The sequence below is a fragment of the Oryza glaberrima genome, chromosome 3 (assembly GCF_000147395.1).
Source record: "Oryza glaberrima chromosome 3, OglaRS2, whole genome shotgun sequence".
NCBI classification, from domain to species: Eukaryota; Viridiplantae; Streptophyta; class Magnoliopsida; order Poales; family Poaceae; genus Oryza; species Oryza glaberrima.
The window spans coordinates 13,675,217-13,733,717 of NC_068328.1; the positions used below are offsets into that span (position 1 = coordinate 13,675,217).

The following is a 58,501-nucleotide window of genomic DNA, read 5'->3' on the forward strand; positions in this document are numbered from 1 at the left end:
GGATATGGCAAATCAGACTTAGCAAATAATTTCTCCTCCAAATTATCGAGCTCACAAAAATCATCAAACTGAACATAGCCCAAAGTATTTAAAGAAGATAGCAATTCATGTTCCTCTACTTCATTAGCAATGTGAACAACATGCTTAAAATCAGCACACAAAGAAACACTAGAAATAGCATGTTCATTCACTAGTTGTGGCATGGATATAAGTGAAGCATTATCACACAACTCTTCTTTATCACAAGGAACAGCAAGTAAATCAACTTGTGACAAAGGCATCTCAGTAATTGGTTCCACTAATGGTTGCTCTTCTCTAGCATGAAAAGTGGACATCTTCAATTCATTAACGGCGCACTCACCTTGATTAATTGCAGCACCATTAAAATTACCTGTGGTTCTCTCTTTGGATGATGTAGGTGCATCAGTCTTCTCTTCTTCCTTCGTGAGCGATGTAGATGGCATCTCGATCATATTGTTCTTCTCCTCATGGTGAATGTTCTGAGCTCCCTGCAAAATGTCAGTAATGGGAGGCATAAGCATAGCTCGTTTCTCTCTTGGGTTCTTTAAAATATTGCTCTCAACACTGCAAGCAAGCATGAACAAGTGGCCTATATGATTATATGTCACGTTAATAAGCCCAGCCTGAGTATCGGAATTAAGCCCTCTAAAAAATCTAGTCATTGTGTTCTCATTGCTTTCTTTTAAGCCACTATAAGTAATACAAATTTTAAAGTTATGAAAGTACTCCCGCACGGTTTTGTCACCTTGTTTTAGATGTTCTAATTTCTCAAGGAGAGTACGTTTATAATATGAAAACACAAAATTTTTCCTCATTATTGTTTTGCATTCATCCCAAGTTTCAAGCTTATTGCCAACAGTATACCACCAAAAATATGCAGAACCGGTACACTTATTACTAGCAGCCTTAATCATTTGAGCATTAGAAAAATCATACTGATCAAATTGTTTGTCTACTGCTAGCTCCCAATTAACATAAGCGGCGAAATCATACTTACCGTCAAAAACTGGCAATTTAGATTCTACCCTTGTAAGATCATTATCATGTACCTTATATGCAATGCGTGAAGAAGTCGTTATATCTCGTTGATGGTGAAGAAGTCGATGTTGAGCATGACCATCTCGTATCCCCTTGCGCAATCCTGCCATGATTAGTAGCAAACAAGAAACATACATAAGAATATGCACGCTCCTATAAACTACTAGGTAGTGGAAGCTCCAATATCACACACACTCAAGATTTTCACCAAGCTCTTACAAGTTCTTACCAAAGCAAGCGGAATGGTGACGTACACCGACTCAACCAAGCACCCCAACGGAGTTTGGATGTATCGATGCCTTGGCAAACACTTGCTGTACGGCTGCAATCAAATCTGTGGAGCTCTGGATAGGCTTAAATATGTAGCAAAGGAATAGCAAATGCTCAAATCAGAGAATGCAAAGTTGAATAATCGTTCAAAGTCAAGTACCGTGCTGGTCCTAGGCTAGAACATACTAGAGACGCGAGTCTAGACACAAACGATACCACAAGATAGCAATAGGAACAACTCATGCACAACTCTGATATATGAAGTTCAGCTCAAACATAACAATATTTTCTCTTTTCTTTCTTTCTTCTTTCTTTTTTTTTCTTTCCTTTCCTTTTCTTTTCTTTTTTTAGGGTGCGGCTTTTCTTTCCTTTTTTTTATGCACCTTTCTGCCTTTTTTTTTCTTTCTTTTTTTTTGATTTTTTTAAAAAAACAGATTTAAGGACCTCAATGTAAGGTTACAGGGACTCAAACGTAAATATAAAATTTACAGGGACTCAAATGTAAAAGTCCAAACTCAAAATTAGAATCATACATAAATAGAATGCTCTCGTCCTACAGGTTCCCTTTTTGCAGATGGATCTTCAATCCGACACTTTAAAAATTTTCACCAAAGTGTCTAGCAACTCAGGTATGTAGTGAAACCAAGAGGAGAGGGAGGGAAGCCTCCTCACGGTGGTGGTGGGCGACGGGTGGATGGATACGGCACCACTTGGAGTCCAGATTTGGTGAGAGAAAAAGGGAAACTGATTTTCAATCAATCTGATCTACTATTTCTTTCCAAATTAAACTCTCATACTTCCAAAAATAGATTTGGAAATTCTTCCTCCTCCTCTCAGCGCCGGACACAAGCATGGCAAAAGCAAACACACGGGCAGGAATAGCAAACACTAGGTGCAACTCAACAACTCCGAAACTGACCGACAAAAACTTCTGAAAACTACAAAAATCGAACCCTGGTGGTGAGACGAGTCCGTTTTCATAGGTTCCGACAACAACAAGCACACGACGGTGACAACGACAGTGGTACAAATCGTGACCAGAACTCGAAACTCTAAACGAACTAAACGCTAAGACTAGAACACGACGTGATGATGCAACACAAAACTCAATAAAGCAAAAACTGAAAAGAACAATGCAACGGCACAATATGGCTAGGTAAATGATGCAATTTGTTTTGGCTATTTTCTGGTTATGGGTAGATAAAAACTCACCGAGCAACGAAAGCTCTGATACCACCTGATGAACCCTGAGCTCCACTCGATACTCAAGGCTGTTGTTTGGCCCGATCTTTCGATGAGTTGAGATAACTACGATTTGAGAGAAACATTAACGACCCGACTACAACCGTACGAGACGTTGTTGTGTTGCGCTTTAGCGATTGATACACCTCTCCGTGGGTTGTTGATCTAGCCGATGCAGATCAACCTTATTCCTGCAAGCAAATCGAAGAAACAAGCAAGAACAACATAAAAGCAATCTGAATTGCAAATAGGAATTAAGTACAAATGATAAGTTTGGGGTTTCGTAACGAGCAAACCGGCGATCTAACCGATCACGGGATTACCCGGCAAAGTAGCAAAGCTAAACTTTAATCTAAACAAAACCAAACTAACCCTGAAGGGGTTACTAGCTATTTAAGGGATGGAGGAGGTCAGAAGGGCATCCTCCCTCTGTTTGAGGCGCAGCCCCCCTTGGCCCCCACTTGGGCTGGGGTCCCAAACATAGTTACAAGCCCAAAGGCCCATGACAAGTGACGCAGCACCTAGTTTCTTCATCTGCGGTTGACTGGGATGGAATTTGGTGATGAGGCTGGATTCATTGGAAAGAGGACCCCGAGAGCTTTCCATCAAGTAATCACGGGTTAAAAACGGAGGTCGTATGCAGATTTGGCGGCCATTTGAATTCAGCAGTGTAGCAGGTGGCCGAATCGGATTCCAGCACTTGGAGGACTTGATCTTGATGTCTCCTTGTTCATCCATAATGTGAGCAACGGTTGTATCAGTAGTAGCCATGGTCACATCAGAACAGAACCCATAACACTAGCAATAGAATAACTTCTCCTTCTAACAATAGCATATAAAGATGGATATTTATCTCTAAAGGCCAAGTTTCCTAACCATTTATCTTCCTAAAATCTTATTTGTTCCCCATTATTTACAATTCAAGAAACCATACTTAAGAAAGTATTTTTGACTTTCATGAGTCCTAACCAAAAATGAGAATCACCTTGTTTCCTATCAACTTGAGTTATAGAGTTATTATAAAGATACTTTCTCTTCAATAAGTCTTGCCAAACACCATTCTCATTTATTAATTTATACAACCACTTACTCAAAAGACATTTATTTTGAATTTCTAGATTATGTACCCCCAAACCACTCTGGTCTTTGGGTTGGCAAATAATATCCCATCTAGTAATTCTATACTTTTTCTTATGATCATCCACTGCCAAAAAAAGCGTGATCTATAATAATCAATCCTTTGAAGAACTCCCTTCGGAATCTCAAAAAAATGATATCGTAAACATAGCTAAACTTGAAAGAACAGAATTGATCAAAACCAGCATACCCCCAACAGACATATGTTTACCTTTCCAACTACTAAGTTTTTTCTCGATTCTTTGTTCAATAACTTTCCAATCTTTATTACCTAGCTTTCTAAAATGCTTTGGAATACCAAATATTTAACAGGAAAAGATCCTAACTTACAACCAAAGATATTAGAATATTAATCATAACACTCCTTTACCTGACCAAAACAAAATAATTCACTTTTGTGAAAATTAAATTTTGAAGCCAGATAACTTTTCAAACACAGATAAGATCAATTTAAGATTCTTTGCTTGTTGCAAGTCATGCTCCAAAAAGATGATAGTGAAAGTGTCAATTAGGCCTAGAGGGGGGGTGAATAGGCTAATTCAAAAATTCAATTAAAAGCGGAAGCAGTAATTTTCGGATATTTCCGAAATTTTTGGATATATCCGAAAATTTTCGGAGTCAACACAAACAGCTAAGTAAATCCTATATCTAGTTGCCTACAACAACAAGAATATGCTAGCACAAACAGCAACTAGACCTATAGCAGCTCAAATAAGCAAAGCTAGTGGAGAGGGAGGAAGTAAAGTCACCAAAGATGAAGCTCACGAAGTTGTTCCCGAAGTTCGAATCCTTGAGGGAATTCTACTTTCCGTTGAGGAGCTCACTAAGAGCCGGGTCTTAGCTAACCCTTTCCTCAAGAGGTTGCACTAAGCACTCCTCCTTCCACTAAGGGTATCTCTTCCCTTTCGGAGGTGAGATCCGACCTTCACAAACTTCTCCCAGCCAACCACAAGTAGATCGGTGGCTCGGGAGCGACACCTAGCCGCCTAGGAGTCCTCAACCTCCAAGAGTAACAAATGAAGCAATGAACTCCCGGAGATGATGCAAGTGCTCACAAATCTTCACGAAGTCAATAACAAGCACTCACACAAACTCGAATCCACGACTCTCACACACACACCAAATCCGAATCGAACATGGGTGAGAGGGGAAACAAGAAAGCAAGGCTCAAAAGTGAATCTCAACAAGAGCAAGCCAAGGGCACAAGAATATCCAATGTCACCAGCAACCCTCACAAGTGAGGGGAGGGGGCTATTTATAGCCACAGCCTAAATTCTGCCCGTTATGCACAATAATTGAGATTTTCGGATATTCCGAAAGATTTTCGGACATGTCCGAAAATTCCAGCTCAGCACCAACAGCAAAGTCAACTGAAGATTTTTTGGACATTCCGAAAACTTTTCGGACAAGTCCGAAAATTTTCAGAAACAAAAACATCGTTCTGGATGTTTTCGGAAAACTCCGAAAATCGCTTTCGAACAAGTCCGAAAATACACAGAAGCGATTTTGGCTTTGCTGAAGTTTTTCGGAAACTCCGAAAATCAATTTCGGAAAAGTCCGAAAATAAACAGAACCACATTTGCCTTCACAGTCATTTTCAGAAAGTCCGAAAATGTCTTTCGGACATATCCAAAAATTTCCAGAAGCGAAAATTGGTTCTGTGCATTTTCGGAAAGTCCGAAAATGACTTTCGGAAAACTCCGAAAATTTCCGGAACACATCAAATTGAGGAGAAACACTTTTAAAAATTTATTTTGAGCACTTTGATCACTCCTCATATGTCAATGCATCATCCCTCTTAATAGTGCGACATTCCTATTGACTCAAATGAAAAGAAAAGGTACAATATTCCATTTGCTCATTTGCCGCATCACATCACATCAATGTATTAGGCGGGATATGCATTACGCTAACTCATTGAGGACATAACAACCTTCACATTTGCTTAAATAAAAATGTTAGTCCTCTCTAATCATATTATAATTAATCACCAAAATCATTAGGGGCCTAGATGCACTTTCAGATAGTATCATCTGCATATTGCAAAATAGACAAACCGTCATCCACTAAATGAGGAATTACCCCATTTAGAGAACCAACATCTTTAGCCCTTTTAATTAATAAAGCGAGCATATCAGCTACTATATTAAAAAGGATTGGAGATAAAGGATCTCCTTGTCTGAGGCCTTTGTAAGTTTGAAAATTATCACCAATTTTCTCATTAACTTTAATACCAACGTGTCCTCCTTGAATAAAAGAAGCTATCCACTCACACCATTTAGGAGAGAAGCCATTCATACTCAACGTCTGTTGTACAAAGGACCATTTAAAATTATCATAAGCTTTCTCAAAATCAATCTTGAAGATTACTCCACTTTTGTTTTTACGATGTAATTCATGCAAAATCTCATGCAAAATAACCACACCTTCCATGATGTTTCTCCCAGGAATAAAAGCGGGTTGAGTAGGACTAATTACCTTTTGGGCGACACTCATTACTCTATTTGTAGCTACTTTGGTAAAAATCTTAAAACTAACATTAAGTAAGCATATAGGCCTATACTGCTGAATTTTCATGGCCTCTACACACTTAGGTAAAAGAATGATAGTACCAAAGTTTAGAGAGAATAAAGGCAATGTACCATTATGAAACTCTTTAAAAAGATCTAATAAATCAAATTTAATGACATTCCAGAAGACTTGATAAAACTCAGCAGGAAATCCATCAGAACCCGGTGCTTTGTTATGTTCCATTTGGAAAATAGCCTCCTTAATCTCCTTTTCAGTAAATTCATGTGTTAGAGCCTCGTTCTCCAAATGAGATACTTGAGGAATATCAGCAAATTTATTCTCATCAAACTGAAGAGTAGAATCCTGTGTTTATATCGATTATTTTACTTTTTATGGAGTTATTTGTCAACTTGAAATTTATCGTTAAAATTTTTAAGAATTGAATATATAAACATTTAAATTTTACATGTTAATAATTTGTTCTTGCTTTTTTTAATAATTACAAAATATATGTAAATAGGTGTTTCAACAAGAACGCTTGCGAGCCAGCTCGAGCTGGCTCGAGCCAAGAAACGAGCCGAACCGAGCTCAAGTTTTAGCTTGTTTTCCTAACTGAGCCGAGCCAAGTCAAGCCTGATTTGTTGCGAGCCACCGCAAGCCGAGCTGAGCCAGGCTTGGCTCGGCTCGTTTCCACACTGGTCTGTAATCACTGTAGCAATCAGGCAACATTGGGCAATCAAGAATAGCTTAAATCAAGTACTGTATCCAATTAAATTCTGAAGTAGTAACAACTGAATTCAATTAAAATTCTGACCTGTCAGCTGAACTACAGTCACAACAAGCAGCATGTTTCAGATTAACAACATGCTTGTAGAAATACTGTTGGATGATTTTCAACTGAACTAGAGTGATCAGATATTGACCTCATACCAGAGTTACTCATAAAACGATCATGAACCACTCCTAAGTTTTGACCTAAAATCAAAGAAATTCCTAAAAGGAAATTCAGAGTCACATTAGTAACGCATTTTCAGAACTACTCCTAAATAATTAACGTGGTTAGCTAACGGACGCATTCTGATTCTGACATATGTGGGGCACACGCCGTGGACCCCAGAGTGTAACAAACTTTTTATCTCTTGCTGCGCCGTCTCATCCCAAAGTGACACAAGCAGTACACGGCAAATGTGAATGACGTCTCACACAAGTAAGCCCGGTTTCCTGTAAACAAAAGTATCCCATTTTCTGTATATATAAATGTCTCCTGCCTCTCTTCCACCCAACACAGTACACACTGGGAATCAGAGGTCATGGTGGCATTGGAGGCTGCGTTTGATCATGTGATGGATTGGTTGGAGGACGAGGTGATGGACAGGTTGCTTGGCCCGGAGACCATGGCGGGCGACCTTGCGGCGATCGGCGGTGGACTGGAACGGGTCCTGTCGAACACCCGTGGTGCACGCGCTTTCTCCGAGGCACCGCTGCTCTCTGGGGCGATCGATGCAGCCATGGACCTCGTCGCCGGCGTGTACGCCCTCCCACAGTCGCAACCTGGGAGAACTCATCTCGACTGTGGCCAACAAGAATTAATCAGGCCGCGGCGATCCTCTTCGCCGACTGTAACCCGTTCCTCGATCGGCGTCCAAGTGAACGACAACAAGTGGCAGGTGAGGCTGCAGTTCGCCATCTGCGCGGTCCAGAACGCCGTGCGCGTCCACTGCCTCTGCCGGCATCCTCGCCTCCTCATGAAGGAGGCTTGGTGGAACGTTTACTTTATTACCATCTTTACTAATGGTTTGGTGGAACGTTCGGCTTGAAAGGAATCGAGGGTGTTCCAAGACTTGCACAAAAACGAAGAACAAGTGGCTTTCGGATAAAAATAATTTAAAGAATTTTTCACCCCCGTGATCTTTTCCTCTTCTTCCTCTGTTGTCCTTCTTTTTTCAGGGGCCACGTCGCTACTTGTCGTGTGTTCTCTCTCCCTCCAGTTAGTGCCTGCTACTTAGCATGACGTGGTTGTAAATGTAATTTTCATCGTTCTAATACAAATAACGTGCAAAGCTTTTACGTTTTCAAAAAGAAATAACCAAATAATTTTAACACTAAATTATATAGAATAAATTTTCTAAGTTTTTCTGGTGGCCAGCTTGTATGATCGGTCCGTACTGTAGTCCCAACAAAGAAACACCTCACATTAGTAATTAGAATATTAATTTCATCGTCAGGATATATGCTACTGTAATAAATTACTAATACATCGACCACTTGGGTTGGGTTCATTCTAGTTTCCACTTCAACGTAAATTAATCCTCCGATGGCAAAAACATTTTTTTAGATAATGGATTAAGAATTATTATGCAACCACTCCTGCTACCGAGATAGTCCAAAAGAGATTGTATAATTCTACAATAATTGGAGATACAAGATATGAGGGTGTGACGTACTTTCGTTCATTCTATAATCATTCACTAGTACAATCCTTCTCTCTACTCATCTATTTATAGCCATTCCCTCTTCCATCTTCCATATTTAGTGATAGGCCCAATTAGTGGTAACCTGGCCGGGCCTTCGTGGGCCGGCGGTTTCCTAACACTCCCCCTTAGGCTCTCATTGCGTGATGCCTATGCCTCATCAAAATTCCACAAACACCCGGTTGGAAAAATTTAGAGAAAGAGTACATAGCACACACTTGCAATTTCGTATAAATTTCCTCATTAAAAACCTTGATAAGAAACTGTTGGGAAAACTTATCCAAAGGAAAAAGAGTACAAATCCACCCAATTCGATCTTCGTTCAATATTTATAGATTGATTTTTGGGTACTTGATTTTCTATATCAAAATTTCGGAATGAGTCAGCGAAATTCTTCCCCTGAATTTTACATTTCTTTAAGTCTCATTATTCCGATTTCTCGGACACACCTATTCAAGAGAAGATGTCAATAATGAGTTAATGGACAAATCTGCAAGACTTCCACATAACTTAGTTTATTTCTTCTATACAATTCATGTACATAGAAGAGCTTGGGGTTCATGTGCTTAGTGAGTTTGCTTCTCACGTAACTCATTTGCATATGTGTGACATATGTTGTTTTATTTTCATAAATAGTGGGGGTTGAGATAGTTTGCTTAGTGAGTTTGCTTCTCACGTAACTCATTTTCTTAGGATTGATAATTAAAACAAGGTGTAAGAGGAGATCGAAGCGCTTCAAGAATGAAATAGACTCAGGTCTTGGTGGTTCTAGAAGGAAACCGCCTTTAGGTGTCCAACATGATGCCGCGCCGATGCAAAATAAGTGTCCGTTATGTCACCAGGAGGGTCACAAGAAACCTAAGTGCCCTAACCGTCCGAAAAACAAGAAGTCCAAAAAAAAAAGTAGAAGTGCCCTAACCGTCCGAAAAAGTAGAAGTCAACAAGTGTTTTGTTAATGTCTATTTAATGTCTTTTTTTTCTTCTCACTTTCATTTTTTCTCGTATGTCATGCAATTATTGGTAACTAACAATACATTTATTCTTTCTTGATGCAGTATGGACGGGGGAAGAGACGCCGACTTACCCAACCTTGGAGGAGTACTACGAGGCCCGGCATCGTGGGGCTACGATCGAGCGGGCGAGGATACGTATCGGTATCGATTTACTTGGACCTAAGTATCGGTTACGTGTGTTTCACATTGTACTAAGTAATTGATTTAAAAATGCTTCTCCATGTGCTTCAACCGCTCCGAGTTATAGCGCATACCCCACAATGTTTGACGAGAGTTACATCCTATACCTCAGGACGGCTGGGTTGCACCTCAGGGCGGCTGGGTTGCTCGGGGTGGCCATGGTTGTGAACAGACGATTGCCAGTGAACAGATTCTCTCATTTAAATAATTCCAAAGTAATCTGGAAGAATAAATAGAAAAGTAATCATTCCCATAATTCTAATATACACTCAACTTTAGTTTACATTCGCTAGTATACAGTTGTATTGACCAATACCCCCCTAACAGTGCCCTCCAAGTGCTTCGAGAGACCACCCCGAGTTGCCGAGTTTATTACGACAACCTGTCATGGCCGTCCAACCGGGGCTAAATACGGAGGAGTACCCTCCCCAGGAAATTGTCTTAGGAATATATACTAACGTGGAGCAATACCCGTACTGAGCTGTCACCATCAGTGGCCCACCTCTATTGTCCCGCAACATATGCCCAATTAATGATATCTAATAATCTAAGCAACATGCTTACATTATCAAATACTAATCTATACCCTCTAGAATAATATAGAGCAATCATTTGCATGAACATTAAACCTACATCATTACACCTCTCTGGTAGGCTAGTCACACAACTATATCGGCACAAATATAAAGTAAAACCATTACTCAGGCAAAGTAAAGTACCGAAGGTATATAAAGAAGAATATTCTATTAATTCTGGAAGTCTTACAAAAGAAGAAAGAAAAAGCTACTAGAGCCATACCGAATTATCTTATTCTATTCTACTTAGCACTAGAGCACTAAACTAAACTTGAGAGAGATCAAAGCTTCTTACTTGAGTGTGTGATGGACTGAAGGAAGTGACCCCTTTATATAGCCTCCCAATGACAGTTATGGCAGTTGGAATTATCGGAAATGCCCCGCAACCGTCATTGGGAGTGCATCTGGAGCGTCCACGTGGAGGGCCGAACTGAGTCGGCGCTGCCAGGGTTTGGCCAAACCTGGGCCAGCCCAGCAGGCCTCCAGATTTGGTCGAGGGGCTGACAGGTGGGTCCTATTGTCAGTTGTGGCAATTATGATAGTTTTCAGGACGGTTAAACCTAATATGTGGGCCCCTTTATCCTTGAGCTTGCTTAGGAGTGAGTTTTCCTTTATTTCTTCTTCATTTATGTGCTAATCTCTACAAACAAATAATACTCCAAGTACAAGTGGAAATATATTATTCTAAAATAAATATGCATTGCAAGCATAGCCAGTTCTCCTTTATTTTGGTTATATTGACGGTCGAATCTGGTCTAAAACGACCTTCAACACTCTTTTGCACGCTGCGCCCTAGCTACCTCCTCGCCCGATCAACGGCACGCTCTTCCTTCTCCTTGTTCTCTCTCTCCATCTCCCTAAGCTCCCTCTCCTCTCTCCTCTCCCTCTCAGCCTTCTCCATTGCCACGCACTGACGTTGACGCTCTTCACGTTCTTCCTTCCGCTCGCGCCAATGCCGAATCAATTTAGTATGAAACTCATCCATCTCCTTGTCAGTCCACTGCACAAAGTCACATAGAGCAGGAGGGATCTTCGGTGCCTACACATTACATTTCAACGACATAGTTGCTTAGATTCAACGCGGTACCATAAAAATAAATTATTTTACCTCCACTGGCTTCTTTGCCTTTCCCTTCTTTCCCTTAGGCACTGTCTTAGCCTTTTCTGGACTGTACGTATAGTTGCGGCACATCCAATATCCCTATCCATATGTATCCCAGTCATCACTAGTCTAAAAGCAACATTCGTCCCCATACCAACACATAGGGCAAATTTTGCCCGGTGGTGAAAGCTACTCTGGGGAATAGCCCACATGATCCCTCTTAAACATCCTACAATGTCAAAAATGTTTACCACTACATCAATTGCAATTAACCAAATATAACACATAGGTAAAAATTTAAATCCATCCATCCAACCAAACCACCTAAAAATATAAATCCATATAATTCATACCTAAAAAATTAGCCTAAAGTCTCAAGTCCATCAAATTAAAATTCATTTAATGCCTCAAGTCCATTTTTTTTCATCCATCCATCCAACCAAACCATCTAAAAATACACGTTACCACATATATAGTTCAAAAAATCGTGGCACCAACGAGTACATTGCACACATGTAGCACTATAATCAGCAAATCCCAAATTAAATGTTGAAAATCACAAATTTGGGTAAAAAAAGCTTAGGCCCGGCCCGCGTTAGAGGGGAATATGTACGCATGAGTTTGTTTGTTGGGTGGGATGAATCGGCATGGGCGCTTTTCCGTCAATTTGGCGGCTATCCTGTGTGGGTTAGGGGGTACGGTACCCATCCAACCATGCCAATTGGTATTTAGCCTCGATTGCTGCTATCCAACGAAGCATACGAATTAGGATTTAGCGATAAACGGCTATGAAAGTGCATTTTTGTCGGAATTTGCACCTATATTAAAATAAAAAGACAATATTAATAGTATATATTAATATTAATTATATTAATATTAATATATACTATTAATATTAATATAATTAATATTTAATAGTTATTTGTTGTCCTTTTTTCCTTCTTTGGTTGGATCTAGGTCAAAAAGTTATAGGGTGTGCGCAAACAAGTCTGAATTAATAAGAAGGGGCAGTACACTACCCATTTGGGAATTGGCAAATCACAGTCATACTTCTTAGAGTGGGGTGGAGCACCAGCACCTTAAGGTGCACCAGTATCTTAGTAAGATAGACACCGATTAAGAAACCGAGAAGGCATATTATGTTAGTACTTATTTATATTGGCTGTAGAATGAAATATAATATATATTGATTAATATTAAGTTTTTTGAGCAATAGAGCGGTGGGCCTTCAAAAAGGAGCGAGGGAGTGAAAAGTCCTTTATTTATATACAACACACACATATTCCTTTCAACTTACGAACATGAAAATCCAGTGGATGGTTTGGAAGGCTGGAAGAGTGAAGAAAGGTTCTTTACCCCCGGAGACCGGCTTTCGTGAAAGCACCTTTGGGCGATGGTTTCTCGATCCTCTCTCTCACTTGAAGGAAGATAGCCACTATATAAATAGATATATATATATATATATATATATATATATATATATATATATATATATATATATATATATATATCCATTTATTTATTCCAAATTTTCAGTGATTTTTTAGGTGGCGACTCTAAACCCCTTTTTCTTCTACTTGGTTGCTTAGGTGGCCAAAGTAATGATGATGTGGCAAGCGGTGCCAAAATGCGGGCGTACAGCAGGCGACTCCACAGGGGAATAAAAGCCTTAAATCAAAGGTTTTTGGCTTATAAATATAAATGGCTTGACTTGAAAATTCACCAACATTCCCATAATGTAGGGTGCAATATATGTAGGTAATTATACCTAATTTAAGAGTAACAATCGCAAAACCGACGAAATATAAATTAGCCAAACTATAAACTATATATTAATATTCTTATAATTTATATATTAATTATAAGAATATTAATATATAGTTTATAGTTTGGCTGATGCTTACTTTCTTTATTGAATGTTTTAATAAAACGTTGTTGAAGCGAACATATAGGTAGAGGTAGCTTAATCACTAAATCAAAGAAGCCAAGGTATCGAAGGAACATAAGGTTTCCAATGCTACTAGGAAATGGAAATTGGAGTTACCTAGTAGCATTGGAAAAGTAGCATTGGAAACCTTATGTTCCTTCGATACCTTGGCTTCTTTGATTTAGTGATTAAGCTACCTCTACCTATATGTTCGCTTCAACAACGTTTTATTAAAACATTCAATAAAGAAAGTAAGCATCAGCCAAACTATAAACTATATATTAATATTCTTATAATTAATATAATATTAATTATAAGAATATTAATATAATATTCTTATAATTAATATTATATATTATATTATATAATATAAGAAATATAAGAAGTGATTAATATGTGCCTTTCCTTTCATCTTGAATATTAATAAATATTTGGATAAATTACTTTAGAATAAGAAGTTCATGTTTTATAGACTAGTAAGATAACTAACTAGTTAAGTAATACGAATCCATACTAGGAAAATGAAAATGTGAGTCCTAGGCACTGGAATTGGTTCTCTTCTCCCTAATCCCTATAAGCCAGAAAGGGTAATAGGCTTCAGTGTAAGCATTTCCTTCAAGCAAGTCATCTCAAGTTTTAAATTCTAGAGAATAGCTCCGATCAACCTATTTTAGTTTGGTTCTGCAATTCATTCGCATAAATGAAAAAAAAAAGCGAGATGTGCACGAAAGAAGAGTTCTAGGGTTACCCTCCGATCTACAAATTCAACTGATTAAAACGAAAAAAAAGAGAGGGGAATGAGGGATTATATCTTTCTGTTCGATTTCCAAAAAAAAAACCCGCGAAAAACACTTTTAAATTGAGTGGATTTGAGGTGGAGAGTTGAGGGGGGAGAGAGAACTCAAAGCACTCGAGCTTGGGATGGGGTGCGAATGAGTGGGGGAAGGAGAAAGGGAGTTGGGCCCGCACGGGTTAAGGGCCCGGCCCACCTAGGTGGAGTGCGCCAGCCGGCTTGCCTATGGGGTGCCACGGTGGCACGGCGATGGAGCCAAGGTGGCTGGCGCCGCCATGTTAGAGGACGGCGCCAGCCTCTCTGGTGCACCAAAAAGGATCATTCCTTTTTAAACTCCTGGTATGCTGTAAAATAAGTTTTTTAGGGGTCTATTTATAAAATAAGTTTTCTAAAAGGATCAAGATGTAAAAATTCCAGCTCAATGCAAACCAAATTAGACACCGTTAAACTCCTGGTATGCTGTAAACAACTAAAAGGCCTCCTAGCTCCTAGCTCTCTCTCGGCCTGATCGTGATCGGTCTCTCATCTCTCTCCCCCACAACACACAACACCAACACACAACACGCGCTCGCGCACAAAATCGAGGCGGCGGCGGAGGAGGAAGAGGAGCGGAAGGAGATGGACTTGCTAGAGATCGCGCAGAGGGTGGCGGACAACCTTGACGATATGGGCATTCTACTGGCGGAGGCCGCCGCCGTGCTGCAGCTCCATCAGCAACCGACAGCGGCGATGGCGGCGGACCTGAGGGGGCTCGCGCAGCAGGTGGCGCACGACCTTGCGCAGACTCGCAATCGACTGGTGGGGGTCGAATCGAATGCCCTTGCCGCAAGTGTGACGCTCGCCAAGGCCGCCGCGCTGCTCCGAGAGGACATCGACGCCACCAAGATCCTCGTCGAGGAAGCGTTTAAGGTCGTTCCCGCACACGATGACCTGGACCCCGACGGCAGGCACCCTCGCAGTCGCAGCGGTCGTCACCGCGTTCTCCGAGGCGCCGGTGCTCCCAGGGGCGATCCGCGCGGCCATGGACCTCGTCGCCAGCGTCGCGCACTCCCGCCGCCGGTCATCGGAACACTCCGGAACGCGCAGCGCAGCGCCTCCTCGGTGTGGTGGGCAGCGACCATGACAAAGCCGCCCGGAACTCGGCATCCAAGAGCGCGGCGAGACGTGGCTGATCTGGAGCATCCACAGGCATCGTCGTGCTTTCGTGGCGGAAGTCACGGCGGAGAGGTGGCTGAGCTCCGCCATCTCGGACGCCCCGCCAACACCGCCTCTACAAGGAGCTTCCGTCCCTAAGCTCAGGGGAGCGCGCCAGGGAGACCTGGAGATCGTGAGCACCGCCATCAACGAGGTGGACGCGGCGTCGGTGGCCGTTCGCCAAATGCGCGTCGCCGTCGCCGTCGAGGAGCAGAACGTGCGCGAGGCAATCGATGATGCCGCTCCGTGAGGCGGGAGGCCCAGCCCGATGATCCTGCAACACCAAGCCGGTACAGCCAGTGCATCGCCCTCCATCTCCGTGTTCTTCCCATCTCTTGCAACCACGACCGCAACTAGGTAGATCGATGTAGGCAGCAGTTAGTCTCTGTTCATCGAGTTGACATCGCTGTGTCCGAGAATTTCATTTGCTAAGGGATTTTTCTTAGTTGTTTCTCTGATGATCTTGTACTGAATTTTCACTGAACATTGAACCAGTATGGTACTATGGAATTTGGTCAACCTTGAGCTTGAGCATACTGCATAATTTGCGGTGGCGTGAATTCATTTTTTTTCTTTTTGCAGGGGCGTGATTTCATTTGCTTATCTGTTTTCTAATTTCTAATTTCTAAAGCTTAATTTGCACGTTGTTTTGGTTCTGAATTCTTTTTGTACGACAAATTTGGTTTTGAATTCTGATCGACGCAGTTCGCTGGGCACATTTTTCGGCCAGTTGCTTCGTGCAGCCTGAATGACTGAATGCTCAGTTAAGCACGCATGTTCGAATTGTGTATCACCTAATTACTACTCCCTCCATTTCATTTCATATTATAAGTCGTTTTGATTTTCTTAATGTTAAATTTCTTTTGCTTCCCTTCCTCTGTCTTGTTCAGTTCTGTTCTTCTTGCAGAGCTGTTTCGCTTTCCTAGTTCTGTTCATCTGAGTTTATTTTCTTCACGCTGCATATGCGTCGTGTGTGCGAGGAACTCCTTTTACAAAGGGATTTTATTAGTTGCTTTTTGATGATCTATTACTGAATTGCAACTGCATGTTTAGCTTGGATTAGCTGATTAAAGACATCTACAACCAAATCCACTCCATAGGACACCCATATGTTATATGGTCATAATTCAGCATGTTTTAATCCAAATTATTAAGAAAATAAGCATGACATTTTCAGGAAATAAACTAGTGAGAATGCTAATCCAGAAAACATACAAATCATGCTTAATATAGAATAAGCATAAACATTCATCACATGGCAATGTAACAAAAACATTGTGGTTAACAGTAGTATATTAGAGAAGAGCGCATTGATTATAGAGGTAGGTATACCCTAAGAATGACCCTCCGCTAGAATGTGAGGAAGAGTTGCCTCCGTTGATGGAGCCGTTCCCTGCACCGCCTCCTCCATCGCCATTGCCGACATCTCCTCCAGCAGCACCGTTGATGTTGTCGTCCGTCGACATGTTGGCGTTGATAACGAACAGGAATAGGAACTTGCAATAGGAGTAGTCGCGTTGAAGAACGCTCCAAAAACTTTATTGCCCGCCTAGAACTCTGAGGGACAGAGTTACGGAGGCCCTACTCGTCCCCATGTCTTGTGCGTGCAAGAAATCAGAGACCGGGGAGAACAGAAGCAGCACAGGAATAGAGAAAACCAGGGCAGGAAGAGAAGTGCGCTGAGAGAGAGGAAGAATAGAAGACGATCTCTCGTGAGAGTAACGTTCGCGCAATCAATCCTCGAATTAACAGCGAATGAATCGCTCTCCATCAATACAGAATCAATCCCCGTACGTTACAAAACGAGAGAGAGAGCGCGCAACAATCCTCTAATTAGCAGCGAATGAATCGCTACGGAATCAATTCCCATACCAATCAATCCTCTAATTAACAGCGAATGAATCGCTCTCCGTTAATACGGAATCAATTCTCGTACCATACGTTACAAAACGAGAGAGAGAGAGTGCTCAACGCAATCGATCCTCTAATTAACAGCGAATGAATCGCTCTCCGTTAATATGGAATCAATTCCCGTACCGTTACAAAACGAATGGAATCAATTCCTGTACCGTTACAAAACGGGAGAAAGAGAAGCCGCCCACCACGGCACGGCCCAGCGTGCGCGCGTGTGGCTATCCGCCCACCATCTCAACTGGTCAATAGGGACTCTTTATTGTCTCCCTATTTAAGGTGAGATCTCTCCACTTAAACATCCAAGGTGGTATTAATAGCCATAACACTAAATGTGGGCCAATGAAATTTATTAGGATTTAATTAGGCCTAGCTCATTAATCTAACACCATCTCCCAATGAGGGATACCTGTAGCTGGGCTCTTCAAAATCTGAAGCAATCGGTGAAGGTACTATAGCCCATAACGGGTGTCTAGACACACATAGCCACAGATATATATTTTCTTTTCTACCCCTGCACACCGAACACCTCTCGGTCTCCCCTTCTCTTGTTCTTCGCTTCTTCTCTCCCTCCCACTAGCGCCGCTTCTCCTCTCCGCAGCAGCAGGCGCCGCCGCTGCCACCTCTCTCTCTCTCTCTCTCCGCCACCGTTTGCCTCTCTCCCCTCTCTCTCTCCCGCCTCGCACCGTCGCCATCCTCCCCAGCTGAGAGACGGCTCCGGCCGAAAAAAGGTGACTCCGTGAGCCAAAGCCACTCGCCGAGCTACCCATTGTATATGGCCTAATAATCAGAGCCAGAGAGCATGATATTTTGGTTTTTGGTCAACTTCGTGAATGGTGTATTGTCTGTTAGAATTATATGAATTCATGGGACATCTCTGGTTTGTACGGGGAATTTAACTATTTGCCACTATTAGGTTTGGCAATTATCCAAATACCCTTCTTAGATTTGCATATAATTTTTCGCCACTCTTAAAAGGTGGCTTCTTAATTATTTGCCACTTTTACCTACGTGGCATGCCAACATGGCAATTTAGAGTAAAAAATAGCGTGGGACCCACTGGTCAGTGTCTCTTCCTCCCCTTCAATCTCTCCAACTGCCGTCGGTTGGTCTTCTCCCTCGCCACTCATCTTTGGCTTCGTCACCACTGTCACCCAGCACGCAGCCGTCGGCGAATCCCGATGCATCAGGCCCCGGAGCGGAGGAAGCCGAGGGGAGGAGGAGGAGCGATGGCGTGGTCCGGGGCGACGGCACAGTGCCTGGAGGCGGCACTGGCCTCGACGCAACCTCACACCACTGCCACGTCGGCATCACTCCTCTTACTCATGGGATGCGGATGCGGAGGCGGAGGCGCGGTCTCTCGTCGCCGTTGACGAGAATGACGCCCCATGCGTGCTGGGCGATGGCGGCGACAAAGCTGGAGACGGGGCAGGAGAGGGCCTGACCGCACCGACGCAGAGAGGTGGGATGAGAGCAACGGAGGAAGAGGAGGTAGGAGAGCAGGAGCAGGTGGCAGTGGAGCACCTCGGAGCGAAGGTGGCGGCGGAGGAGGCGATTGGCCTCCTGGAGCTGCTCGGCGTGGGAAGCAGCGAGGCCCGAGGAGAGCATGACGGAGGAGAAGTCGGAGGAGGAGAAGGACGACAGGAAGGCGGAGAGGACCAGGGAGGCGCAATCGGGGACGGGAAGGAGCAGGAGGTGGCGACGTGGTCCTTGGAGGTCGGCGAGAGGAGGCGTGGCATGGCGCGTCCGCGCCTGCGGTGGTCGCCGGTGAGCACCGGATGGATCTAGAAGCAGCTGAAGAGATGAAGGGGAGGGAGAGACACTGACTAGCGGGTCCCACGCCGTTTTTCACTCTGAGTTGTCACAGTGGCATGCCACGTACGCAAAAGTGCCACCTTTTAAGAGTGGAAAAAAAAATTATGTACAAATCTAATAAGGGTATTTGAATAATTGTCAAATATAATAGTGGCAAATAGTTAAATTCCTCTGTTTGTACAGCTTAATTTGCACGTTGTTTCCTTGATTCCTTCTTATGAACGCAGTTCGATAGCTGCCTGTCATTTATTTTTCTTTGATGAAAACACGAGCAGGAGACACATACTGTTTTACATTGATATCTGAAATGCAGTAAAAGAAATAGAGGTCACGGTTATAAAAAGCGAATAGCACACGGACTAGCGCGCGTATTATATGCTAAGTAATAAAATTCTCAATCTATCTCCACGGACATGCAATTACTTCCAGTTCACATTTTGAAACTGGATATGAAACAATTTTCACATTTTGAATTTTGATACAAGCAAAATGCACGTGTTTAGGCATTATCTAGTTTCAGTTTAATTTATTGTTTTGTTATAATTTATAGTAGAAATATATATTTGTGAAGTGATATTTCAAAATTGTTATTTAAATGGCATATTTTTTGCAAAAATTTTCTATATGAAAGTTGTTTTTAAAAAATCATATTAATGTATTTTTCAAATTTTTATGCTAATATTTAATTAATCTCACTATAATTGCATGCTTTGTCTTCCGTGTCAGGGAACCTTGCCTCCCGAACACAGCCACGTGTTTGTAATGTATTCAGAATAACGATCGGCAAATGTCTCTAGCACAAATTGCGAAGCGATTCTCCCAGCACTCCATGACTCCAAAATGCTTTGCAGCAAACTGTTCAGATGCTTGATTATATCCAATTAAAGCCAGATTATTTCTCTCCTTCCATTAACCACTGTTAAAATGGATACAATTACACTCTATTTAACAGGAAAGCACTAAAAAAAACACACCCAACATTCGTTACTCTGGTTGAATGGCACCCTTCAAAAAATGTACCTGTGCCAGCAGGTCCAAAGAGCAATTAATATTCCCTTCACAGAAGACTGCTACCACAAAGAAATCAACATCATATAAGTTACATATAAAAAATTCAAATGGTGACACACATAACAAAAGAAGGGGGCATTCTTCACTTTCAAGATATTGAAGGAAATTCAGAGCAACCAGAGATAAACGGAAGAGTAACAAGAAGTGTTTAAAACATCACTCCACGTTCCTACTAAGACCAGTTTCTTGGTGAGAAAATCGTGAAGATTTTGCGAGCAGTTTTAACTGAAAGCAATCACAGAATTTTTTGTAGAAGACAGACCCAAATTCGCAAAGTAAAAAAATTCAAGGATACCTATTTATTACAGCAATCAATCTTTGGATACAATGTGACACATTAGCACGAGGTTTCTGGGAGCTGTTATGATATTAAAATTAAATATATGAATATGCAGATGCCATAGTCACAGAATGCTGGCGGATGAAAATAAAATTGGATAGTCCATCCAAACTAGAATGTTTTCCTGTGTTGCAACAGTTCTACATTAGTAATAAACAATTAACCTCAAATGCTTAATTCACAATACATCAATTGGCACCTACATATAAATTAGTATTGAGAATAGAATATATTACCAAATGCTTCTGCATATATATGTATGTTTAAATGTTTATGTACAACAATCCACAAAAGACCCAGTAAAGAAGTTTGTGTGTAGAGCACCACCAACTCCATTTACAAGTAGTAAAGAAACATTCAGATTTCATCGTTTGCACAATGAACTGAGAAAACTCAAGTATACCGTTCTTAAACCTAGATCTAGCAAAAATATAACACTACAGCCTAAGTCCGATATTATATTGAATCATTTGACTGCCAATATGTGGAAGTACCTTTCTTAGCTGCCCTGCCCTTTGCAGAATATTTCAGGTCTTTGCAGAGGAACCATCACCAATTTCTTTAATGTGTCCTTAACATTCTCCAGAGCTCCAATGTCCTCAAAGTGAACTCCAACATCATTAGGTGGGATAACATCTGATAGAACATCTTTCTCAAACTCGTTCTGTATGACCACATTCTGAAAAAAAAAAAAAGGGAACTCAAGTGAGTTTAAAAAATATTAACCAACCAACTAGATAAGGAGAGAGGGGTGAGGGGCCTTTAGTGTTGTTTGAGCTCTTATTTCCACTGTGCCATGCTGAGTCTATGCTTTGTTTAATGATGTGTACCATGCTGAGTCCTTGCTTGAGGCTATAACCACAACAAACATATACAATTCCTTGAAAAATATGTTCAAGGCTATTTTCACGTGTGATAAGGCATTTGAATCGTTTCTTCATCTTAGTAGAAAGTACAATTTTGGCATCCTCAGATATATTTGAGGTTATTGTGTTGCAGGTGAGAACTAAGAGCATAGTTTCCAGAAAAGCAATGAATCAGAAAAGCAAAAGTTTCCAGTAAATCGATAAATATAAAAAAGGAAACTAATAATTAGTCCATGACTCACAACAGAACAAAGTACAATTTAAAAGCATAACAAGTAGGGACAATTGCTTATTTGACCCTGTTCTGGAACTTAACTACCAATTTGACCCTATTTTTTTAACTTTGCTTATTTGACCCCGCTTTTGAAAATCGAAGTTGTCGTCTGACCCTGTTTTCATTACGCCGTTAGGATTTCATTTACAAAAAAGAAAAAATGTATTTCATAACCTGAACTGACCAAAATGGTTCGACAGCGACGGCTCGCAGGAGCTGTGGCGGCAGCGCGCGGAGGGGCAGCAGCGGAGGCACGCGGAGGGAGCTGCCGTGCGCAGAGGGTGCTGCGGGCGGTGGCAACGCATGGAGCTGCAGAGGCGGCACGCGGAGGGAACTGTGGTGCGGCGGGGCCTTCGGCGGCAGCGCGCGGATCTGCAGATGGATGCAACTCTGATGCCCGCAACTCATCTCTCCTCCCTGCCTGCAACCTTGCCTCGGTGGTTATGCGGCCACGCCGGCGCTGGCAAAGGCAGGAGGCATATCTAACACCGTTACGTTGCCTTTACAGAATAGGGTCAGATCTAATCTTTATTTTTGAAAAAAAGGGTCAAATAAGCAAACTTGATAAAGCGGGGTCAAATTGGAAGTTAGGTCTCAGAACAGGACCAAAAGCGCAATTGCCCCTAACAAGTAATAGAGGTGACAAGGGATGATATTACCTGTGGAGGCATGGAGATTTTATGGGGAAAAACTTATATTTACAAGGATACCTGATTTTGAAGCACCTTCCTTTCTTTCATGCAACTTTCAGCATGATCCTTCATTTTTCCAGACAGAGCTGGTCCTAGCTCATGCTTCCCTTCCAATTTTGGGATATCAATCAGACCATGTTGCTTTCACTGTTGACAAAGGGCAAAAATGTCATTTCAAGTGGCATAGGGATGCAAGTGGGTAGTCCCGCTACCCGCATAAAAACCCGCTTGCTAGTTCATTTCCCATATGGTAGTACAAAATTTAGAAGAGAAAATGAACTAGAAGTGAGATAAGCGGGCTAAAAAAACCCGTTTGCCCGCCCCGCTTGCATCCCTAAAGTGGCACATGCAGAGGGGTACAATATATAATACTAAATCAAACATGTATGAACAAGGTATTTTATCAAGCAGCAAGACATAGATTGCATTATTGGTGGCTTAGCGCATTAGACTACCGTTACTACGTAATGAATCAAGATAAATGCTCTGTTAATATTCTTCTCTGAAAGGAATGCAGGGGAATACAACTTGAAAACCAACTGGTGAACTCAAAAGTTCTCCAATGATGGTAAATCTTTCAGAGCCCAACCTATCTAAGACTTCTGTTGAAACCTACCACAAACACACCAAAGTACCTATGGCATCTTAATCCTTGGGCTATAAATGTAGGTATAGCTTGTCTTTGTGGTTACATAATTTAGAGTGAGATCCAATTATCAGAACACCTGGAGGAAGGTCTCCCTTTGGAGGAGCATGCAGCTCTGTACTTAGAACAAATGACTTCCCTGTGTCTTTAAGCAACACAATCAGATTGCTAGCTTTGTGTTCATCTAAAATGACCTGAAAGGAAATAAAGAACATATAATTGTAGGTTGTACGTCAATAAATTTCATTATTTCTGGTGAACATTACCTCAATTAACTGTTGCACAGCAAGGTTGTTAACTTCCTCTACACCAGAGTCCAGGCAACGTTCAGCAGCCATGAAGATTTCAAGCAGTTAATCGTAAATGACCAAAGCAACATTACTAAGAAACTAAATACCAGCTTCATCATAATTTGGGCTAACCAGGGGCAAAAGGAACCATGATCTGCCTCACAAAAACCTCCGAGATCATCACCATCAGGTATTTGTTTGTCAAATCTAATTACAATTTTAGAAAATGTATTGTTGCAACGGTAAGCATCACTCTGCAATGGTAACCATTAGTTGGGCCCATGTAGATAAACCAAACAATAACCGTGTAGAATGTGAAAGCATAATAACTTATTAACAATGTTATTGTTTGACAACAGGGAGATTTACCAATTGACACTACAAATCTTGCATGAAGTCACTGGCGAACCCAAATGAAAAATTAGCGGGGTTCCAATACAAGCTAATTATCTAGTTATTGGTTGATATACTAACTAATATAGTATAAATTAAGCTAGGATTGAATAATTTACCCGGGGTCCTGTGACCCAGGGCAGGTATAACTGAACAAAAACTGAAAAGCGACCAATAAATAAACGTTTGCGCATCTAAGAATGACCGTTGAATTTGACGAATGTACTTTACCCGGTCGCCTGCCCAGGGCCGGCCCTTATAAAGACTGAAATGAATGTTATGGTAATGTTTGTGTGAACATAGACAGAACAAAAGGCTCCAGAAACCTTCTAAAAAATGTGCTTCTTGGATGTTGCTATTAATGAATTTGGTTTGGTGGAAGATGGATTATGAAGAAAGGTTCCCCCTGCAATATCAGCTTCTGCACCAGAAGTTGATACATATTGAGGTGATGAATGGTGCTTGTGATAGTTAGCAACTTATTACCTCGTTGATATCTTAATTTCAGCCATAGGGCCTGAACCACTGAAAGTTTCCTGAATAGATTTTTTTTTTTTTACAAACAGTTCATAAATTTCCTGGGAAACTTACACCAGGCAGCAGAAGAGAATCAACTATAAGAAGTCTAACACTAAAATGCTTTGTGAGGGCCTTTATCAATGTTTCCTGATGAATTCTAGATACTTTCGATAAAAATGAGTTAGTGTAACATCAGAAAGCACATCTCAAGGACATTAGTTTATCAATAAAAACAAACAAAATTATCACCATTAGTATCAAAATACACATGAAACTAGTAAGCGATCCAAAAACATTCAGTACTCACCAACGTTTGTTCTTATTAGTGCCTAATCCTGAATATGAAGGGTAAAATTCTTAACGGATTGTCCAAGAAGATTAATAACTAAAATCCACTAGAATAACCGCAAAGATGTATCCCGCATGACCATCCAGATCCAGGTGCAGAACCAACCAACAAGAAACGATGCAAGAAGCTCGAAAATGGCAGGAATGGGGATCGCGCAACTCCAAGAACCGCCAAGAAACCAGGCATTCCATCCCAACAAGTAGCTCGCGATTCAACCAACGAACAAGGCGGTCAAATCCCCAATGCTCACGCACCTGCGAGAACTGCGACAGCAGCTTCGTCGACGGCACCCACAGCGGCGGCTCCCGCACGGTCTCCGACGAGGACATCACCGTCTCCGCCATGCCAGCTTCTTCGATCTGCACCGAGATAACCTAGAAGAAGGCGAAACCCCCAATCCCACCGACCAAAACCCCAGAATCCCAACCAAATCCCACCGACCAAAACCCTAGAGCCCGACCAAAGAGAAGCGAAAGAAGGCCATCATCTCCTCGTCGTCCTCCTCCTCCGCAGCCGCCGCCGCCGAACTCGATCTCCTCTGCGAAGCCGACTCCGAAATCCCCCCATGGCCATGGGATTGGGTAACTCCACCGATCTCAGCCGCTACCCGTTAAGTTAACGGGTCGCAAACTCGCAAATCGCAACCCGAAGACGAAGCTGAAGGGCAAGAAAAGAAAGAAAAAGAAAACAGCAGAGCGGGAAGAAAAAGATTGAGAAGAAACCTTTAAATCCGCAGCTTCCAATAATCCAAGATTAGAGTCTGAATCAAGAACACGGCATCGATTACTCAAAACATGATTCTCATAGATCACTAGATCATCTTCTGCTACAAACTCATACTCAGAGTTGCCAACTAACTACTACTCGGCAAACCAAAAAACCAAGAATCAACCACAACTATACAAAGAAGACTCCTACGACCGCGCGGCAGATGGGGCAGACCACATTGCCGCCCTCCCACTCCCCATGTCCGAGCAGGATATAGTGGTCGAGGCAGCGGCTGTGGAACAGGTGCCCGCATGGGAGGAGGCGGAGCTTGTGTCGTCGAAACTCGACGAAACAGAAGATACACAAGTCGTCTTCTTCCTCGGGCCTCGGGTCTCTGGTGAGGCCGATCCTCGAAAGGACCTCAATCCGGTGCCACAGACCATAGAGTCGGCGGAAGCTGTAGTTCTTCACGACAGCTCGCCCGTCTCTCCTGAAGGCCTGTGGTAGGATGATGGCCGGCTGGCTGGCGTCGAAAGGATGATACAGAATCCCCGCCTCGAACATGGCGTGCGCCAACCCGGTGAGGACGGGCACCGGCGGCGGCGGCGGGGGCGCTTGTTCTTCTTCAGCCTCGTCCTGGAGAAGAGGCGCTGCCGCTGGCATCCCATTCCCATCGGCGAACGGGTACTGGATCAACTGATCGAACTGGAGGATCGGCGGCTCGGGCGCCTTCAGCAGCTGGACGGCGAGCTTGATGCCGACAGGGAGCGGCGGGTCCGCGGCGTCGTCGGGTGAAGCCGTCGAAGGAGGCAGCGGATCGGCCTCGCTGAGCCGCCGCGTAGACATTGCAGAGCCCATGGCTCCGATCCGAGGCGAAGAAACCTTCTTCTTCTTCTTCTTCTTCTTGTCCCCCCTCTCTCTCTCTCTGTTTCTTTGATTCTTGAGATCAAGAACTGCGACGAGTTCTTGAAATCGAAAGGGGATTCACCCGGGCGCCAAGTAATGCCCTTTTAAAGGGGAGGCAATGCATTGACGGTTAGGCCGTTATTTCGGCGGCGAGCCGTGCAAGTGCAACGGCGTGGTTCGGAGCCAGCCAAGGCGGCCCATTTGCGGTGGGCCTCGCCGTGGCGCGCGCTCGACTGGCTCTCGTCTCGTCTCGTCGTCGGCCCGCTCCAGCAATGGACTCGACTCCGCGACGGACGCTGTATAAATATATTACCAAGTTCAAACAGAAACGTCCTTGCTCTAATCGATTGCTGCACCGTTGGTTAGCGTCGTTTGTTTCTTTCTCCCGCGTTTCGTGTTCGATCCCCAGATTTGATTTATTTTTTCTTTTCCTGATTTTACAATACTTTCAACCATCAAACAAACATACTACTAAAATATTTAGTAGAATCGATTTGGTTTTGTATGCTTTCCGATATTTGTATTTGCTATAAATGTGGCTCTGCAACCTTGTTTATGCATTCCCTCAGTCCCAACACAAACGAATTTAAGTCATGATGTGATATTTTCTACTACAATGAGACCCTGTTTATATGGGACTAAAACTTTTAAGTCCCTATCACATCCGATGTTTGGACGCTAATTATAAATATTAAACATAGACTATTAATAAAACGCATCTATAATCTTGGACTAATTCGCGAGACGAATCTATTGAGCCTAATTAATCCATGATTAGCCTATGTGATGCTACAGTAAATATTCTCTAATTATGGATTAATTAGGCTTAAAAAATTTGTCTCGCAAATTAGTTTTCATTTATGTAATTAGTTTTGTAAGTAGTCTATATTTAATACTCTAAATTAGTGTATAAATACAGAGACTAAAGTTAAGTCCCTGCATCCAAACACCACCTGAATCTGGATATAAGAATATGCAGATTTATTGTACTAGGAAATTAATGTCACATCCTATCTAGGCTGTTCTTTTTATGGGACGGGGAGAGTGCATCTTTTATTTCAAAACTTGTGCATGTGCGTTTTGGCTGTATGTAGCTTAGCAATGTAACTATGTAAAGGCCATGAATATATTTACGGCAGGTAATGTTATTAGGTTTATTCATTCCTATCATGCTTTTGATCTTGATAAAAGGAGTCAATTTCTGGATATGTACGTCTTCTCTTTGTGTGTGGTTCAACTGTCAGTTGGAAAGCTTCGCTTCAGTCGTTTACTCCTCTTTCCACCACAGGAGCATAATATATTTCAATTACTGAAGGTGTCATTTGGTTGCGAGGTCTCATTTCTGCAGCACGATGTTAATACTGTTTATTGTGATAGCCAGAGTGATATTTGTTTGACCAAGAATGATTTGTTTCATGCCAAGATCAAGCATATTGATATCAAGCACCATCTTATTCGTGATATTGTTGCTCAAGAGCAAGTTGCTGTGAGAAAGTTGCACACTGGCAACAATCCCGTAGATATGCTTACAAAGTCACTCTCAAAACTCAAATGCTAATTTCAAGCATTGCCTGGACTTGGTAGGTATTCGTGGTGCTTAGCACTCCTTCATATTTTTGAGACATTTTCTTCTTCAACATATTTATAGGGTTACTGAGTTAAGGGAAGGTTTGTTGGATAATGACTTAAATATATTATTAGTCCGAGGGACTAGTTTAATATGTGCCTATATATATGGGTCGCCCTTTACATGTAACCCTGAACCATTATAGTTGATTTTGTCTCCCATGGTTTTGTCCTCTCCACATTATTGGAGGGGTTTTTCCACGTAAAAATTCGTCTCTTTTGAATCTATTTTCCTAACACCTTAGATAGTATGTAACTGGATTATAAGGGATACCATATGCATACATGCCACCGGATGCCCTAACCTTATATAAAGGGCACTGGCATCAACCCTAAGGGGTTACGCATTCCACCATTCACAGCCGACACAGATCCAATTCACAAACAACTGGATTAGGGTATGACCTCGCATTAAGAGCCTGAACCAATATAAACGTCTATGTCACCATCTCTTATTGATCATGTGCACCCTAGAAATTATATTGCCGATCACAGAAATCAATATTGTGCATGTGCGTTTTGGCTGTATGTAGCTTAGCAATGTAACTATGTAAATGCCATAAATATTTTTACGGCAGTTATATTGTTTTAATGTAATTGGGTGAATTTAATTAAAGCTTGCGCTATCCTTTTTTTTTGAAAAAAAGAGAAAGAGACATATCTGCATACACCCTCAACAATCGCAAGTTCACTCGCTTGAGAAAAGAAAATGAATTGAAAAAAGAAAATATAGAACATTTTGTCTCAATATCGCGAGTTCATAGTTATGTTCAACTATCGAGCCAGTGGAAAGTAGTTCTACTAGTTATGTTCCAGTTAGTACAAAGTGCTACACATAATTAAATGCTAGATTTGACACATATACTCATATTTATTTATCACTAGTTATTCTTTCAGTGACAATGATAGTTAGCGTACTCATCGATAGCGAGATACTTTGTTAATCTCAAGATATGTCGGTCCAATCTTAGAGGTGTTCATGCGGTTGTCTCCTCCTATCTATACCTAATTAAAAAAAAAGTAAGGCTCCCGCCTTCCCTTTGTCCGTCTGGCCCCCTTCCTCCCGCCTCCCCTCCCACGCGCCTCCTTTTCCGCCACTCTCCCTCCCATCCCGGTGCCCCCATCTCTCCCCCTCCCCTGCAGCCTCTCTTCTCCCTAGCACACCTCCCTCCTTCCCTCCCGGCACCCCCTCCCCCCATCTCTGCCTCGCTACACACGCTCCCCCTTCCCCTTGGCATCTCTTCTCCATGGTGCACCTCCTCTCCCCTACATTCCCTCTCTTGCGCATTCAAGAAAAATGGAACCTCCTTATTCAGGAACACGTTTTGACATACTCACTCAGCCGTATTCACCACAAGCCAGGGGCAGAGCTAGAGCGAAATGGAGGAGGGCGCATCTTGCTTAATTTACTCTACTTTAGATCAAGTTTAAGCTGAGGCGTGTGCCTAAGTTTGTATTGAGGGGGGTGCACATATGGTGAAAATCGGTGAGTTATAACTAAAAAATTTTCTTGGCCGGGTTCCTAAGCACCCCATCCCATACTCTACCTCTCCGCCCCTGCCACAAGGGCTCATCATTACCGTTTCACTCTATCAGGACCATGTTGTTATCGGCCGCGTTCCATTGTTCTGGTTTTCTTCGTTGCCAACCGCCACCATCAATGGATGAGTCACATTGTGGGACACGTCTAGCCACCTTACTCACCGCCGTTTGGTTGCTGGAGCACCATCACCCATCTTCCCTCCTCTTCTGTTTCTTGTGTTGGCTAGGGAAAGACAATGAATAGTATTAGTCGTTTTTTCCATGCGCGTGTTAAAGGAAAACGGAATCCTCTCATGCGGGAACGTGTTTTGACAGACTCATCTGGTCATGTTCACCACTAGAGCTCGTTGTTCTCGTTTCTCACTCTCTATTGGGACCACCTCTTTGCCCCCCTCCCCCGGCGGCGCGTCCCTCTTATTCTGCTTTTCTTCATTTCGATCCTCCACCATCTTTGGACGAGTCACATCGTAGGACACGTCCTACCACTTTCCTCACCGTCGTTTGGTCGCCGGAGCACCGACGTCTCCTCTTTTGTTTCTCGCCTTGAGTTAGGGAAGACAATAAACAGTGTTTGACCATAATCCTGGACCACTCACATAATATTAAGACCATAGGAGTATGAATAGAACATGAAAAATCTAATTTATATCAATGAAATAGACGCCCGTTCAAAATTAATGAATCAGATTTTTCGTATATGGGCTAAAAGAAGTTTTTTTTTTTCAATTTCTAGCTAATTTCAGTTGTTTTTTCTTTACATTATTAGTTATAGCACTATTTGATCCACTAAAATTATTGTAACTTATAATTTTCTCTATATTAAAAATTATTTATAGGTAATGAGAAAATATAGGATTAAGTTACATAATTTTCCTGATATTGAATTATCGATCCGAACAAAGTTATTTGTAGTTTTATGTTGGTATTTATATGTTTATACTTCCTTCAACATTTATGCCCAACTATAACTATGGTTTAAAATTTTAATTTATGCCAGTGAATATTATTTAAAATTTATAGCAATGCACGGATATTATGCTAGTACGTACCAATATGCGGATGTATATACTTGTTATAAATAAACTTTTTGGGCCGCAACGTACGTTGGCACATGCCCGCGCCGTGCTGCCGTCCTAGACCGAACCGCCGCAATCGGTAGCGCAGCCCGTGTGCGGCATCTGCGATCTGCGTGCTCATCATCGCCGATGCCACCCTCGCGCACGCGTGCCGGTGCCGCGCGAACTACATACGGCGAGTCGGCGACTAAACCACCGCACACACGCGCTGTACGCGCCTCGTCGGCCGACGGAACCCAGCCATGCATCGTGCCGCAAGCCCGCAACACACGGTCTCGAGCCGATTTAGCCGCGCTCCGCATCATGCCCGACGCTCCGCTGGCTGTACACTACCGCACCGTTCGCCGCCTGTCCATACGCGTACGTACGTCTTCGCGCCTCTCGATCGCCGCCGTGCACCGCCTCTCGCCTGGAGAAACCAGTTTTCGCGTCTGAACGGCGCATTCCCCGCCGGTGTCGATCGATCGGCTCATCGTCGATGAGGCAGTTCTCCTGCCAGAGTACTGCTGCATGTTCTCCTCCGATCCTTTCCTCACCGCCGCCATAGATATTTGCTGCAGTACTCCTCCGTTTCAGGTTATATGACGTTTTGACTTTACTCAAAATTAAACTGCTTTAAGTTTAATAAGTTTATAGAAAAAATTAGTAACATTTTCAATCGAAGATAAATTTATTATGAAAATATATTCAATTATTGATATTATGAAATTAATTTAGTAATTATAAATATTACTATATTTGTTTATAAACTTAGTCAAACTTAAAACAGTTTGACTTTACTAAAGTCAAAACGTCTCGTAACTTGAAACGGAGGAAATAAATCATTATCTTATGCATGTGGTTTGTTTAGATAGAAGATATGACCCTTATCCCGGCCATGTAATTACGAGATAACGAACCACCGGCCATGTACGCATATATATATATATATATATATATATATATATATATATATATATATATATATATATATATATATATATATCTATATATATATATATATATATATATATATATCTATATATATATATATATATATATATATATATATATATATATATATATATATATATAGGTAAATTAACTGGTGCTACATGGAGTATGGGCTCCAAGATTCAAATTGAGTATATACCCAATTTGAATGAGTATGATTTTTTTAAATGTATAGATATGAACATTAAATTTTTTACTAACAAGTTCAAACAAGTTTGAACTGAGTTTGAACTTTTTTTATTAGATTTTGGTTCTAGGTATATAACATCCAAACATATAATTCGTTAGGTATGGAATAATGAATTGTGAAATAAAGTTAGAGTTTGAGTTGTTTTGTTGTTAGGTATTTGTATGAATCAAATTCATATACCTAGATATCTACTTACAATTTGTAAATTTTTAAAAATTTGAGAGAATTTGTGTGTTTTATACCTTGGAGCCCGGGCACCATGGAGTCCCATATATATATATATATATATATATATATATATATATATATATATATATATATATATATATATATATATATATGTCTAGATTCATTAACATCAATATAAATGTGAGAAATGCTAGAATGACTTACATTGTGAAACGGAGGAAGTATGACGTAACTACACAACTAGTGGTAGCTGGTTTGTCTAAACTAGCTACCACTCTATCTATAAGAGGCATCATCCACCTATACTTCAAATACAATTTTCTCTTAAACTACTCATCCAATTATACCGTTGTATTCGTAACAATTAAATCATTACAACAAGATCTCACATGATTATATTTTGATGAAAAATCACAAATTACTTTTATGATATGTCTAAATTACTTTTAGATTTCACTAAGTTACTACTTAGATATATAAAAGTAAATTCAGAAAAATCTAAAAGTAATTTATATATATTATAGAAGTAACTTAGAACAAAACGAAGGTAACTTTAGCATGTTATTTGAAGTAAATCCGTTGTAGAGATAAAAACATGACTCTATCTAGAAATTAAATTAATCAGCATAAATTATGAAATTAACTAAAAATAATAATAAAAGTAATCACCTCAGAGCATTATGAATGTATAGAAAGTATTTTAATCAAATCTAAAAGTAACTATATATATGTGTGATAATTTGTTCAATGAAAAAAGATACTAATTAAAGTTACTTTCTTTTTTTATAAGTTACTTCTATAATATATGTAAATTACTTTTAGCCTTTACTGAATTTACTTTTATATGTCTAAGAAGTAACTTAGTGAAATCTAAAAGTAATTTAGATATATCATAAAAGTAATTTGTGATTTTTCATCAAAATATAATCATGTAAGATCTTGTTGTAAAGATTTAATTATTACGAACAGAACGGTGTAATCGGATTCTAAATCGGATGAGTAATTTAAGAAATTTTATTTGAAGCATAGATGATAGAAATATTTGTCCTATTTGCTCAATGGATTAATAGCAACCAAAACTTCTAAAGTACTAGCACGTGAGTGTCTCTTCATGCCTCTCCAATTAGATTTACCGATATATGTAATGTGTGCGCGATTTAGTGCTAATCAATCAACACGAAACGCGTCCACCGACACCGAGGCGCTTAATTACTCCTATCAATCCCATCTGAGATTTTATAGTAGTAGTACATGACTAGGAATATCAAAGTTTCAGTACGTATAGGAATCGAGTTTTACTTAACCAGAACCGATTCTGATTTGTGCGCCCATATAATTGAGGACCCTCCAGTCCAGAGTCCAGACTCGATCCATCTCAGCTCTTCCTAGTTCCTACAAACATAAACAGAAGGTCGTCAGCCTGCCCAAATTTGATCGAGCTAGCCGGCGAACAGATCGAGAAAGACACGTCGTCTGAGAAAGCGGTCCATCGGAACTTTTCCATGGCGAAGAAGAACAAGTTGTTCACGTTCAGGAAGGCGGCCGACGTGGCCATGGCCGTGTCCGCTGCCTACGCGCCGTTCGCCGCCGCGGTGGCCTACCCTGCCGCCGCCGCCGCGCCAATCACCGCGACGGCGGCGCTGGCCTTCGCGCTCGGCTTCGGCGCGCTCCTCTTCATGCTCCCCTTCTCCATCTACGCGCTCGTCTTCCTCCGCGCGCCGCGCGGCCTCCACCAGACGCCCTACCCGATGCTGGCGTGCGCCGTCGCCACCCCCGCCGCGCTCCTCGCCGCCGTCCTGGCCGTGCTCGCCGCGGCTACCCACGGCGCGGCCAACGACGTCACCTTCGCCACTGCCGTCGCCTGGACCGCGAACGTCTCCGCCGCCGCGGCGCTGTGGTGGTGCCTCTCGAACGGCGGCTACACGGCGGTGGCCTTCTCGAGGGTGAACCAGTACGCCAACTTCATGGACGCGGTGGAGCGGACGCCGGAGATAGCGTTCCCCCTCGTGTTCGACGTCCCCGCCAGCGCCAAGGTCGCCAGGCGCGACGCCGTCCGCTTCGCCGTCGCCATGTCCGCCGCATGCGCGGTCGCCGGCGGAGCGACGGTCGGCATCCTCTCCGGCGCCGGCGGCCTCTCCTCGGGCGCCATTGCCGCCGCCTTGTCCATCTTCGCGCTCCCGATGTGCCTCCTGTACGTGCCCGAGTATCTGATGGATCCCTACCCCACCATCGACGGCGTCCTCCAGCGCAACCCCGCAGCGGCGTGGTGCGCGCTGCTGGCGCCGGTGGCGCTCGTGCTGTGCGGCCTCGTCAAGGCCTTGGCCGCCACGGCGGCCGGAGATGTTGGCACGTTCGTCACGGTCATCGCCGGCGCGTTCTGGGCCATGGACGCTGGCGCCGCCGTGTTGCTGGGGTGGGTGATCGCTGGGGAGATCGCCATGGCGAGGGAGACAGCCAAGCGTTCGATCTACCGGTCGACCTCGTCGGAGATCGTGTCGGCGTTGCTCATGGTTTGCGTGCGGTATTTCGTGTACCTCCATGTTTTCCACCTCATTGCTTGCGGGGGACACCTCACGTGCGTCAACTCATCTTACTAGCTTAGCTCTGCTAGAGTCCCCACTACGGGCGAAGGGTGTGTTTATTTTCTTAGGTGTAAAATTTTTGAACACATATTCGAAGTATTATACGTAGACTAATAATAAAATAAATTACAGCTGTAAACTGCGAGACAAATTTATTAAGCCTAATTAATCCGTCATTAGAAAATATTTACTGTAACATCACATTGTCAAATCATGGCGTAATTAGGCTCAAAAGATTTGTTTCGTAATTTACATATAAATTGTGCAATTGGTTTTTTCCCACATTTAGCGTCCATGTATGTGTCCAAATATTTGATGTGATGTTTTTGGCCAAAATTTTTTGATATAAACAAGGCCTAATAGTAATTTTAGTCGTGTAGGAGTATCTTTGTATTTTGACGACGTAACTGTTAGAGTATATGTTAGTTAGAGTCATATTAGCATAGAATTGATTTGTGTGGACTCTTTTATATATGCAATCCGTCCTTATCTCTTTTCCATGTACTTCTATATATATACCGGCTCGTGAGGCTCAATACAATCTATCACTTATCTCTTATCTCTTGCATGCCAATTTCTTTGTCGAGGTAATGGATACCTTCCGGATCCTGCGAATCGGGGAAGAGAGAGTTTGGCGCGAGATTGTCCGCCGCCCGGCCGTGGCCACAGAGCCAAGTGTGATATCCATAAGATTACACGACCGCCTTCACTGGATGGCCTCGGCGTTGGCCTCGTCACGGCCTCTAGTGGCCGCCTTCAACATGGCACGGGAGGAATTCCGGCTGATGGAGACTCCCGTGCATAGGGCGGCGGCATGCAGGCCCGCGAGCTCGGCGCGCGTCGTGAGAAGGATACACATCACCTGACATCGCGGCAAGCTGTGCGCCCTCGCCGACGAGTAGGCGGCGGCCGGCGCCGCCGACGCGTTCGGGGTGTGGGTCCTCAGGATTGAAATGGGTAGGGTCGATCTATTTATCCACTAAAACTATCCATAAATTTGTCCTAATGGATTTTAGGTCGCTCCAAAAAATATAAATGGACCAAACGGCTCAAACCGTTAGACCTAAGGTTTAAGAGGTTCGACCCAAAATGACTTCACATATATAAATATTTCAAAAATTTGAACAAAGTTGCTTCCCTATGTAATAAATCATTCCTATAAAATTCAACTAAATTTAACAAGTTTTTATAGTGTAAACGCGAGTTTAAAAATTTTGGGTCCGAGTTTTACACATATGTAACTAGAATTTTTGAATCTTAGTAATGCATCATGGGCCCCGCATGTCTAAATGACTAAAATTTGAACAAAGTTGATTCTCCATATAATAAATCATCTCTATAAAATTCAACTAAATTTGATAAGTTTTTTATAATGTGAACGCGAGTTTAAAAATTTTGGGCCCAAGTTTTACATGCATGCAATAAGAGCTTTTTTTCATCTGTTAGGAGCGTAGATGATCCATTTGGATATCGATGGATAACCTATTGTTACAATGGACTCATGGTGGATTGTCCCTATTAAACCGTAGTTCAATAAACTCATTTGAACGGTTTAGGTTCGATCCATATCCTAACCATTCCCATCCTGAGTGGGTCCTCGAGGATTACTCCGACCCAAGAAGCAGCTGGCGGCTCCGGTGGAAGATCGATTACTCGTGCGGCGCCGCCGGTGTCCTCGGTGGCCTAGATGGTGCTCGATTCTTTCGCGCCCGCTCCTTGACAACTGCTGTGGTGAAGGTGGTGCTACCGGTCGATGGCATCGATAGCGGCGATGATGACGACGACGGTGGCGAGGAGATCCTGCTCCAGCTCGGTGGCGAGGAGGTCGTGTACAACGTTCGGCGCGCGGCGTGGCATAGCCGCAGATATTGCAGCCGGCAGCTGGACGCGGCTTGATGATGCATACGCAGTGCGTATCGCCACGCGAGGTGAGCTTCGGTGACACGTATCAGGTTCCCTGGGGGAAAGACATCGACGGCTACTGTTGCTACCGTATATAATACTAGCCGGGTGTACTGCTTTAATATGAGCTTGCGCTTCTAATTAATTATTAAGGCATCCACATTGTGCTGAGAAACCAGTTAATAGGCATTCAAGGCTCCTCTACAACCTGGTAATAACCATTGTGGAACTAGTAAATAAGTAATAAGTAGTACCGGTAGTATGCTTGTTGCTAATAGCAAGGGAATAAATAATGTTGTTTACACAATCGAGATAGAGAGAGTACGGGATGGTTGAGGGTTGGAGAATATTTTATTGGTGGACCCCACCTTAATCTCTTATACACATTGTGTTGCCTACATACAACTACTACCTCTGACCTAAGACCTGACACTAATGCTCACTTCAATTTTATACATTAGTGTTGCCCTTAGGTTTGACCTGACCTCTCGCTTTTGCGTTAATGAGCGACGCATGAACCGCCTCATGCATGCGAAGAATTCTGCTACATATGCATGCCTTTTTTTTAAAAATAGACACGTATGTCTTTTTCCTCTTTAAATAAAGTTTTCTCTCAAATTACTTATCCGATCTATAATTCAATTACACTATTATGTTCGTTATAATTAAATCTTGACAACAAGATCTTACTTGATTATATTACTACAATTCAATTAGCCGTCGATGTCCTTCCCCCGGGGAACCTGATTCCGATACGCGCCACCGAAGCTCACCTCGCGTGGCAAACTGGTGATACGCCCTGCGTACGCATCATCAAGCGGCGTCCAGCTGTCGGCTGCAATATCCTGCGGCTGCGCCACGCCGTGCGCCGGACGTTGTACACGACCTCCTCGCCACCGAGCTGGAGCAGGATCTCCTCGCCACCATTGTCGTCATCGTCGCCATTGATGCCATCGGGTAGCACCACCTCCACCACAGCAGCTGTCGAGAAGCGGGCACGAAAGAATCGAGCACCATCTGGGCCACTGAGGACACCGGCGGCGCCGCACAAGTAATCGATCGATCTTCCACTGGAGCCGCCAGCTGCTTCTTGGGTCGGAGTAGTCCTCGAGCACCCACACCCCGAACGCGTCGGCGGCGCCGGCCGCCAGCTGCTCGTCGGCGAGGGCGCACAGCTTGCCGCGATGCCGGGTGATGTGTATCCTTCTCACTACGCGCGCCGCGCGAGCTCGCGGGCCTGCACGCCGCCGCCCATTGCTCAGGGGTCTCCATCAGCCGGAACTCCTCCCGTGCCATGTCGAAGGCGGCCACGAGAGGCCGTGACGAGGCCGACGCCGTCCCAAAAGCCAACGACGGAGATCATGGATCGCGACCACAACGAGACGAACGACACGGCCGCGGCGCATGAGGAAGCCGGCTGCTCCTCCGAGCTTTCGTCGCCGAGCCGTTTGATGCGGACGGTGGTGCACAGTGGATCTCGTCGACCACGTCGTCCGGCAGCGCCTCCGCCGTGGCGGCCGCGTAGTCCATATCCGCAAGGAAACGCGCTAGTCATGATCGATGATGTCGTTGGTTGGATTGGGAGGGGCTTGGGCTGTGCTAATGGGCCGAAGCAGCAGAAACTGTTAATGGGTTTGGGCCATCGCCGCGCAGGCGCAGATTCGTTCCGAGAATTTTTTTTATTTTTAATTTTTTTATTAAAAGTTTTACAAAAATAATTTTCTATTTCGAAAATTGACAGAAGTAGTCGCCCGCCACCCTCAAAATCGCCCTCCCAGAGGGCGGCGAATGTGACGTGGCAGACGGCCGTTCGCTCTCGGGCGACGACCGTCAATGAAATTTGCAGGAGGCCCCCTTGCCGCCCTCCGCTAGGGCGATTTTACACTGTGCGGGGGGCCGCCTGCAAATGGGCGGCGGGGGGCCTGAAATTTTGCAGGCGGCCCCCTTGCCGCCCTGGGGGAGGGCGATTTTACATTGTGCTTTATTTGAGAAATAGATATTTTTATAAATAGAAAATTGTTATCAAATCTTTTATATTGAAAACTATACAAGATTAAAATCTCCAAGATTGGTAAAATACAATTTTATTATTTTTTTAGTCTTACGCATACAAAAATTCACCACCATAATTAAACATTGTAATGATAAGATAGATAAGAAGTGCCATCGATATACTGTACAAATTTGTCGATCCCGACGAATCTAGCCTACGGTAACCTATCGGCCCCTTCTAGGTCGGTCAATATGAATTGTATTCTCGTGGTCCTTCAATCGTTGATACTCTACTTATGTTTCTGACTCTGTTATCTTTTGGCCATGATATGATGGAGTGACATTGTCGATCCATCGAGTAAATCCACACATCGTTGGATTGCCCTGAAAAAATAGTAATGTTATTCAGTTTGGGTAGAAATTTTGTGCAAATCATAGCAGATTTTGGAAACGGCTAGACATACAACAAAATCGTTGTCTACATTGGGGCAGACAAAATATCTCCTTCCAAATGTTTGTTCTGCAAAGGAGGTAGCCACCTGGCAGCGATCTCTGCACCCACACTTTGGACGCTCGGACCATTTAGGTAACCCTAATGGATTGTTCCTCCAGTCTAAGCTTGCAATTTCCACCCGACGTTCGTACTCCATCCAAGCATGAATGAATTGTATGGTCGGTTCAGGTTGCGTTATCGGCCCGCCACTGGAAGTAACTCTGACTGTGTCAATTCATTGTACGAATTGACATTTCCTTACATCCTCCTACGTACATCCATTGTGGGGATAGTTAAGTTAATGATAGTACTGAGGAGTGATGAAAAGAATAGTTGTAATTACCACGAAATCATCGTCGACAATGTTTGGACACACGAAACACCTTTGTCCTCGAGTTCGGTGCCTTACGGACCTTATGACCTGACAACGGTCACCACAACGAGACTCTGGACGCTCACGCCACGTGGAGAGTCCTAAGGGATTTACCTACCATTCTAAAGCCTCAGCAGCAATTCGACGTTCATGCTCATCCTTCCGCCTTAGGTAGTCCGATCTTGTTTCACTACGTGGGTATGCACGTGTTCCGTCGTTTTGTGGGTTCTCCATGTCTACCCACTCGATGAAGTTGCACATTGGACGATATGTTTGCGTAAGATGTTACAATTGTGTACGAAGAAGTTAGTTTTTTATCCATTTGAACTTCGAATAGATGAATCGTACCTGATCAAAGTTCACGCATTGGAAGAATCTCCTGCCTCGAGTTTGTATCATGAGGGAAGACTTGAGAGTATGCATCCATCCCCACAATCGCACAAAGGACGGTCACACCATGGTGGAAACCAACCAGCGAAAGGATCGCTTCGCCAGTTGAGACGCTCAAGGAATGGCGCTTCCATTCTCGTTAGTTGTGTGCATCTCAGGTCTCCAGCGGTCTACCAGAGCGGCAAGGAGTGACCGGTCTGCATCCCACCGCTTCGCTGGGTCACGGACATCCGCCGCCGCCTCAACAAGCCTACAAAGTGGTAGAAGGCCTGCCGCACGCAACCTGCATAGAGCAAACTTTAATCATAAGTACAAGACAAAGCAAAGCTGAGTTGAAATGTGAACATACGCGTACCAAGGAACGTGACGGGGGTCGACACACAACCACTCGCGCAATGTGCGTGGACGGAAGGTGCCGAGCTGTGCACCCTCGACTGCTGACATGAACGAGCGGTGGTTCCTATCAATCCCACGGTTGAACAGCGCCGGTGTGTCGTACGCCATACCTGCATCCAATAGATTGATTAGAAACATAAAAATAATTAGTTCAACATAACTAAGAAATGTTCATAAGTGAATTACTAACACATATTAAACAAGAGTAAAAACAAACAAAAGTGTCACAATACGGAATATTTCTGATTACAACAATGACTGCAGTTACATGATATGAGTACTTAGTCCGAACACTCATCACGATAACATTATGATACAACACCGAAGAGTTCACAATACTACTAGTACAACAATAGTCAGAGGTACTCATTACAACAACATTCATTGAAATTACACGATAGAAGTACTTAGTCCGAACACTCATCACATCGCAATAGCATTTTATTTCCTAAATCGATAGCAATGTTACACCATGGAATCGCCTGCTGCACGACGATGCCTTGGCCTTGCGCGCCTGCTTGTTGTTCCTTCACCATGTGGTCGCCTTCCATCACTTGCCTGTCCAGATGGACCAGCATCCGCGCAGCTTGGAACTTCTGCATTCTTCGGGCATTTCTTGTAAGTATGGCCGCGCAGATCACACTTGTTGCAGCGTAAAGTCCTCCCACCTACTTCTGACTCATCCATATCATTTCTGATGCGTCTAGTTTGGCGTCGACCCTTTTTCACCCTTAACTTAGATGGATCTGGAATATAAAAAACTTTGGCACTCAGCGTTGTGTAAGATCCTGATATCCCGAACCCATATATCTCCTCACTCCATGTATGAAAGATTGCTTCTTTCCTGAAATAATTCAAGACGTACACATTGGGAGATATGCCACAATCATCGGCAGCAGCAAGAACGTGTGAGCAAGGAAGGTGATGAAGCTTCGGCTTCATACAACTGCAGGTACATCCACCATCCGCCTTCAAGACACATTCCTGCACGGCTTGCTCGCGATAGATACCATGCCTGCTCCTATCAACACACATTATTTCATACCGATGCACTTGTGTGCCTTGAGCAACAACTCTATGTCTCCGTGCCTTTTTGATTTTATCTTCCATGTACTTTGTCACTACGTTGCCAAACACTATGTTGTTATCGGCCATGGACGGACCAATTTTCTTGTATCGATCCCTAAAGTAGACTTGCGTGCCATGAAGGATGAATTCAACAATAGCAACTAATGGAAGTACCCGAACTCCTCGCATTACCCAGTTGTACACCTCTGCCAAATTGGTTGTCATTATGCCATACCGAGATCCATCAGTGTCGAACAATAGAGACCACTTCTCCTTAGGCTCATTCTCAATCCACTGAGTGAAATTTCTGATGGACGACCCCGACCTCCTTCTCATTGTTGGTGGGTCATCATGTAAAGCACCAAGAGGTATGGGAGGCTCGTCACCTTCAACTTGTGGTCTGCGAGATTGCTCGTCTGTTTGCTTCGTTGTCAACTCATCCAACTTGTCCCACAACTCATTAAATTTCTTCTCTTGGTTCTGTGCACAGAGCCTCTTAAAGAGCTCCATAAGATGCTTGTTCTTGAATTGCTTGTAGAAATTTGCACCCATGTGATGCATGCACCACCGACTCCGAACATTAGGCCACTTAGCTGGAAGTCCCTTCTCATCCCAACCGTTCTGCAAGTAGTCAATAGCCCGCAACATACCCGCATGACGATCATGTATAAGGCAAACGTTGGGCCTCATACGCACCACTGCAATGTGCACTCTCTCTAGGAACCAGTACCAGCTTTCAGTGTTCTCACTCTCTACAAATGCAAAAGCCATAGGTAGAACCTGTTTGTTCCCATCACACCCAATTGCTGTCAATATCTGACCTCGGTATTTACCCGTCAAAAATGTTCCATCTATACATAGAGCAGGTCGACAATGCACAAAAGCATTGATGCAAGCACCCAATGAGAAAAAGGCTCTTTGCAGCACACTCGTTGTTCAATCATCAGCCGATGTAAATGTATGTAGGTCATAGTAAGTATTATTATTCCTCTAGGCAATGGTGGCTAACAGACGATGCAAATTATCATAAGAAGCTTCAAATGTGCCATACCTTATCTCAATAATCTTTTGTTTGGCTCTCCAGGCCTTTGCATGGCTTATGGTGTACTTGAATTTGTTCTCGATGTGGCTAATAATTGATTTTGGTTCAAAGCCAATGTTACCAACAACACTGCTGTACATCTCACTTGCCACAAAAGCTGAAGTGATGTTTCGTTGATACTTCTCCACCCCTTGTAAGTAGCACTGGTGCTCGGTCACAATGCTAACTTTCCAATAATCATTCCATTTACCCTTATATGCATGGACACGCCACGGACAATCTTCCTTCATGCACCTCACTTCATACACATAATTTGTTGACTTGACCACCCTAAACTCTCTCTGCAAGGAAACTGCCCAATGCTTCACCGCCTCCTTCACCTCATCCTTATGAGCATACCTAGCACCCTCAATTACCTCGTTCTCCTTATACTCCTAGAGTACATGATCACCCTCTAATATAACAAGTCCAGAGGAGTCCTCATTTGCCCAATCAGTGGCCATTACATCACCTTCCTCATCAGATGATGCGTCGTCCTCCACTTGCTCATTATCCGAATCTTCCCTCTCCATTTCATCAACAATTATACCGACTCTCTCCCCCTCATCCGCCATGCCCATGGCCTGCTCCTCCCTTGGTTGATTTTCCTCATTTTGCATCGATGGTCCAACAACATCCCCTACATTGCTAGGACCCTCCACATCTTCGGTTTGCATTGAAACATTTGTATCTTTCTCTTGTATGACACAAATATAACGAGGGGCCATGACCGTTCAAAAGCCATTTCCACATACCGTCTCCAAGCAGCAGTGCTGTCCATCGGCATTAGTTCCCAAAAATAACCTTCTGTTGCACGACTCACTACAACAGATACTGACATTGTGTAGACTTCTTGGTCTATTCTAAATCCTCTCAACAACCAACTATAAATTGACTGAAATGTTCTCTCCGCAGGCCTATCGATGCCCTTAGATGTCATTACAAAATCTGACAGATCAACACCATCTGGACCAAATCTAATATTTCCTTCACCGTGAACTATCTGAAATGTGACCTTATTTGACATTGTGCCTGATTAAAACAATAACTACGTTAACCTCACATTTCTGTACTACGCACTAAGTTACATTCTCTACAATATTGTTCTCCAAAATTCTAAAAGTAGGTTACATTCTCCAGATCAAACTAAACTACATCTTACAATTAACACTACTGTCTATGTCTCAATTCATACTATTATATTCTGTGCTCTGGATCTACACATATGTGCTGTGTGCTACAGATTTGCTAAAATATATGGAACTAAAACTAAAACGCAACATATAGTACTCAAACATAACATATTAGTACAAATGCAAAAGAGGTATGGGAGCAAACCTGTGATGAAGTGAGCAAACCAGCAGGGCTTCGCCGCTCCCCTTCTGTTGCCCTCCCCTCTCTCTCTTTCGTTTTTTTTTGGATTTTTAGAGATTATAATGAAATTTCAGAGAGGGGGGATAGGGTTATATAGGGGGGAGGCAAAAATTGCCCTCCCCCAGAGCGGCAAGGGGGCCGCCTGTAAATTTTCATGCCCCCCTCGCCGTCCATTTGCAGGCGGCCCCCCGCACAGTGTAAAATCGCCCTAGCGGAGGGCGGCAAGGGGGCCGCCTGCAAATTTCATTGACGGCCGTCGCCCGAGAGCGAATGGCCGTCTGCCACGTCACATTCGCCGCCCATCGCCCTCCCAGAGGGCGGCGGGCGATTACTTATGTCAATTTTCGAAATAGAAAATTATTTTTGTAAAACTTTTAATAAAAAAATTAAAAATAAAAAAATTCCTAGTTCCGATCGGTGGCTGTCGACCTCGTCGTCCAATCGTTCATGCATTGCTCCCCGGTCTCAACAATTAATTCCTTCGATTAATTTGACCTGCTCGATCGATTTGTTACCTGAGATGAGATTTGCTTTTGGCAGCAACAGATACTGCGGAGTAACTATTATCTTGTGAATTCTGATTAACACTCTGAGCTCGCTTTTGCTACCTTACCTGCACATTCTTGCTTTAGAACACATTAGTGCTGGACTGCGCTGGCAAAGGTGTTCGTCCAGAACTTGTTCTGCAGCTGGTGCACTCGTTGTTCGACTGGTGGCGGTTCCCCGACGGCAAGGAGAAGCTGGACATGTCGGAGACGTTCACGGACAGGTGGAAAGAAGCACGGTCCTTCGGATGAGTAAAGGACTGGAGTCCTGTGCAATTTTCTTCCGTACTATTTTTTTTCGTTTTTTATTAATCATCAAAATATTGATTTTTTTTGTTTGTCGTGCTTTCTTTCTTTTTTCTTTTTCCAAAATGCTTTATCTGTAGTAAGTCCATCATCACAAAGGCAGGTTTTCGCAGCGAAGTGTGAAATCATTGTCATGATTAATATTTGTGATGAACAATTAGCTTTGCAAAATGATTTAATCAAAGAATTGGTTTGAAAAGATGTGTGGATGTTGGTGTGAGAGCGTGTGGCTAATGTGGATCAGGTTGTGATATCTGTGTCAAGAAACGATTGTTTCGTCTGATTGTGTGCAGGTGACTTGAGGTCAGCCTTGGTCAATGGTGAGGACCGGGACTATGCTCAGGGTGGAGCAGATGCGGTCGGGATACCATGTGAGAAGGTGACTAGAGTCCGGATTCTTGGAGGTCAACTTTGGTCAACGGTGGGGATCGGAACTAAACTCAGGGAGGGGTTGAGGTCCAGACGGTTAAGGATGCCGGGTGACAAAGTTGGATACGAGATGGCACACGGTGGATGGACACTGTGTGGGAGAGATCTTTGCAATGGGCTTTCCAAGGTGTGCGTGCAAGCGTCGGTGTTGGCGAAGGAGATTGGAAGAAATCGGTGAGGCGTATATGGTGCTACAGTACTCGATGTACTGTGGCGATGGTACTGTGTGTCATGCAGTACGTGCATGTATGCGTAGGGTGTATGCATATATGTGTGGTATTCATGCATGTCTGGTTGTGCATGCATGTGTGTCGGCTCGGTTGGCTGGCGAGCTGGTTCAGGAGCAGGAATCGGGAGGCAGCAGGCCGACTACGACACGGTGATGGCTGGATTTCTCATGGCCGGTGCGGCTGTGGTTTTTGGAGAAAGAGAGAATTACAATTTGGTAAATTGTAATTTGATTTGGTAATTAAGGATAGAGTCCTAGTGTGACTAAGAGTGAGAAGTTTTCGGTATAAATAGAGAGAGAGGGTGTGTCCTAGTGTGACTAAGAGTGAGAAGTTTTCGGTATAAATAGAGAGAGAGGGTGTGGCCTCTCAGTATCGCTTTAAGAGCAATTGAGTTGCTAGTTTAGATAGGGTTTTGATTTTACTCGAAATTTTTGTAAGGAGTGCTGTTGGTGCACTTTGTAAACACAGAGAGAGAAGCAATAAAGTCATCATCCACTTTGAGAGTTCTTCGATTTGTGTTTTATCGAGTACGGCGGTCCGACCGGCGGCGTGCGAGCTGTCTGACCGGCGGCGATAAAACTACGTCGAGATTTCCATCGATTTAAGGGTAACCTTTATTTCCGCTAAAAGTTTTTGGGTTTTTGGTTTTTCCTACCATTTACCCCCTCTGGTAGGCTTGGTTATTTGTGTTCGATCCTATACGAAGATCGCGCCACCATCCATATCAAAAACGCTCAGCTAATATTGAAGAAATGAAGCATATAATGAAGTGGAGTACGTTCTTCCTTAATTAGTTGTGTCCGTGTGAAATAATTTGGAAATGTTAATTTTTACTTCTGAAATTAATTTGCGGGTGACTTCTGTATACCCTCGACATCTAATTTCTAGATAAATACAATACAAATTAAAACTTTACAATTCAAATAGTATACACGCGCTCACATGCTGCGCTTTTTGCCTTTGCTTTTCCATGCTGACAGGCCAGAAGAGAGGCGCAGTACTGTTCAGAGAACACCTCAGTAAAGAGGAGTATGAGTAGACAAAACCACACAGGTATATTCTTTAGCTAATATTGTACTCTCCTCGTCCCTAAATATTTACCGCCATTAACTTTTTTAAACATGTTTGACCATTCATCTTATCTAAAAATTAAGTAATTATTAATTCTTTTCCTATTATTTGATTCTTTGTTAAATATATTTTTACGCATGCATACATATAGTTTTACATATTTCACAAAAATGTTTAAGTAAGACGAACGGTCAAACATGTTTAAAAAAGTCAACAGCGTCAAATATTTAGGGACGGAGGAGTATTTCTTTTGCCCTTAATCACTAGCTAATATTTGCATATTGTGAACGGCTGGTGAGAAGTGGGAAGACAATAATAGGAAAACCGAATATACCAAGAGATATATCGACATAAGATCCATAATCAAATATACCACTCGTACAGAAACATTTTTTTCAGACGGCCAAAACTAGATTTCTGCATGCGGATCGGAGACCTGTCTGCACCAAGGATCAAAAACTGATTGAAGATTGGTCGGAGAAAGTCCTGCTGAAGTCTGAAGCCCGGGAATTCGCTTCCTGTTTGGCTTTGATCTCGATGTGTGTTTAGCAATATTTTAAATAACGGACTAATATATTTAGCGGTTAGCTTTTTAAACAGTTATAATGGGTTAAACAGAGTTATAACGGAGCAGTAGTTATAACTCTTCTCAAGCAGTTCTAGCAGAGGACAGTGCAACAATAGCAGAGGACAGTGCAACAATAGCGGGAGGTCCGGTTTTAATTAGTTAGCTCGTTTGCTGATAGGTTTGGTGTTTTGCAGTTTAAATAGCTCGGTGTTGTCGTTTATCAGTCTAACTCTAATCGAATCGACGTACTATACCTTGCTGCTGCAGTGCTGCTTCGGCCCATCAACTGATGACAGCCCAAGCCCCAAGTCCCCCCACACTAGTTCGTACTACAATATACGAGATTTGTAACCTAATTAAGCTAACTAGCGTTTTTTCCTCCCGGCGCCCATGGACTACGACGATCGGGAACGGCGGCGCGGGAGAAGGGCCCCCGGGGAGGCGCTGCCGGACGACCTGGTCGAGGAGATCCTCCTCCGCTTGCCGGTGCCGTCGATCGGGCGGTGCCGCGCCGTGTGCAAAGCCTGGCTCTCCCGCACCTCTCAGCCGGATTTCCTCCGCGCCCACGTCGCCCGTTCCTGCCCGGCCACTGTCACCGCCGCGGCCACCGTGGAAACTAGATCTAGAACGACGACTCCCCGCGGAAGGTCGTGCACCACCGTCCACATAAGACGGCTAGGCCGCAAATGCTCGGGGGCGGTGGCTTCCCTCGCGGTGTCGTTCGTCTCGGCGTCGGAGCAGGGGCGATCCATGACAGCCGCCATCGGCTTTTGGGACGGCATCCTATGCGCAACGCACATCCTGTTTGCTCCCGGAAGAGGCGTTGAGCGGTACGTGCTCTGCAACCCGCTCACCGAGGCCTACACCATCGTGCCGGCTCCGGCCACCGATGGCTTCCTCGTCGGCGGCTACGCCCACCCGACCACGTCGCGCTTCCACATCATGCACGCCAACTTCTTCACAACGATGGAGACCTTTTGGATCCTGCGGCTCGGGGAGAACAGCGTGTGGCGCGAGGTCCGCTGCCCTGCCCTCGCAACGACGAGGGTTTGTATTAAGTTCATACGTGCTCCGCTTGTCAGACTGCACGGCTGTCTTCACTGGCTGGCCTCGTCGGCTTCATCAGCACAGTTTCTCGTGGCCGTCTTCAACATGGAACGGGAGGAGTTCCGGCTGATGGAGGCCTCCGGGGGGCAAGGAGTGTGGGACGGCAACTTGTCGCACTCGTACACGATGATGGGAATACACATCACCCATTGCCACGGCAAGCTGTGCGCCCTCACCGACGGCCGGGCGCCAACGCGTTGGGGATGTGGATGCTCGAGGACTACTCCGACCCAACAAGCTGGCGGCTTCAGCGGAAGATCGACTACTACTACTCGTGCGGCGCCGCCGCCGGTGCTGCTCTCGACGACGACCCACACGCCGCCGCCGCTCAAACTTTTCGTGCCCGCTTCTCGACAGCCGATGTGGTGGAGGTTCTGCCCAATGGTGTCGATGACGATGACGAGGGCAAGGAGATCCTGCTCCAGCTTGGTGACGAGGAGGTCGTGTACAATGTTGGACGCGCGGCGTGGCGCAGGTGGGGGATATTGCCGCTGACTACACGCCGCCTGATGATGCATAGGCAGTGCATATTGCCACGCGAGGTGAGCTTCGGTGACGCGTCTCAGGTTCCTTGGGAGAAGGACATCGGCGGCCACAGTTTCTACCGCATATACTAGGGGGAAGTTGCAACTAGATGTATGCATTTAATTTAAACAGTTATATAAAATTTTCATAAAATTTGATAAGATAGACTATGATAACATAAGACACTATACAAACATGCAAGTTTAAATTCGATTGACATATGAAGAAACAAAAATAACAAATTTTATTTGCGCTGTACAGGTACTATTCACTATCTAATTTTATTATTTTTTCTCTTGTTGTAGATCAAATTTAGTCCTACATGTTTGTGTATAGACTTATATCATCACAATCGATATTGCTAATTTTTTTAAATTTTTTTCTATAACTATTTAAGTCGCATGCGAACGATGGGTGCCATGGCACCTTAGGTGAACCATGGGTGTCATGGCACCTAGGTGTAGAAAATCCTTGTACTATATACTAGGACTAGTTGGGCGGGTGTGCTGTACTTTAACTCTACTCCCTCCGTCCCATAAAAAACCAATCTAGTATCGGATATGACACATTCTGTCCAGATTCGTTGTACCAGAATATATCACAATTTACATTCAGTACTAGATTTTTTTTTAAGGACGGGAGAGTAGTCCTAAGATGGCCTTGCGTGTCTAATCAATTAGGTTTTGTTGAAAAAAAATATTCGAGAGAGATTTGCTTGAAATTATTTGACTTTTTGGACGAGGTTTACTTCAAACTATCTACATGATTTTTATTTTAGACCCAAATGTGGATTAATCCTTCAAAAACAATATTTTAGACCCAAAGGTGGATTAATCAGTCGAAAACAACCTCAAAAGCTCATGCGTAGCATTGCCAAGCACCCAATATTGTTAATGAGGAGTGGAGTTTTCTTATTCTTACTTAGCTTAGTTGTGTCCGGGTGAAATAATTTTAGAAGTATTAATTAATTTATAGTGTACTGAAATTAATTTGCATATGACTTTGGCATTAATTCTCTCCGTATATATATATATGTACTTAGCCCACATGCTACTACTGTTGTTTAGTTCCAAAAAAAATTTTCTTAAAAACATCGCATCGAATCTTTAGACACATGCATAGAACAAAATGAAAAATTAATTGCACAGTTTGCATGGAAATCGCGAGACGAATCTTTTAAGTCTAATTAGTCCATGATTAGCCATAAGTGCTACAGTAACCCACATGTACTAATGACGAATTAATTAGGCTTAAAAAATTCGTCTCGCGGTTTCCAGGCGAGTTATGAAATTAGTTTTTTCATTCGTGTCCGAAAACCCCTTCCGATATCCGGTCAAACGTTCGATGTGACATTCAAAAATTCTTCCCTTTGGTTGGCACGGCACAGCCAAGCTGCCAAAGTTGAAGCTAGGGACACGACACGAAAATATATATTTTTTAAGATATTGGAATAGAATCACATCACGCGTCGGCTGCGAGGCTGATCCAGTACGAATCTCAATGCAAATAGTCTCTTCTTCCTCTCCAATGCCCCCATCTCTTCCAGTTCCATGTCCTCACGAGGCCAATGCATTACCATGATCAATCCTGCTAGCCCTTGCCCGTCCATGTTGCCTCCGGCCACTGTGCTAGACAGTGGCATTGCCGCCGCCAAGCCGAATATCGTCAAACTTTTCAGAACTGCGAAATTGATTGATGACCATGCATCTCAACATCTCGAGACCTCATATAGGATCCAAAATTGGAATGCTCATGGTGTTTTTTAACACAGTAATACCATAAGCAAACACAATCACAACTGGTTTTTTCCCTCTTGATTCATGAGAAAAAACCAAGACTCAATTTCTTCGGTTCCTGAACTTGAAGCCGCACACGCATGGCCTCCGCCCCTCGCCAGCTCCGACAACCGCGCGCAGGTTCCTTCCTTCCTTCGATTCGATTCGCTCGCTGATCGAGCTTCGCATCTGGCGGCAACTGCCGCTTCTTAGTAGTAGCACTAAACTACTAATTAGTACTTAATTATCTCCTGAACCCTGATTAACACTCTGAACCTCGTTTTTGCTCCTTACTTGCGCATGTTTTGTTTAACACTTGATAGCAATTTAGTGGTCGACTATGGAGTGCAAAGAAACTAAAGTTCTCTTGGCATTTTATTCTTATCAGGGGATCGGATTCCATGTTAATCTATCTCTTGTATATTCAATTTTCCTCTTATTGTCTTCTATAACTTATCAAAGCCTTTTAAAAAAGTACTATACTAATATTAGCTAGAGATTAAGAAGAAAAAAAAGTAGTTCATCGTAGAGTTTGAAGTGTACCCGTATGGTTGTCTACTTGTCAGTCTACTTTTTATTGGCACATTTGCCGAACACCGTGCTTCTGTTTTAATGAAAGAGGCTGAAACCTGTTGATATATCTGGTTCATTGGCCACCATCAATTCCGTCCAAACTATTGTTCTTTGATGTGGAATGAATCCCTCCAAATACACTTGATTATTGTTTCGAATTATAGTTGCAAAGTGTTAACTTTTAAAGTTAATTTTAACTTGCATGTTTGTGGAGTGATATATTACATATTGATCTATCTTGTTAACTTTTTTGAAAATTTTTCGTAACCATCTATTTGATATGCAATAAACGGGTGGACGTCCACTCGAGCTATTAGAGTCCATCTCCCAGTACTTATTTTTTGCTTATCACCCTTTGTCAAATAAGGAAATAGAGCGGTAATGCTTTCAACTCTTTAAATCTCATTTCTACCAAATCTAAACAATTAGAATCAAGCACATCTTAGGACCGGGCTTAAAACAAGGAAGCCCAAACCCAACGAGCAATGCTACTATCATATGCAAAAGCAACGGTGGCCGCCGATGTCACTCTCCTCCACAAAATGCGCCGACCCACCGAAGCTCACCTCACGCGGCAACATGCACTCCTTGTGCGTCATCACGCGCCTCGTCGGTGACACCAATAAGATACGGAGACTTGCTTCACATTTGGAATTACACAAAAAAGATTTTTCATCGGAAAGAGGTCTCCGAAGACTTTTGGGAAAACGTCAACATTTGCTGGCTTATTTGGCAAAGAAAAATAGAGTACGTTATAAGAAATTAATCAGTCAGTTGGATATTAGGGAGCGGTAATTTCATCGTTCGAATTTTTTTTCTTATTTTATTAGTAGTCTTATAGTAGTCTTAGATTTTGCATTTTGATGAGCCTCGTTTTGAGGAATTCATGGAATAATCCATTTTCATGGAATAATGAATTAAGGAAGAAAGGATATGAGTCTACCGCTTACAAGAAAAGATCTCATGATAGTCAATATGGGCCCTCAGCACCCATCAATGCATGGTGTTCTTCGACTGATCGTTACTCTCGATGGTGAAGATGTTATTGATTGTGAACCCATATTAGGCTATTTACACAGAGGAATGGAAAAAATCGGCAAATAGGAAAGCTACTTAGGCAGGAGATAGGGGAATTCCTTAAGAAAGAAAAAAGAATAAGAACACAGATACATAACATAAAAAAAAAGAATAAATAAGACGAAATTCGCCCTCCCCCTACATATTTAATTTCTTCTCCTATACAAAAACTAGCAAGACCTACTCCATTGGTAATTCCATCAATGACACCCTTGTCGAAAAACTGCGTTAGTTCGGTTAATCCTCTTATACCCAAGGTAAAGGTCCTAGTATAGAAAATATCTATATAACCGCGATTATATGACCAACTATATATCTTTTTTTTTAGTTGATGGAAAAAATACTTTTTCGGACCCCCTTTTACAAAGGAATTTATTAAATCCAAATTCTGAAAAAAAGAGTAAGCAGATCCATAAAACATATATGCTATGAATAGACCAAAAATAGCTAGACTTACAGAAGAAATTGCATTAGTGATAAATTCATATGAATTTATGGAAGAATTAGAACTTTCTTGGAAAAAGTTGATTGAGGGAGTTAGCCACTTTGATAATATGGTTAATTCCCCTATTTCATTATCAAAATGGATTCCTATAGATCCAATAAACAAAGTACAAAGCAGTAATATAAGAAGAGGAAATAGCATAGTATTTCCTGGTTCATGAGGATAGACAAAAGTGTTTTTAGTCCCCAATGAAGTACTAAAGGACCCTATCCTATTTCCTGTATTACCATGAATTTTGGATAGATTTTGTGAAAAAAAAGAAACTCCACTCTTCGCTGTTGATAAAACGAAATCTCTATTGACTCCTTTAGATATCCTTTTTCCCCATAACGATATTGAATACAACGAATCCTCTTTAGTACTACTGTAATTTTGAAAATGAACACGCAAATACCCATCAAAAGTAAGTAAATATATCCGAAACATATAAAACGCAGTTAATCCTGCAGTAAAAGAAGCTATTATTCCAAAAAAGGGTGAATATAACCAACTATTACTAAGGATTTCATCTTTGGACCAGAAGCAAGCAAGAGGTAGAATACCACAAAGAGAAAGGGTACCCCATAAAAAACAAGTTCTTGTAATTGGAATGTATTTTCTTAAACCACCCATAAGAACCATATTCTGACTTTTATCTGGTGAATATCCAACAAGAGGTTCCATTGAATGAATAACAGATCCAGATCCCAAGAATAATAAAGCTTTCGAATAAGCATGAGTGATCAAATGGAATAAAGCAGCTTGATAAGAACCTATACCTAGAGCTAACATCATATAACCCAATTGAGACATTGTAGAATAGGCTAAGCTTCTTTTAATATCTCTCTGAGCAAGAGCTAAAGTGGCTCCTAAGAAAAGTGTTAGTGTACCTATTAAAGAAATGAAACTCATTATCAAAGGTAGGGATATGAAAAGAGGAAGAAGTCGAGCTATAAGAAAAATCCCCGCAGCAACCATAGTTGCTGCGTGTATAAGAGCTGAAATGGGGGTGGGTCCTTCCATAGCATCGGGTAACCATACGTGAAGAGGGAATTGTGCCGATTTCGCAACTGCACCAAGGAATAATAAAAAAGCACACAAAATAGTAAGCAAGGAGTTAATCTCATTATTAGGAATCCAGTTATTAGCTATTTTAAACAAATCCCGAAACTCTAAACTACCTGTTATCCAAAAAAAACCTAGAATTCCTAATAACAGACCAAAATCCCCTACACGATTAGTTACAAAAGCTTTTTGACAAGCACTCGCTGCAATTGGCCGTGTAAACCAAAAGCCTATCAATAAATAGGAACACATTCCCACAAGCTCCCAAAAAAAATAAATTTGTATCAAATTGGAACTAGTAACCAATCCCAACATGGAAGTATTGAAAAAACTTATATAAACAAAAAATCTCAAATATCTCTCATCGTGAGACATATAATCATCACTATAAATAAGAACCAGGATTCCTACAGTAGTAATTAGTATTAACATAATAGAAGTAAGCGGGTCGATTAAGTATCCAAATTCTAAGGAAAAATCATTATTGACGGTCCAAGACCATAGATATTGATAGATAGAACTTCCATTTATTTGTTGAATAGACAGGTGAACTGAGAATACCATAGCTATACTTAAAAGTAAAACACTAGGAAAAGCCCATATGCGACGAAGATTTTTTGTTGCTGTTGGAACAAGAAAAAGTCCAAACCCCATTGACATAATAACTGGAAGTGGGAGAAGAGGGATTACCCATGCATATTGATATGTATGTTCCATAAGAAAAGAAATTGCAATTTTTACTTGAAAATTTTACTTCAATTTTTCTATAAAATTGAAAAAAGTTTCCGATTCACCAAACTAATTCTTATCTATTTCTGAAGGAATAAAAAAAATACTAGAATTCTTAATTTTTCAAAAATTTTCTCATTGAAACAATCAAAAAATAAGAATAGGTTTTGTTGGTTAAAGTCAAAAAGTTAATGAAATAACTTCGTTACCTAGTTATTACCTAAAGAAGGACTTTTATTAAAATACAAAAAAAAGATTGAATCATTTTACTTTAATATTTTTTTGTATTAAAATGAAGCAGCTCCCTTGTTTCGTAACTCAAATTGATTGGAATTCAATTCTGGAATACTTTAATTAACTATTTGATTGAATTTTCCCTTCCTTTTATCCTCCCGTCTTATATGGGGGATAGGCCCCCATACCTTATATCTGTATATGGAGAGTATACTTGAAATATAAATTGATTTAAATAGAAAACCTTTGTATATATTCTATATTATTAAAACAAAGTCTAAAAAAAATATATAATATGTTAAAAAACTCTTGTCTTATCCGCATTAGACAAAATGAAGTAAAAAAGAATTCAGAATTTCAATATCTTTTAGTATCTAAGTATAAATACTAAGAAAAAGAAGAAAGATGGATTGATTTGCGGCAATAGATGTCTTTCACATACAACTAGAAAAAAGTAATTTCCTTTTTGAATGGCAGTTCCAAAAAAACGTACTTCGATGTCAAAAAAGCGTATTCGTAAAAATCTTTGGAAGAAAAAGACTTATTTTTCCATAGTACAATCTTATTCTTTAGCAAAATCAAGATCATTTTCTGGCGTCAGCGAGCATCCAAAACCAAAGGGTTTTTCTCGGCAACAAACAAACAAATAATAGGGTTTTGGGATAATATGAATTGACCTATCCCCAAAAAATTCCAATTATTTAATATGAATAATTAGGAATAATTAGGATTAATTAATGAGTTTACTTTTATGTGTCGAATTCCTCGGTACAATATTCTTAGAACAAACCTCTCTGATATATAAAAGAAGGGTTTTTGGTATACTGTGACCTAAATATTCTTTTCCTATCAATGAACTTTTCGTAATAGAATCCGTATAATAAATAAAAAAAGGGGATTCTATTATGAAAAGTAGAGTATTCCTGCAATAAGACTTACAACTTCTACCTATCTTATCCTAAATTAACAAAAAAATTAGTTCTATATTGCAACTGAGAAAAAATTGTTCCAACTCTTTCAAAGTTTCTATTGGGCAAAGCAAGAATTTTTTTGTTAAAAAATTCGCAACGATACTACCAAACGAAGTCTATTTCAATGAAGATTCTAATGTCCTAAATTCTATGGAATCTTCCAATCTCGACGATTCGCGAGAAAATAACTTAATATTCTTTTAATAAACCTGTTATTTCAACTTAGCCGCCATGGTGAAATTGGTAGACACGCTGCTCTTAGGAAGCAGTGCTCAAGCATCTCGGTTCGAGTCCGAGTGGCGGCAGTCTCGAAAAAGAATACCGATTCCTATTACTGGTAAAAAGATACAGATTAAAAGAAAGAGTTCTCGCAGGCCGGAATCCTCAAAATTTTCGTTTGGAACATGAAATAGCTTGTATCCATAGAACATCTGTCGTAACATAGATAATAAATAAATAGGAGTTAATATCATTCCAATTGCCATTACAAAAGTAATTAGCATTTTTGGCATTAACAGAAATTTTGGACTAGTAATTAGTCCAAAAAATACTACTAATTCCGCAACAAAACCACTCATTCCTAGTAAGGCAAGAGAAGCCATTGAAAAGCTACTAAACATGGTAAAAATTTTTGGCATTGGGATAGAAACCCCTCCCAGTTCTTCGAGATAAACAAGGCGCATTCTATCACAAGCCGTTCCCGCTAAGAAAAAAAGTGTAGCCCCAATAAATCCATGGGATAATATTTGTAAAATAGCTCCATTGAGTCCAATGTTGGTTATGGAACCAATTCCTATAATAATGAAACCCATGTGAGAGACGGAGGAGTAGGCTATTCTTTTTTTGAAATTGTGTTGGCCAAGAGAAGTTGAAGCTGCATAGATTATTTGCATCGCTCCTATTATTACTAACCAAGGGGAAAATAGATAATGAGCATGAGGTAACAATTCCATATTGATCCGAATCAATCCGTATGCTCCCATCTTTAATAGGATTCCCGCTAAAAGCATACATGTACTGTAATGCGCTTCCCCATGGGTATCTGGTAACCACGTATGTAGGGGTATAATCGGCAATTTGACAGCATAAGCAATAAGGAAGCCAAAATAAAATAGTATTTCCAATGTTGCAGGGTATGATTGATTAATTAATCTTTCCAAATCTAATCTTGGTTCGTTGGAACCGTATAAGCCCATACCTAGAACTCCGATTAAGAAAAAAATGGAACCACCTGCAGTATACAAAATAAACTTTGTAGCTGAATAGAGACGCCTCTTCCCCCCCCCCCCCCCCACATGGATAAAAGTAAGTAAACAGGAATTAATTCTAACTCCCACATGATAAAAAAAAGTAAAAGGTCTCGCGAAGAAAATAATCATATTTGACCGCTATACATTGCTAGCATCAGGAAATAGAATAATCGGGAATTCCGGGTAACCGGCCAAGCTGCTAAAGTAAAACAAGGCTTAAAACAAGGAAGCCCAAAGCCCCAAACCCAGCTACTGCTATACTACCACAAGCAAACAATTTTGCTATATATTTATCGCAAATTTACTCCTAAAAATTTGACAGATGTAATATAGTACAATCGTAGCGTAATTACACTGTAACTTGTATGTAATTACAATGTAACTTGTATATAACTTTCACGTAATTTTGAACCGTTAGATTTGTTTCAAAATTTGTACAAGTGAAGAAGGAAAAAAAGTCATTCCACGCACGTATATGTGAGAGTATTTGTTCCCACGACCTCCGTTTCACCGAAATAGCATATTATGGAGAGATTTTTGAAAGTTACGACGCAATTACGATACGATTGTATTATAATTACATATGTTGAATTTTTAGGAAAAAATTTGTTCGCAAATGTATTGGCGATCCCTCAAACAAAAGCAACGGTAGCCGCAGATGACACTCTCCTCCACAAAATGCGCCGCCCCACCGAAGCTCACCTCACGCGGCAACATGCACAAGGTGCACTCCTTGTGCGTCATCACGCGCCTCGTCGGTGGCAAAATCCTACGCCACCGCCACTCCCCGCGCCCAACGTTGTACACAGCCTCCCTCATGTCGAACTGGTTGAAGAACTGGAACATGATCTCCTCCTCGCCGCCGCCGCCGTTGACACCATCGGTAGCACCTCCACCGCGGTGGTGGCCGCCGAGAACTTGTTGCGGAACGTGCGCGCGACGTTCAGGCTGCCAGCGCCGTGGCGTGAGTAGTCGATCCTCCGCTCCAGCCACCAACTGCTCGGGTCGGAGTAGTCCTCGAGCATCCACATCCCCAACGCGCTGGCGCTCGGCTCGTTGACGAACGCGCACAACTTGCCGGAGCACCGAGCGATCTGTACACTCACCATGTGCGACGGCGGGTTCGCGTGGCAAGCCCATTGTTCGGGGGCGTCCATCAGCCGGAACTCCTCCCGTTCCATGTCGAACACCGATAGGAGAGGCCGTGCCGACGCCGACGCAGACGACGAGGAGGCGACCAGCCAATGCAGGCAGCCGTGGAGGCTGACGGGTGGAGCGCCGGGGAACCGAATGCAGCTCCTCGACTCCACGCCAGTTGGGTGGCTGATGACGATCTTGCGCCACGCGTTGTTGTCCCCGACTTGCAGAATCCGGATGGTCGCCGCCGCCGTATGGTGGTAGGGATAGACGTCGTCGGCGTGGAGGAGGTGGTAGCGCGACGTGGTCGGGTGGGCGTAACCGCAGAAGACGATGCCGCGGGTTGCCGGCGGCGGCGCGCTGGTGCAGGCCTTGGTGAGCGGATTGACGAGCACGTATCGGTCGATGCGACTGCGAGGGCGAACGACACCGGCAGTAGCACCGGGCACTAGGCACACGACGCCGTCCCAGGAGCCGAGGACAAATGGCCGGGAATCGAACCGCACCGAGGCGAACGATGATGACGACGATGACATGCCCCCCCCCCCCCCGAGCCGTCGCCGTCGCCGAGAGGTCTGATGCTGATGGTGGTGCAGACTTCGCCGTCGGGAATTACAGTAGTGTCCACCACGGCGGCGGCGATTATCCGGGAACGGGCGGCGTGGGCTCGGAGGAAGTAGGGCTGGGAGGTGCGGGAGCGCCAAGCCTTGCAGACGGCGCGGCACCGGAGGATGGAACGCGCCGGCAGGCGGAGGAGGATCTCGTCGAGCAGGTCGTCCGGTAGCGCCTCCGCCGTGGCCATCTCCTTCCCCGCCGCTCCAGATGACGGCGGCGGCGCCGCGTTGTCCATATGTGGAGACGCTCACGATCTTGTGCGCATGCAGGTAATAGTTGCGAGATTTAT

General features: G+C 42.8%; 2 protein-coding genes, 1 long non-coding RNA gene, 1 other non-coding gene and 2 pseudogenes across 9 annotated transcripts; 2 read left to right on the top strand and 4 right to left on the bottom strand.

The window, feature by feature from the left end:
- Window positions 1-19,848: 19,848 nt before the first annotated feature.
- Window positions 19,849-25,275, bottom strand: LOC127767390 (uncharacterized). Of its 6 annotated transcripts, none has more exons than XR_008016385.1 (5): window positions 23,356-25,275; window positions 23,169-23,283; window positions 22,462-22,590; window positions 21,106-22,211; window positions 19,849-20,220 (listed from the first exon to the last, which is right to left on the bottom strand). It is a non-coding gene; the product is annotated as an uncharacterized LOC127767390 (long non-coding RNA). The 6 variants fall into 6 exon arrangements; XR_008016384.1 differs by adding an exon at window positions 20,221-20,267 and having other exon boundaries at window positions 19,858-20,116; window positions 21,106-22,590; XR_008016383.1 differs by having other exon boundaries at window positions 19,859-20,220; window positions 21,106-21,290; window positions 21,936-22,590.
- A 262-nt stretch (window positions 25,276-25,537) lies between these two features.
- On the bottom strand, window positions 25,538-26,206 carry LOC127766260 (uncharacterized). Its single transcript, XM_052291354.1, has one exon. It carries the CDS (start codon window positions 26,204-26,206, stop codon window positions 25,538-25,540), a length of 669 nt encoding a protein of 222 aa, XP_052147314.1.
- A 20,854-nt stretch (window positions 26,207-47,060) lies between these two features.
- LOC127765329 (uncharacterized) lies at window positions 47,061-48,394 on the top strand (annotated as a pseudogene).
- Window positions 48,395-51,144: 2,750 nt separating this feature from the next.
- On the bottom strand, window positions 51,145-58,447 carry LOC127765642 (putative F-box/kelch-repeat protein At1g12870; annotated as a pseudogene).
- On the bottom strand, window positions 51,690-54,707 carry LOC127765641 (NAD(P)H-quinone oxidoreductase subunit 5, chloroplastic-like). The gene is given in 2 exon segments (XM_052290582.1): window positions 51,690-51,835; window positions 51,837-54,707. Coding segments are annotated over 2 exon segments (2,205 nt in total). The 5' UTR covers window positions 53,994-54,707; the 3' UTR covers window positions 51,690-51,787.
- TRNAL-UAG (transfer RNA leucine (anticodon UAG)) lies at window positions 55,436-55,515 on the top strand. The gene has a single exon. It is a non-coding gene; the product is annotated as a tRNA-Leu (tRNA).
- Window positions 58,448-58,501: the final 54 nt, after the last annotated feature.

Coding starts and splice junctions, on each gene's coding strand:
- LOC127766260 (XM_052291354.1), bottom strand. CDS start 26,206: ATGGGCTCTGCAATGTCTACGCGGCGGCTCAGCGAGGCCGATCCGCTG.